We start from the raw sequence: 72,089 nt of genomic DNA on the forward strand, positions 1-72,089 counted from the left end.
ACGAGGTGGAAGTCGATCTTGATCTTTCCCTATTTTTGGAACCTCAACATTTTTGTTCTCCATATTTTAATAGGCACAACTAAAAGGCACCTCAGGTAAACAATGGAGATGGATGGATACTAGTATACTTATGGATGGACGAGCGACTGCCGACACAGAGGTAGCTACAGCCGTGGACTACCGTACTGCGTCTGCTGCTAATATAGACTGGATGATAATGATATAAAAAATATATATATATCACTACTGCAGCCGGACAGGTATATATTATATAATGACGGACCTGCTGGACACTGTCAGCACTGCAGACTCCTAAAGTAAGCTACTAGTATCAAGAAGATAGAAAAAAAAAAACACCACAGGTAGGTGGTATACAATTATGGATAGGCGAGCGACTGCCGACACAGAGGTAGCTACAGCCGTGGACTACCGTACTGCGTCTGCTGCTAATATAGACTGGATGATAATGATATAAAAAATATATATATATCACTACTGCAGCCGGACAGGTATATATTATATAATGACGGACCTGCTGGACACTGTCAGCACTGCAGACTCCTAAAGTAAGCTACTAGTATCAAGAAGATAGAAAAAAAAAAAACACCACAGGTAGGTGGTATACAATTATGGATGGACGAGCGACTGCCGACACAGAGGCAGCTACAGCCGTGGACTACCGTACTGCGTCTGCTGCTAATATAGACTGGATGATAATGATATAAAATATATATATATATCACTACTGCAGCCGGACAGGTATATATTATATAATGACGGACCTGCTGGACACTGTCAGCACTGCAGACTCCTAAAGTAAGCTACTAGTATCAAGAAGATAGAAAAAAAAAAACACCACAGGTAGGTGGTATACAATTATGGATGAACGAGCGACTGCCGACACAGAGGTAGCTACAGCCGTGGACTACCGTACTGCGTCTGCTGCTAATATAGACTGGATGATAATGATATAAAAAATATATATATATCACTACTGCAGCCGGACAGGTATATATTATATAATGACGGACCTGCTGGACACTGTCAGCACTGCAGACTCCTAAAGTAAGCTACTAGTATCAAGAAGATAGAAGAAAAAAAAAACACCACAGGTAGGTGGTATACAATTATGGATGGACGAGCGACTGCCGACACAGAGGTAGCTACAGCCGTGGACTACCGTACTGCGTCTGCTGCTAATATAGACTGGATGATAATGATATAAAAAATATATATATATCACTACTGCAGCCGGACAGGTATATATTATATAATGACGGACCTGCTGGACACTGTCAGCACTGCAGACTCCTAAAGTAAGCTACTAGTATCAAGAAGATAGAAGAAAAAAAAACACCACAGGTAGGTGGTATACAATTATGGATGGACGAGCGACTGCCGACACAGAGGTAGCTACAGCCGTGGACTACCGTACTGCGTCTGCTGCTAATATAGACTGGATGATAATGATATAAAAAATATATATATATCACTACTGCAGCCGGACAGGTATATATTATATAATGACGGACCTGCTGGACACTGTCAGCACTGCAGACTCCTAAAGTAAGCTACTAGTATCAAGAAGATAGAAAAAAAAAAACACCACAGGTAGGTGGTATACAATTATGGATGGACGAGCGACTGCCGACACAGAGGTAGCTACAGCCGTGGACTACCGTACTGCGTCTGCTGCTAATATAGACTGGATGATAATGATATAAAAAATATATATATATCACTACTGCAGCCGGACAGGTATATATTATATAATGACGGACCTGCTGGACACTGTCAGCACTGCAGACTCCTAAAGTAAGCTACTAGTATCAAGAAGATAGAAAAAAAAAACACCACAGGTAGGTGGTATACAATTATGGATGGACGAGCGACTGCCGACACAGAGGTAGCTACAGCCGTGGACTACCGTACTGCGTCTGCTGCTAATATAGACTGGATGATAATGATATAAAAAATATATATATATCACTACTGCAGCCGGACAGGTATATATTATATAATGACGGACCTGCTGGACACTGTCAGCACTGCAGACTCCTAAAGTTAACTACTAGTATGAAGAAGATAGAAAAAAAAAACACCACAGGTAGGTGGTATACAATTATGGATGGACGAGCGACTGCCGACACAGAGGTAGCTACAGCCGTGGACTACCGTACTGCGTCTGTTGCTAATATAGACTGGATGATAATGATATAAAAAATATATATATATATCACTACTGCAGCCGGACAGGTATATATTATATAATGACGGACCTGCTGGACACTGTCAGCACTGCAGACTCCTAAAGTAAGCTACTAGTATCAAGAAGATAGAAAAAAAAAACACCACAGGTAGGTGGTATACAATTATGGATGGACGAGCGACTGCCGACACAGAGGTAGCTACAGCCGTGGACTACCATACTGCGTCTGCTGCTAGTATAGACTGGATGATAATGATATAAAAAATATATATATATCACTACTGCAGGACAGGTATATATTATATAATGACGGACCTGCTGGACACTGTCAGCAGAATGCGTTTATAGAATAAAAACACCACACGACGAGTGTTTAACTTTTTCAGGCAGACAATCACAATATACTGGTGGTCACTGGTCACTGGTCAGTCACACTGGCAGTGGCACTCTGGCAGCAAAAGTGTGCACTGTTAAATATATGTACTCCTGCTATAACTGCTCCCCAGTCTCCCCCACAATTAAGCTGTGTGAGCAGTGAGCACTCAGCACAGTCAGATATGCATAGATGATGCAGCACACTGAGGCTGAGCACAGATATGGTATACTGTGTCACTGTGTATCGTTTTTTTTCAGGCAGAGAACGGATTATATTAAATAATAATAAAACTGCACTGGTGGTCACTGGTCAGTCACTAGTAAACTCTGCACTCTCTGAGTACTCCTAAGCTCCAGTAAATCAAGTGTCTCACTCTCACTATCTATTTCTATTCTAAACGGAGAGGACGCCAGCCACGTCCTCTCCCTATCAATCTCAATGCACGTGTGAAAATGGCGGCGACGCGCGGCTCCTTATATAGAATCCGAGTCTCACGATAGAATACGAGCCTCGCGAGAATCCGACAGCGGGATGATGACGTTCGGGCGCGCTCGGGTTAGCCGAGCAAGGCGGGAAGATCCGAGTCTGCCTCGGACCCGTGTAAAAAGCGTGAAGTTCGGGGGGGTTCGGTTTCCGAGAAACCGAACCCGCTCATCACTAGCTAAGATCATGGACTTTCAAATTCTTTTTCAGGGCCGTTTCTTGGGGCAGGCGAGCAGTGCAACCGCACTGGGCGCCCGCCGCGGCACTAACTGTCGCTCCCTGCTTCCCCCTCCTATTTCTCCCCGAGTAACCCGCTTGGGGGGCGGAGTTTCACGGAATGACGCGGTTGCGTCGTTACGTCACGACGCAACCCCGTCACTTCGCGAAACGTTAGGAAGAGGGAAAGGCCGGCGCGAGGAGCGACTGGTGAGGCGGGCCGAAGAGCGGTAATCGCCTCTGTAAGTATTCTCTCTCTCTCAATGTGTAAAATGGGGACACCTGCCGTAATGTGTGAAATGGGGACTCTTGCCTGCCGTAGTGTGGGGATTTAATGTATCAAGGGCATTGCGGTGTGTGGCATAATATGGTGCAGGGGGCATTACTGTGTGGGGCTTAATATGGTAGAATTTTTTTTTCCTGTGGTGGTCGTGATCTGTTGGAGCAGGGTCAAAAACTGGATTGTGAGGTAGTCTTTTCAGACGAGGCCATGCCCATTTAAATGAGGCCACACCCATTTACATGAGGCCACGCCCCCTTGCCTGGTGCGCACTCAAGTGTTTTTTTTTATCTAGGTGTGTGTGTGTGGGGGTGGGCACATTTTTTATGTCATGGGGGGGCGCATTTTTTAATCTCGCACTGGAAGCCAAATTGGCTAGAAACAGCCCTGTTCTTTTTTAGTCTACAACTTGGTATTTTGTTTTTTTATATATTTTTTTATATTCCATAATAAGATTTTGTGTGTACACACTATTTGGGATCCACCTCCATAGGGAAATTAAATATTAAGTGCTGTTTTTATTGTATTGTGACTGGTCAAATATAAGTGTTTTATTAAAATATATTATATAAATTATTCGAATTGGTATCATTTGAATTCTGGCCATACCGTGTATCTTATTTTATAGCGCAGGGTGAAAGTTGTTTTTAGTGTCTCTATTGTGTACGCCAGGTGTTTCCAGGTGTCCCTTCTTTTGACTTGTAACCCCAAGTCAAATTCTCACTGCTGCTCACTAATTTAGGTGTGGTAATATACCAGGAATAAAGGTTGGCTTAAGTCCCATATTAGCGCCAAGTTACTTTTCTTGTTCATTTTGGCTATTGTAAAGTTGGTCCAGTCCCACGTTATTGCTCCAGTACCAATACCACAATGAGGCAGGGGTTATTACTCCAACATGTTTGTGGTACCGAAGCCAGATGGTTCGGTAAGGCCCATTTTAAATCTAAAGTTCTTGAACCCTTACCTGAAGGTTTTCAAGTTCAAAATAGAATTCTTGAGAGCAGTGATTGCGGGCCTGGAAGAACAGGAATTCATGGTTTCCTTGGATATCACGGACGCCTACCTTGATATTCCTATTTGGCCACCTTATCAGGCTTATCTGAGGTTTGCCCTGCTGGACGACCACTACCAGTTCCAGGCACTGCCCTTCGGCCTTTCCACATCTCTGAGGGTATTCACAAAGGTAATGGCGGAGATGATGTTCCAGCTCCGGATCCAGGGGATCAGTGTTGTACCTTACCTTCTGATAAAAGCAAGATTCAGGGAGCTTTTATTGCTCCATATTGACCGCACTATCCATCTTCTGTCACACCATGGGTGGATTCTCAATTTACAGAAGTCCCACCTGGAACCAACTCAGCAGCTCCTGTTCCTGGGGATGTTACTGGATACTGTGGCCCAGAAGATGTTCCTCCCAGAGGACAAAGCGAGAACACTTCAGGAGATGGTCTGCATGGTGCACTGACCTGCACGAGTATCCATCCATCTCTGCATAAGATTGTTGGGGAAGATGGTCTCCTCATACGAGGTGATCCAATATGGGAGGTTCCATGCCAGAACATTTCAATTGGATCTCCTGAGCAAGTGGTCTGGATCACATCTACAGATGCACCGGATGATACGGCTGTCACCTCAGGCCAGGATTTCCCTCCTATGGTGGCTGCAGTCCTCTAATCTCCTGGAAGGCCGGAGTTTCGGGATTCAGGATTGGATCCTCCTCACAAAGGATGCGAGTCTGAGAGGATAGGGAGCTGTCACACAAGGGGCGCAGTTTCAGGGCAGGTGGTCAGCCCACGAAACCCTCCTTCCGATCAACATTCTGGAACTTCATGCGATCTACAATACTCTGAGTCAGGCCTCTCCTCTGCTCAAGGGTCACGCAATCCAAGTACAGTCGGATAACGCCACAGAAGTGGCGTACATCAATCAGCAATGAGGGACAAAAAGCAGAGCCTGCATGCGAGAGGTGTAAAAGATACTCCTCTGGGTGGAAAGAAATGCAAGAGCAATGTCGGCAATCTTCATTCCGGGTGTGGACAACTGGGAAGCGGACTTCCTGAGTCGTCATGATCTCCACCCTAGGGAGTGGGGGCTCCACCATCAGGTGTTTCAGCAGATCTTCGACCGGTGGGGCTGCCCACAAATAGATGATGGCTTCTCGACTCAACAAGAAGCTACACTGGTATTACTCATAAACCAGGGACCCCCAGGCGAGGGCAGTAGATGCACTGATGTCATCATATCTGTAGAAGATATTTCTCCTGGTGCAAGGAACGCACGTATCCACCTGCAGAGTTCCACTTGGGATGTTTCTTACATTTACTGCAGGCTGGTGTGGATAAGGGCTTTCGTCTGGGTTCCATTAAGGTCCAGATTTCAGCTCTCTCCATTTTTTTTCAGAAGAAATTGGCACTGTTGCCAGAAGTTCAGACCTTCTTGCAAGGGGTACTCCACATATAACCTCCTTTTGTGCCTGGATTTGAATGTGGTGTTGGAATTTCTACAGTCATCCTGGTTGGAACCTCTGATGACGGTAGAAGACAAGTACCTCACGTGGAAGACAGTGAAGTTACTGGACCTGGCTTCTGCTAGACATGTCTCAGAATTGGTGGCTTTATCATGTAAAAGTCCATACTTGGGGGTATATTTACAAAGATTCGTGTTTTGGCCGTTTTGAAGGGTGTTTGAACTCGAATAGTATCGGGTGCATTTTACTGTAACTTTTTGAATCCTGATACGGTCATTCACTAAGCTGCCGACTTTTCACAATTCGTATTTTCCGATGTCGATGTGATTTGTAATATCAGGCAGTGTTTTACGGGAGTGATGAGTAAAACACTGACTGACAAAACACAAGGAATCCCGGCCGGATCTGTGAGATCCGTGCAGGGCTTCATTGTGTACCTTAAAAAGGTTTTTAAAGTGTTTAAGAATCTGGAAAAAATTGCGTGGGGTCCCCCCTCCTAAGCACAACCAGCCTCGGGCTCTTTGAGCCGGTCCTGGTTGAAAAAATATGGGGGGAAAATTGACAGGGGTTCCCCCATATTTGATCAACCAGCACCGGGCTCTGCTCCTGGTCCTGGTGCAAAAAATAGAGGGGACAAAAAGCGTAGGGGTCCCCCGTATTTTTTGAACCAGCACCGGGCTCCAGCAGTTGACCGAAAGTAACCTCACCGCTGACCGCAAAGTTCCCACCATTGGCTACAATGGAGCGCATAGGCGCTACATTGTATCTCTGCCGTGTGCTGCCTCACAGACACTACAGGAACACACAGCCAATCAGGAGAGTGCCACGACGTGGCGCTCGCTGATTGGCTGAAGGGACCCTCTTTGACAGGAGTCAGGGGGGGTTCTGGCAGTCGGGGAAAGGGGTCCCATGTGTAAACATGGGACCCCTTTCAGTGCGTGGTCGGGTTTCCATTTTTTTGTTTTGCCAAGTACGTGGATTATTACAAAAGGACACGACACACAGGATTTAGGTGAGTATAATTTTATTTTCAGGTACCCTGGAATCGCCGTCGAGACGTGGGCCGAGTCGGCATGTGAACATAGGTAAGTATGTGTGTGTCGGAATGTATGTAATAAAGTTGTACTTTCAAGGTGTGTGTGTCCTGTTTTTATTTGGGTATTTTTTTTGCAGAAGAACTATAGGTACCAGCGGGCCCGTTTAACCCTGCATGCTGGTACTTGTGGTTCTATAAGTACCAAGAAAAAAGAACCAAAACGTGCGCAAAAGGAAGAGCCAATCAAAAATTATTTAGATTAATTATTATTTTTATTTTTATTAAATATTATTTATTTGCATTTATTACCAAATAAATTAATTATAAATGTATTCCTTAGAGTGACCACAATAGGATATTGAAAATAATATTAAAATGAATAAAATAACACAATCATGAAATATATAACCATCTAGTTAATTTCTCGTATATGGTTTAGTATTCCAGGAAACCAATAATGGATACAAATATATAGAACCCTGAAAAACACTGGCTGGCCAGCCTTAATTAATATTTAATAAATTGTGCACAAAAATGTATCAAAAATCAATGAAATATACAAATGGAAGATGTATTGCCTGTAGGATATCATAAAATTGCATATAAAATAAAAATAAAAAATAAAAACTCAGGGTTCTTCCAATAACGATCTAAACTGGTAGTGGTTAGCCGTTATATATGTATCCAAAAGTCTCGTATGGCTCATTAGCTCTTAACCTCGTACGGCTGCTGATGTGAATAATAAATGTTTGAGCAAATGAATAGAAAACAGTCCCGTCCTTTTAACCAATATTATTGAAAAGTCTCGATAAAGGCACCTATCCTTAAGCAGCCGTTAGTGTGGGCAGCCAATGCCGTAGAATTATAGTCCCGTATTTAAGATGATTAATATATATAAAAAAATATATAAAATGAGATACTAAAACAAAGTCCCAAATCGCTCAAATAGCCCCTAGCCTAGTTACTATACTAGGCTAGGGGCTATTTGAGCGATTTGGGACTTTGTTTTAGTATCTCATTTTATATATTTTTTTATATATATTAATCATCTTAAATACGGGACTATAATTCTACGGCATTGGCTGCCCACACTAACGGCTGCTTAAGGATAGGTGCCTTTATCGAGACTTTTCAATAATATTGGTTAAAAGGACGGGACTGTTTTCTATTCATTTGCTCAAACATTTATTATTCACATCAGCAGCCGTACGAGGTTAAGAGCTAATGAGCCATACGAGACTTTTGGATACATATATAACGGCTAACCACTACCAGTTTAGATCGTTATTGGAAGAACCCTGAGTTTTTATTTTTTATTTTTATTTTATATGCAATTTTATGATATCCTACAGGCAATACATCTTCCATTTGTATATTTCATTGATTTTTGATACATTTTTGTGCACAATTTATTAAATATTAATTAAGGCTGGCCAGCCAGTGTTTTTCAGGGTTCTATATATTTGTATCCATTATTGGTTTCCTGGAATACTAAACCATATACGAGAAATTAACTAGATGGTTATATATTTCATGATTGTGTTATTTTATTCATTTTAATATTATTTTCAATATCCTATTGTGGTCACTCTAAGGAATACATTTATAATTAATTTATTTGGTAATAAATGCAAATAAATAATATTTAATAAAAATAAAAATAATAATTAATCTAAATAATTTTTGATTGGCTCTTCCTTTTGCGCACGTTTTGGTTCTTTTTTCTTGTTATTGCTATTTTTTGGGGGTTGACAGCTTCCCCATCTTTCCATATTGTGCGGCATCAGGAAGTTCATCTAGGTTGTAAGTCACGGGCGCCTCTTTTTCTTTTCTATAAGTACCAGCTTGCGGGGGAGGCTTGCAGGGACTTGTAGTTCTTGTGCAAAAAACAATATTCTTTTATTTTACACTTGGCTATCAGCCCCCCATCCGCAGCCCATGGATGGGGGGGACAGCCTCGGGCTTCACCCCTGGCCCTTGGGTGGCTGGAGGGGGGGGACACCTTGATTTAAGGGGTCCTCACTCCTTTAGGGTACCCCGGCCAGGGGTGACTAGTTAGTGATTTAATGCCAGGGCCGCAGGGACCTATATAAAAGTGTCCCCCGGCTGTGGCATTATCTCTCTGACTAGTGGAGCCCGGTGCTGGTTCAAAAAATACGGGGGACCCCTATGCTTTTTGTCCCCTGTATTTTTTGCACCAGGACCAGGCGCAGTGCCCGGTGCTGGTTGATCAAATATGGGGGAACCCCTGTCAATTTTTCCCCCATATTTTTTCAACTAGGACCGGCTCAAAGAGCCCGAGGCTGGTTGTGCTTAGGAGGGGGGACCCCACGCAATTTTTTTTCCTATTTTTACACTAAACAGACCCTTTCCCATAGATAACCATGCACAGATCTCACTGATCCGTGCATTGTTATCCAAACTCGACTGGAAAAAGCAGGTTTATTTTTTTGCTGCTTTTTTTAACGAATCGAAAAAAAATAGACCCGCACTTGAGCACTCAGAGACTAACACCCAAATACGAATGAATAGTGAATGCCCGTATTGTATGAAATAACAGCCGCGTTTGACCGATGGTCTATTCATTCGTATTTCAGAACTTTGCCAATCAAACCATTACGAATAGACCAGACACTGCCGAGTTTTCTGCTTAGTGAATTCCCGGATTGGGACTTAGAAAAAAAAACACAAATCGGCCAAACTCGGATTTTTAGTAAATACCGGCCAAGGTCTTTTACGAGGACAGAGCAGAGCTCAGGACTAGGCAGCAGTTCCTGCCGAAGGTTGTCTCTACGTTTCACCTGAATCAACCTATTATGGTTCCATCAAGTTCTGACCCTTCTGCTCCTCCGGAGACATTGGATGCTGTGCGAGCCTTGAAGATCTATGTCAAGCGGATGGCTCGGATCAGAAAGACTGATTCCTTGTTCGTGCTCTATGATGCACAGAAAAAGGGTTGTCCTGCTTCAAAGCAGTCCATTGCTCGTTGGCTTAGGCTTACTATCCAACAGGCATATCTGTCGGCAACCTTACCTGTTCCTATATCTCTGAAGGCCCATTCTACAAGATCGGTGGGCTCTTCCTGGGCGGCTGCCCATGGAGTCTCGGCCTTGCAACTATGCCGAGCTGCTACCTGGTCGGGGAAGAACACTTTTCTGAAGTTCTGCAAGTTTGATACCCTGGCCAAAGAGGATACCCAGTTTGGGCAGGCGGTGCTGCAGAAGTCTCTGCACGATCCCGCCCGTTCTGGAAGCTTTGGGACGTCCCCATCGTACTAAGTCTCCCCAATATCCCTTATGGATACTAGAGAAAATAGTATTTTAATGACCTACCGCTAAATCCTTTTCTCATAGTCCATAAGGGATATTGGGTGCCCGCTTCAGTGCGTTGACTTTCCTGCAGGTTCTCTTTTATGTGGTTACCTGTTCAGCTGTTGCTGTTGTTGTTACCAGCTGTTGCTGGTTGTTGTATGTTAGTGGTGTGCTGGTGTATAAATCTCACCACTCATTGTTATTATGTTCCTTCTCTCATATATGTCCTTCTCCTTCGGGCACTGTTTTACCTATAACTGCCTGTGAGAGGGGGCATAGAGGAGAGGAGCCAGCACACCCAGTGAAGAAATTTAAAGTGCATCGGCTCCTTTGGACCCCGTCTATCTATACCCCATCATACTAAGTCTCCCCAATATCCCTTATGGACTACGAGAAAAGGATCTACTGGCAGGTAATTAAAATCCTATTTTCTACACTGCAATTTAGATTTCAGTTTGAACACAACCCACGCAAATCTAACTCTCTCTGCACATGTTACATCTGCCCCACTTGCAGTGCAGCATGGTTTTACCAAGTTGTGTGATTTTATGCTTTACTAATAAACCTGAATCAGGCCTATTATATGCAGTGTATTCTGTACCTTAGTTTTAAATTATTGGTAAAACAGTAAAAAAACAAACAAACATATCATGTGAGGGTGAAAATAGAGGTTTTTGTTTCTTTAATAGATTTTTGTTAGTGCACATAAAATGTTTTCCGCTTCTAGGACCTAGTGTATAACTAACCCAGTAATCTAAATTTAGCCTATATTTATATCTGAATATTGCAGTTAATGTAACACCCAATTCCTGGGGCAGTAACAGTATATGCTGGGAGCACAAACATCCAGAATAACACCCCTGCAATGTGCTTCCTATCTGCAGACTTTGCTCTCTTTTGGATTTTTAGAAGAATGGGGGCATCCAATTACCCGCGATCGTTGACTGCAGGTAACTATTGCGCAGGTGGCAATCCAATTAGCCACGATAAGCCGGCTCGAGCTGCTGTTTATCAGGGATATTGTTTCACTTGCCTCAGGCACAGGGGCGTAAGTTCATGCCTGCGCCTGGAGGCAAAATAGAAGGTGGTGCCTTCCCCCAGTGGCTCCGGCTTGCACATGTGCTGACTTCCCAGCGACTTGCCAATGGTACATCTGGGAGAATAAAGATTCCTTATTGCAGTTTTTTGGGGCGATAAAGAATCTTTCATTTTGGGTGCTGGCAGCAAATTATAATAAAAAGAGCCCTGAGGAGGGGTTTTATTAAAGCTTAGAGAGAGATAAAATTGTGAGAGATAAAGTACCAGGCAATCAAGCTTCTGCCTTACATGTTACAGACTGTGTTTGAAAAATGACAGTTAGGAGCAGATTGGTTGGTGCGTTATCTCTCATAACTTTGTCTCTCTCCAAGCTTTGATAAATACACCACCTAAAAGCTTTATTTTAATAAGTAGTGCATTTTTTGTTAAAACCAACTTCTGCTCTCTTTTCTTTCAGCTGAGCAGTAGATCATTGTACACACTTTGATTTGTTATCAGACACATTCCTGACTCTTCACCTGAAGGGGTCTTCAAACGGGTTTTCTGAGCTTGGAAAGCAGTGAGCAGTGACTGCAGCAAATCACTATGAAATGAGTGGAGAGATATCTTTTTTAGTTCAGAAGCCCCCTCTGTCTTTCTTTCTTGGCGCCCCTCTGAAAGCTGGAGCCCGACGGCAAATGTCTCTATTGTCTCTGGGAGTTACGCCACTGCTCAGGCAGGCAAAGCCAAATCCCCGAAAACAGCCCCATTTTCATCCTAAAACTGAATCTGAACCTCTGTGCTATCGTGACACCAAATTGGATAGCTTGTTTTATATATATATATATATATATATATATATATATATAAAATTTCCTGATGAAAATGCCATGCATTAAGTGAAAGCATTGAAACGTTGACATATTCCACTGAAAAAGCCTCTTTTATATATTGTTTGGAGTGCCGCTGCTTTTATTTATATATATATATATATATATATATATATAAATAATCCTCCACAGAAGTGGCACTTCAAGCACAAAATAAGGGTCTCACAATCGCCAGAATAGAGCCAACGTTTCAATGCCTCTTTATTACGGCATTTTCATTAGGACATAACACACACCAATATCAAAATGAATTTGTAACAAACACTCACCCCACGTATGGCGTCTTCCGGGGCGGGGATCACCGTCCCAATCCCCAACACCTATCAATGATGTCAACGTGCCAGTCATGTGGCCACCACCCAGGAAATGCCTGTGTATTCCCTCCCAGCTAGTGACGTCCATCCTGACGTCACCACTCTGGTCACCTGATCGCAGCACCCGAAAGTCACCATGATCTAGGTATCCATAGTAACCATATACAAATGATTCGCTCAGCAATACTGTCTGGCATGACTGATCAATATACGTACCATTGTTGATGGCAACAATTTAAACAAGATGATACTAATCATATATCAAAACCTGCAAATTACTCAATTGTAATGGAACATAGCATGTTCACAGATATATATCTGGTCAGTCAAGTATATGGCACATACATAAGATCACAAAGCATGCACACAGGAGTGTATCTAGGGATCCAAGCGCCCCTGGCAAAGGACTGGTGCTCCCCATATTTGATATAGGGAAGGTGTGTGTGCCAAAAAAGGGACGTGGCTACTCAGTAGTTCCCCAATACAATTTACACCACACAGTAATGTTCCTTACTCACATTTACACAGCAGAGTAATGTCCATTATTCACGTTATGCCACACAGTAGTGCCCATATATATGGGAAGGCACACATGCTCCTGGGAAAGTGGGTGTGGCCTCACAATTGTATATTATGATATCAAACTATAAATATATAATCACACACCTCTACATATGTGCAGACACAATGAGCAGCCTTACACAAAATGCCCAGAGTAGTGCTCCTTACACATAATGTCTCCAGTATAATGTGAGATACACATAACATTCCAGTATAGTGCCAGATGCACATAATGTCCCCAGTAAAGTGCCAGATACACATAATGTCCCCAGTATTGTTGCAGTTACACATAATGGCCCAAATAGTGCAGTGCCAGATACCCATAATGGCCCAAATCGTGCAGTGCCAGATACACATAATGCCTCACAGTATAGTGCCAGACACACATATGTCCCCTCAGTGCCATAAAAACATATGCCCCCATAGTGCCAGGCACATATATTGTCCCCACAGTACCAGATACACACAATGTCCCTAGTGCCAGATACACATATGCCCCACCAGTGCCAGGTACACATATTCCACAACAGTGCCAGATACACATATGCTCCCATAGTGCCAGACACACACATACCTCCACAGTGCCAGACACACATATACCTCCACAGTGCCAGACACACATATACCTCCACAGTGCCAGACACACATATGCTCCCACAGTGCCAGACACATGTATGCTCCCACAGTGCCAGACACACGTATGCCCCCACAGTGCCAGATACACATATGCTCCCACAGTGCCAGACACACACATGCTCCCACAGTGCCAGATACACATATGCCCCCACAGTACCAGGTACACGTATGCCACCACAGTGCCAGACACACGTATGACCCCATAGTGTCAGACACATGTATGCCCCCACAGTGCCAGACACACATATGCTCCCACAGTGCCAGACACATGTATGCTCCCACAGTGCCAGACACATGTATGCCTCCACAGTGCCAGATACACGTATGCCTCCATAGTGCCAGATACACATATGCCCCCACAGTGCCAGATACACATATGCCCTCACAGTGATAAATACACTTATACCCCCACAGTGCGAGATACACATACAGCCCCCACAGTGCCAGACACACATATGCCCCACAGTGCCAGGCACACATATGCCCCCATATTGATTTTACTATTAGAGGCAGCAAGCTTAGGTAGATTCACTTTTAGAGGCTGCTGCCCATTAATGATCACAGCATGCAGCAGCTGCAGCCACTGTAATTGGCGCCGGGGTCTGGCACTGCACCACACCACACTACAAACAAGAAACTCTACATTAACTACACCTTCCAGCAGCCCTTACTGCCGGGAGCTCCTTGCAGCAAGGGACACTAGGAGGTGTAGTTTATGTAGAGTTTCTTGATTGTAGTGTGGAGCGGTGTTGGACCCCACCGCCAATTACAATGGCTGCCGCTGCTGCATGCTGTGATCGTTACTGGGTATCCCTGCTGGTCAGGAACTACATTGGGGTGGGGGGATAGCTGCTGGCTCTAAAAGTGAATCTACCTACTGGCCGCTGTGGCACCGCTGGATGGCGCCCCTCCTCAGCTGGCGCCCCTGGCGAGTGCCATCCTGGCCAATAGGTAGATACGCCCCTGCATGCACAGTCTGAAAATTACAAGGGATTTCAAAACAACACAATCACAAGCATATAATATATCTAAAACTCCATAGTATATATTAATAACTATGGCTGGGATATTATGGTAGTGTATATAATAAATGTAAACCCTACATATTCATCTAAAGACACTGAGATTGAGTTGCTCATTAAGTCCCATAGGCATAACAGTATTCAGGTGGTATATCCATCTCGCCTCACATTGAAGGAATTTCAAGGGCCTATTACCACCTCGTATGGACTCAGGTATGTGGTTGATCATCCTGTAGCAGATGGTAGCCAAAGGATGTTTCATAATGGCAAATTGTCATGCTACCGGTTGCTCTGTATTGCATGTTTTTAATGCAGCTCTAATAGCTGGCCTATGTGCTGTCATACGAGTCTTAAAGGCAGTCTCGGTCTTGCCAATATATGACAATCCGCATGGGCAGATGATTTGGTATACTACATACCGTGAATTGCAGGTAAGTTTGTGTCTAATGGAATATTGTGGGATGTGGTACGACTAAATGTATCCCCTGCAATTAAAAATTGGCGCGTGGTGCATATACATCTAACACATCCCAATCTACCTATCTCCTGTTTGGCTGTGCTGACAAGGATGTCTCTTAAGTTACGCCCCCTTGTGTAGCAGGGCATAATTATAGTTGCATTAAGTTTTAGCTCAGGATCTGAACTGACCATCGGCCATACTTTTTTAGTTGTAGACCCAATATATTTGCTCATTGGTGTTTACTTATTCACCCACGGAAAAAATGTAGCCTCCTTATTCTTATTCTTCTGTATAAATAGCTGTTTTCTATCCATCGCAAGAACCTTATTCATGGTGTCACACAGATAACTACGATCATAACCACATTCAATGAACTTGTTCAACATATTACCCATCTGGGCTTCTGACAAAGTTGGGATAGATGTAATCCTTTTAATCCTCAAAAACTGGGAGTAAGGCAATCCCGTAATCAAAGGGCGGGGATGACAACTATCATATTTTAGGAGGTTATTACGGTCAGTAGGTTTAAAGAAAAGGCTAGTTGATATCCTACCATCTTTAAGGCAAATAGATACATCCAAAAAGTTTACCTGAGTATCACTGACAACCATTGTCAACTTGACTGGACTATCACTAGCATTGTGATTAGCAATTACCTGTATAATATCATCACTTGGACCACTCCAAAACAATAATAAATCATCAATATATCTCAGATACATGACAATATGGCTAGAAATAGATGGGTCTCTAAAGAATATGTCCTCCTCCACATGAAACATATAGATGTTTGAATAGGATGGAGCCATATTCAATCCCATCGCACAACCGATGGTTTGAAGAAAAAAAATAGATTGTCAGAAAGAAAAAAAAAGTTTTTGGTCAGTAACATATGCATCAATTTGAGAACAAAATCCAAGTTCGGACCATCATACAGGGGATGGTTCTCCAAAAATGTCCTTAATGCTAGTAAGCCCTGTTCATGACGGATAATAGTGTACAGACTACTAATGTCCATACTAATTATCCATATTTGTTCAGTGAACCTAGGTAATTCGTTCAATCTTTTCAACAGTGATAGTATCCAATAGGTACCGCTGGCGCGCTCTAATGCAAGGTTGCATCAGGGCATCCAAACATACTGCTGCAGGTTGATATAATGCTCCTCTGGCTGCAATGATGAGCCGCCCAGGCGGTTTATCCAAAGTTTAATGTATTTTCGGGGTGGTATACAGAATGGGCACAACCAGATATTCTGGTATTAGAGCTTCCCCAAGCTTCTTGGAAATATATTCCAGGGATACTGCCTCTTTGATAATATGTAACAGCTGTTTTTTGAAAATAGTAGATGGATCTGTCGCCAGGGCACGGTAAGTGTTGGTGTCACTGCACTGTCTTAAAATGTCAGTTCTGTAGGCTACTGTGTCTTGTATGACAAGGGCACCCCCTTTGTTGTCTGGTCTAAATGTCAGCTCCCGATTATTATATAGTTGTTGTAGGGCCAAATATTCATCCTTAGGTTATAACGATTGCGTGGCAACTTTGCTGTATATTAACCAACCCCTGAGCTCAATATCGCATAAAGGTTTCAATGGACGAATTGAAAGACTGCGGGTCGAAAGTAGATCTAGGTTGAAGTTTCTGAAGTTGTGGAGGTAATTTGTTGCCCTCATTGATTTGTGCAGGCGACTTAACAAAAAACTTTTAATTTTAATTGTCGATGGAGATTATATTGCTCCACTTTCCATTGGAGGGAGTCAAATTTGTAGGTAGGGACATATGACAGACCTTTGGATAGAACTTTATGTTCAGTCCTAGATAGCTCATATGATGAGAGGTTGATCACTACACTCCCTGCGGGAGGGGTGGTCTCCCATGCCCTCCTCTTCTGCCCTTGTTGGCCCCTTCTCGTGAACTGCGTCGTCCTCTTCCTTCATCCTCCTGTCTTGATCCTTGATCTGGTGGGTTACCCCTAAAGGGTGTTCATTAGTGGAGGCTTCAGGGTGGTCAGATTCACTACCTGAAGACCTGAAATCAGTTGATGATTCCTCCAGCATCTTTCCAAATCTTCCCCTCTGAAAAATAGGTTTCTTTTGTGTATATCTCTTTTACCTAGAGTTGGTCTATTGATACACTGTATGCATCTCATAATCTGTATCAACTTTTGCTCACTTTTCTTTTTTATATTTAACCAGGTTAAGTTTGTATACCTGTAGATCATTTTCCAATTGTCCAACCACATAGGGGTATATTCAATAAGAGTCGGATCCATTCCGACATGCATTTGTCAGAATGGATCTGACAACCCCTATTCAAAGAGTGGGCAAATCCAACTGTCGGATTTGAGCCTAATCCGACTGTCGGATTTGGCCACTGCTGCTCACCCATGCACTTCTCCTCTCTCATCCCAGCGCTGCTGCTTCCCGGTGCTGCTCCTCCCTCGGGCGCTGCTGCTCACCTGGGCGCTGCTCATTCCCTGGGTGCTGCTGCTCACCTGGCGCTGCTCCATCCCCGGGCACTGCTGCTCACCTGGCGCTGATCCCCGGCGCTGCTCCTCCCCCGGGCGCTGCTCACCGGTGCTGCTCCTCCCCTGGGCACTGATGCTCACCCGGCGCTGCTCTATCCCCAGGCACTGCTGCTCTCCCTGGCGCTGCTCTTCTCTCACCCCGGACCATCAGCTGGGCAGGGAGGATGGAGGAGGCGGCAGCAATGTCAATCTGACTTTTTACAAAGTCGGATTCACATTGTTGGAAAAGGGACCAAAACCTGTCAGATTTGGTCCCCTTTCCAACAGAAGCACGTGGATCGGCCCCACGTGCATTCCGGCAGCTTTCCGACAAGTCGGATTTCCCGACTTGTCAGAAAAAACTGGGGGCGGATTGAATAGGTTGGAACCCCTTCCGACCTAAACCTGTCGGAACCTGCCGTCTTTCCGACAATACAGCAGTTTCTGACAGGTATTGAATACACCCCTTAGTGTTAGGATCTTACGCTAAGGTGCTTTTATGTAGAGAGTCAAATAGTGAAATTTTTTCTTTCATTTTATTGACCTCTTTGGTAGATTGTTCAATGATCAAAAGAGTAAGGTCAAATGAGCATTTATTCAAAATACTCACCCATCATTTACAAAACGTGGGATCATGTCTCCCGATGGTAGGGCTATTTTTGATCCTTAAACCTCTGGGAATTTTTTTGGCCCTAAAATATTCACTAAGTGTGAGGCCATGATAGAAATAATTGTTTTCTATTTTCTTGTGTCTTAGTAATTCATGATATAAATTCTCCACTGATATAGGTTCAAGTTGATCTGCAAGCACGTCATCACACAGTATTGCCTCAGCTTCTATATCGGAATAACAATATGTGTCACCCAAAGGAAATTCCATATCAACATAATCACTGCCAGTATTAGATGGTTCCATTTTGTGATGTTGTACAGTATATATAGCGTATCAATGTGATGCACGCAGTATCCAATAGTAACCCAAGTTAGTCACACTTGTAGCTTGTGATCTTCAAAGTGCAAATGCATATATAGCAGGAGTATATTATACTTCCAGAGACATTACACTGGAAGGTCATCAGATGTATATACCCATGAGATGCAGTTCATCAGATGACAAACAGCAGCCACCACTAGTATCCAATGTAATTATTGGATATATAATGATTTTGTATATCATTAACGTTCATGTCAGCAAATGGTAATCAACAATAGCAGCAGTGGTGCAAGTAGAAAAAATGTCATAGGTACTGTGTGCGCGCGCCGAAGGCGTGCGTGCCCAAAAAATGGGTGTGGCCACATGCCACATGGGCATGGCCAATGAAAATGGGGGCGTGATACACATATGAGGGGAGGGGCTGATACACATATGACCCCAATAGTGCCAGATACACGTTGCATCACAGTGCCAGATATACATTGCCCCACAGTGCCAGATATACATTACCTCACAGTGTCAGATATACATTGCCCCACAGTGCCAGATACACATTACCTCACTGTGCCAGATACACAAATGCCCCCAGAGTGCCAGATATACATTGCCTCACAGTGCCAGATACCCAAATGCCCCCAGAGTGCCTGATATACATTGCCTCACAGTGCCAGATACACAAATGCCCCCACTGTGTCAGCTATACATTGCCCCCAGTGCCAGATACAGAAATGCCCTCACAGTGCCAGATATGCCTCCAGTTCCAGATACAGAAATGCCCCCAGTGCCAGATACATATGTCCCCCAGTGCCAGATATGCCCTCAGTGTCAGATATGCCCCCAGTGCCAAAAAAAGGCATAGGTACTGTGTGCACGCGCCAAAGGCATGCGTGCCAAAAAATGGGTGTGACCAAATATCACATGGGGCGTGGTCAATGAAAATGGGGGCGTGATACACATATGAGGGGAGGGGCAGATACACATATGACCCCAATAGTGCCAGATACACGTTGCCCCACAGTGCCAGATATACATTGCCCCACAGTGGTAGATATACATTGCCTCACAGTGCCAGATATACATTGCCCCACAGTGCCAGATACACATTGCCTCACTGTGCCAGATACACAAATGCCCCCAGAGTGCCAGATATACATTGCCTCACAGTGCCAGATACACAAATGCCACTAGAGTGCCAGATATACATTGCCTCACAGTGCCAGATACACATTGCCCCACAGTGCCAGATACACAAATGCCCCCAGAGTGCCAGAGATACATTGCCTCACAGTGCCAGATACACAAATGCCCCACTGTGTCAGATATACATTGCCCCCCCAGTGCCAGATACAGAAATGCCCCCAGTGCCAGATACATATGTCCCCCAGCGCCAGATATGCCCCCAGTGCCAAAAAATGTCATAGGTACTGTGTGCGCGCGCCGAAGGCTTGCGCGCCAAAAAAAATTGGTGCGGCCAAATGCCACATGGGGCGTGGCCAATGAAAATGGGGGCATGATACACATATGAGGGGAGGGGCAGATACACATATGACCACAATAGTGCCAGATACACGTTGCCCCACAGTGCCATATATACATTGCCCCACAGTGCCAGATATACATTGCCTCACAGTGCCAGATATACATTGCCCCACATTGCCAGATACACATTGCCTCACTGTGCCAGATACACAAGTGCCCCCAGAGTGCCAGATATACATTGCCTCACAGTGCCAGATACACAAATGCCACCAGAGTGCCAGAGATACATTGCCTCACAGTGCCAGATACACAAATGCCCCCACTGTGTCAGATATACATTGACCCCCAGTGCCAGATACAGAAATGCCCCCACAGTGCCAGATATGCCCCCAGTGCCAGATACATATGTCCCCCAGTGCCAGATATGCCCTCAGTGTCAGATATGCCCCCAGTGCCAAAAAATGCCATAGGTACTGTGTGTGTGCGCGCCGAAGGCTTGCGTGCCAAAAAAATGGGTGTGGCCAAATGCCACATGGGGCGTTGCCAATGAAAATGGGGGCATGATGCACATATGAGGGGAGGGGCAGATACACATATGACCACTATAGTGCCAGATACACATTGCCCCACAGTGCCAGATATACATTGCCCCACAGTGCCAGATATACATTGCCTCACAGTGCCAGATATACATTGCCCCACAGTGCCAGATACACATTGCCTCACTGTGCCAGATACACAAATGCCCCCAGAGTGCCAGATATACATTGCCTCACAGTGCCAGATACACATTTCCCCACAGTACCAGATACACAAATGCCCCAGAGTGCCAGATATACATTGCCTCACAGTGCCAGATACACATTGCCCCACAGTGCCAGATACACAAATGCCCCCAGAGTGCCAGATATATATTGCCTCACAGTGCCAGATACACAAATACCCCCACTGTGTCAGATATACATTGCCCCCCAGTGCCAGATACAGAAATGCCCCCACAGTGCCAGATATGCCCACAGTGCCAGATATGCCCCCAGTGCCAAATACAGAAATGCCCCCAGTGCCAGACACATATGTCCCCCTGTTCCAGATTTGCCCTCAGTGTCAGATATGCCCCCAGTGCCAGATACACATGTCCCCACAGTGCCAGATACACATGTCCCCCCACAGTGCCAGATAAACATGTCCCCCCAGTGCCAGATATGCCCCCAGTGCCAGATATACATGTCCCCCGCAGTGCCAGATATGTCCTCAGTGCCAGATACACATGTCCCCCCAGTGCCAGATATGCCCCAGTGCCAGATACACATGTCCCCAAGTGCCAGATATGCCCCCAGTGCCAGATACACATGGTCCCCCAGTGCCACATATACCCCCAGTACCAGATACACATGTCCCCCCAGTGCTAGCTATAGCTCCAGTGCCAGATATGCCTCCAGTGCCAGATACACATGTCCCCCCAGTGCCAGATATGCCCCCAGTGCCAGGTATACATGCCCCCCCTCCCCCTTCCCCTGCTGCTCACCGCTGCTGCTGCTGTCCTCTGTGTGTGTGAGGGGAGGAGAGCACAGCCTGCGCCTCTCCTGCCCCTCAGTCTCCGGCGGTGGTGCGGGTGTCCTTCTTCAATTCAGTGCCGATCCGTGAGCTAATCAAAGCTCGCGGTCCGGCAGCCTTTGCTGCTGCGATCAACTCTGAATTACCTTCCTTGTGTGTTGGTGCACACTTGCTTCCTTTATATGGATTTTTCCTGAGTCTAAATGAGACCTTTGTAGTCTGACATGATTTGCTCCTTTAGGGGCACATTTAGAGTGGGATGCAAGTAAAAGAGTATTTACCTGTTAAAAGAGTATTTACCTGTATACGCTCACTAGGAAGCATCTCAACATACATTCTTCTGTAAAAAAAGAGTAATTGTGGCAGGAATAAGAAAGGGTTACAAGTAAACTTAACCCCCATAATAGCATAGAGAGGTGTCTTGACAGTATAAATTGTTAATGTTAAGTCATACATATATAATATATAATCAAGAGTCATATAAACGACAGAGCATAGTTTCTTGACAGTTAATAAGTCACGTTTTCAATAGAATACATAATTAAATGTGAATAAAGTAATGCAAATAGGCAGCTGCTACTTCATACAAATACAGTAAATGTAGGTAGAAAGTGTATTTTTGCATGTTTGCAGAAACCATGTTATAAATTAATGAGGGGAGATGTAAAGTGTATAGACTGATATAGATTTGGGAAGGGAGAGTTCAAATAAAGCTATTTGGTATACATAGAATGTTCTTTTGTATCAAATGGAGATCACAAAGCTAATTTGAAATTTCATCAAACAAAGTTTGAGGGCCTTAAATTTAATTGAGGTCACTTGAGATTTCGGTGTGGTTTGTTTGCAGTTTAGCCTAAATTGCAAACAGTAACTGGAAGCCAAATGCATTAGTTGCGCATGCAATACTAAAGTATGAAAAACGCATTGGGCAGCATTGTACATTCTTGTTGAAAGCAATACATACTGTCAACAAACGCTTACAGATACATTCATATGGAACCTCAAACTGGTTTGTAAACTAGTTTGAAAACCAGTCTTCAACTGGACTAGGCATCTCTTACTTTAAGTGCTACATGGGCATCAGGGCCAGCTATAAGGCCGTTCAGCCAGCGTGTCCAAATAGGAACGCCCCCTATAGAGCACACAGTGTGTCAGCTGCCACCGGGAATCATATACAGCCTACCTCCGGGACCCGTCATAGCGGTAGTTGGTATTAACAAAGTAGTCAGTCTCAAGATACTCTGGCCACTGCTTCTGCCCAATCAGCGAGAGTCGGAACTCGCAGGAGATAAGACGAGAGAGAATGGTATGACAGTTGCAATGCATCAACATGTAGGAGCTGCTGTACATGCCTGTGGTGACATGAAAAGCTTCACTGCAGACCTCCACTGGACAGTGGACCACCTGTTGGACGCTCTGAGACCTTGCTTGTCAGATAGCTTCCCAAGCAAACCTGCTGCTAGCCTGATGGGAAAAAAAGGCATTTTGTTTCCCACAGCACCCTGAATGATAACAGTAACTAGAATTAAATCCCACACAATATTAGAATTCAGAGATCTCGAGAACATATATTTGCGCAAATGTATGAATAAGCCTGGTGCTTTGGGGTGCCACACCCTGCACCTAGTTATAGTGCTAGGGACCCCAAATATACAGAAATGCCTTGATGCGGCTTTGGGGCTTATTCATACATTTGCGCAAATATATGTAACCGAGATCTCTGAATTCTAATATTGTGTGGGATTTAAATCTGGTTACTGTTATCATTCAGGGTGCTGGGGGAAACAAAATGCCTTTTTTTCTTGCTTAGAAATACCCCTCCCTTTCAAGCACCTGAATGATATCACTAAGCTAATTGAGCATCTACCACTATATATGTCTGTTGTGAGAGGCAGAGAGGTTCCTGTATTAGGAGGAGGTGCAGGCCCTGACATGCCATATGGAGCATTATGGGGTTGCTCCAAGGTAGGTAGCTCTTAGCTTAGATATATTTAAGTAAGGAGCCATTATCATGTGACTCCTTGCTGGTTAGTCATAGACCCAGATTGGGGTAGTGGAGGTGTGAGGTGTGGTGCCTCTGGACTGGCTGAGCTGGATGGCTTTAGTGTGGCATACCTTTACATTCTATTAACATTTTTCACATACTAATTTCTTTAACACTATTTCTCCATTTTAATTACATCTCATTTTTTGTATCACCTTTATAGCTTTGGCTTCCTAACACTAATTTATTAACCCTATAGTTTTTTCACTGGTATGCTGCCCTGGGCTTTCTGGCTTATGCTGGTGCTTTGGGGTGCCACACCCTGCACCCAGATATAGCGCTAGGGACCCCAAATATACAGAGACGCCTTGATGCGGCTTTGGGGCTTATTCATACATTTGCGCAAATATAGGTACCTGAGATCTCTGAATTCTAATATTGTGTGGGATTTACATCTGGTTACTTTTATCATTCAGGGTGCTGGGGAAAACAAAATGCCTTTTTTTATTACTTAGAAATACCCCTCTCTTTCAAGCACCTGAATGATATCACTAAGCTAATTGAGCATCTACCACTATATATGTCTGCTAGCCTGATGGATAAGGTAAGCACCACTATGTGACAGAGATATATAAAAAAAATAAAGATATGTACTGACCCCTGTGTTTTATTTTTGGATCTGTATTAATGTTGAGTTTTGGTTTTGCAAAATCCGCCCTCGCGTGTTTTGGTTTTGGATATGTATTTTTATTTATTTTTTCAAAAAGTGATAAAAAAAACTGCTAAAATCACATAATTTGGGCTTGTTTTTGTTCCTACGGTATTATTAACCTCAATAGCATTAATTTCCAGTAATTTCTAGTCAATTTTGACCACCTCACAGCTCATAATATTGTTTTCATCCAGTTTAGACCAAAAGCTGTTTACTAAGCAACAGAACAGTGGCACAAACACGCGGCAGTTATAGCACATCTATGAAACATTGCCACACAGCAATGCTAGAAAATACATTTATGTTTTTCTTTTCTTTAGCACTGTAAAATGTTTTTTGGTTTTTAAATTTCAGATGCCCTGACTTAAACCCTTTATAACCTTGAGCATTGTCTTTAGTAGATGACGTTGAAGGGCTAGTATTGTCATGACTGGTGGCACAACTACAGTGCTAGTATTTGGTTGCTGCCCCTGCTCTTCTCTCAACAGATCGTTGTGATCCATGTTAATGGACACACAAAAGTTGTACAAATACAACTACAAAATAATAGCATTATTTTGCTTTAACTTTTTTTTTTTTAAATCACCACTCACTGAGAAGTCACATTACTTATATGTTATGTGAATGTAGTGGGGTACAGCCTGTGTAGTCACAGTACTTATATGTTATGTGACTGCGGTGGGGTATGGCACCTACACCACACATCAGTTGTACAAAAAAAACACATTAATAGTATTTATTTTAACTTTTCTTTGCAAATGACAACTCACACTGCAGACTGACAGTGCTTTTGATATGTGAATGCAATGGGGTATGGCATGTGAAGTCATAGTTCTTATTTGTTATGTGAACACAGTGGGGTATGGTACCTACACCACCCACCAGTTGCACAAAAAAATTATAGTATTTATATATTTTAACTTTTTTTTGCAAGTGAAAGCTCACACTGCACACTGATTGTGCTTCTATTTATGTGAATTCAGTGGGGTACAGCAAGTTGTAAAAATCTACTTTGTTTTAACTTTTTGACTTTGCTATATTTTTTTACTTTTTTATACTTTTTATTTATTTATTTTGCAAATTATAACTCACACAGCATTTATATTTATGTGAACACAGTGGGGTTTGGCCTGAGGGGTCACAGAGCTTATATAAAAAAATGGCACTATAAAAAAATAATCATGACTTGATAACTGCCTTTAATCTAGCTTGGCCAATATTAACGACACTAAGAAGTTGAGGGGACTGGAGTGGATAAGTCAGCTCAGCACTGGAGCAGATGGCCACTGTACAGATAAATCAGCAGCACGGCAGTGGATGGAAATGAACACAGCACAGCAGCCACTGGAGTCGATGGACACAGCACAGCAGCCACTGGAATGGATGGACACAGCACTGCAGCCACTAGAGTGGATGGACACAGCACAGCATCATGGACTGTCAGCACAGTGTGAAATGGCGCCTGAATCACCACCACAGGGACTTATATAGAATCCAAATCCAAAGTCTTGAATTGGCGGGGAGATCCAAGAGGCAGGTCCAGATTCCCTCGAATTAGGTCAAGTTTGGGTGGGCTCGGTTCTCAGAGAGCTGAGCCCACTCATCTCTAATAAAAAGAGGATGTTAATCAGCGCTGTTTATTAGTAGCTATATATATATTATGATAATGCAATGAGGGGAGGATGAGTGTATCATGTGTGCAGTATTTTTGTAGTTTTTTGTATATTGGGCCAGATGTACTAAGCTTGAAAAGTGATAAATATCACTGTGATAAAGCACCAGCCAATCGGCTCCTAACTGTCATTTTTCAAACACAGCCTGTGACATGGCAGTTAGGATCCGATTGGCTGGTACTTTATCACAGTGATATTTATCACTTTTCAGGCTTAGTACATCTCCCCCAATATGTGAGTTAGATAGTGTAGTGTACATTATGAAGGTGAGTCAACAAAAGACTAAATTAAAATGGCAAAAATGGTTGTTTAATATATCATTATCTCCCCATCACCCCCTTTCTCTCCTGTCACCCTCTGCCTCTCCAAGGCAATACCCTCTCCCTGTCATATGGATGTGGCATTCCCTTTGAGGCCATGCTCATCGTTGCGACACTATGGCTTTGTTGCAAGGCCATGCTCACATTTCCAGAAACGCCACAAATAACAGCCCCCCATCTTCACTTGTCATGGTGCCCTCACCCCCAAACCCCTGTGATATTATTCTGGAGCCACGCCTGCATCCACAGACACATATTGGGGGGGTGTGGGGAGGGAGGGTGCTCCAAAAATTCTCAAATAGGGTGCTAGTAGGCCTGGAGCTGGCCCTGATGGACATCCTTGATACTTGACCACTTACATGTGACAAAATCATATGCAAGCAATTGGAATATAAGTGACTGAACCTATATAGAAGCACATAGGTGCATGCTGCTCTACCTTAATTGGTAGCAGGAAATACATGTAGGTGGTCGTACACTGTAGGTCCTGATCTTATAGGGCCTGAGTTGGGCATACACATGCCGTGCACCATGCATATGCCTCCATGTGCAGCCATTTCTCTCTGATCATGAAATGGGCATTTCTGGGTGTCAACTTTGCAAGTGCACATAAAAGTGCTGTGGGAGTTTAATGGACCTATAGAGAGCAGTTTGTTCTATTCTGAGGCATGCATATGAAGCAGTGGCGTAAGTTCGTCACAGTCGTCCGGAGGCAAGATAAATATTGGTGCCCCCCTATTTCCTATATTAAGATAAATATATGTAGGTATGTGTGCGTGTGTATGTGTGTGTGTGTGTGTGTGCGTGCGTGCGTGCGTGCGTGCGTGCGTGCGTGCGTGTGTGTGTGTGTGTGTGTATGGAGTGTTCGGAAAAAAAATAAGATTTTAAACCTACCGGTAAATCTTTTTCTCCTAGTCTGTAGAGGATGCAGAGGACTCCGTAAGGACCATGGGGGTATAGACGGGCTCCGCAGGAGACATGGGCACTCTAAAGATTTTAGATGGATGTGCACTGGCTCCTCCCTCTATGCCCCTCCTCCAGACCTCAGTTAAAGAACTGTGCCCAGAGGAGACGGACAGTACGAGGAAAGGATTTTTGTTAATCTAAGGGCAAGATACATACCAGCCCACACCATCCACACCGTACAACATGGAATATACTAACCAGTTAACAGTATGAAACGAACAGCATCAGCCAGAGACTGATCAAACTGTAACATTACCCTTATGTAAGCAATAACTATATACAACCTTGCAGAATTTAGTCCGCACTGGGACAGGCGTCCAGCATCCTCTACGGACTAGGAGAAAAAGATTTACCTGTAGCTTTAAAATCTTATTTTCTCTTACGTACTAGAGGATGCTGGGGACTCCGTAAGGACCATGGGGATTATACCAAAGCTCCAGACCGGGCGGGAGAGTGCGGATGACTCTGCAGCACCGATTGAGCAAACATGAGGTCCTCATCATCCAAGGTATCAAACTTATAGAATTTAGCAAAAGTGTTTGAACCCGACCAAGTAGCTGCTCGGCAAAGTTGTAATGCCGAGACACCTCGGGCAGCCGCCCAAGAAGAGCCCACCTTCCTAGTGGAATGGGCCTTTACCGAATTTGGTAACGGCAATCCAGCCGTAGAATGAGCCTGCTGAATCGTGTTACAGATCAAGCGGGCAATAGTCTGCTTAAAAGCAGGAGCGCCAACTTTGTTGGCTGCATACAGGACAAACAGTGCCTCTGTTTTCCTAACCCGAGCCGTCCTGGCTACATAAACTTTTAAGGCCCTGACTACATCAAGAGACTTGGAATCCTCCAAGTCACCCGTAGCCACAGGCACCACAATAGGTTGGTTCATATGAAACGATGAAACCACCTTAGGCAGAAATTTAGGACGAGTCCTCAACTCTGCTCTATCCACATGGAAAATCAGATAGGGGCTTTTTTGAGACAAAGCCGCCAATTCAGATACCCGCCTCACAGATGCCAAGGCTAACAACATGACCACTTTCCAAGTGAGAACTTTTAACTCAACTGTTTGAAGAGGTTCAAACCAGTGTGACTTAAGGAACTGTAACACCACGTTAAGGTCCCATGGCGCCACTGGGGGCACAAAAGGAGGCTGGATGTGCAGCACTCCCTTTACAAAAGTCTGGACTTCTGGGAGAGTAGCCAATTCCTTCTGAAAGAATATTGACAGGGCCGAAATCTGCACCTTAATGGAGCCTAACTTTAGGCCCATATCCACTCCTGTCTGCAGAAAGTGGAGAAAACGGCCCAGGTGGAAATCTTCCATAGGAGCATTCTTGGCTTCACACCAAGATACATATTTCCTCCAGATACGGTGATAATGTTTCGCCGTCACCTCCTTCCTAGCTTTTATCAGAGAAGGGATGACTTCCCCAGGAATACCTTTCCTAGCTAGGATTTGGCGTTCAACCGCCATGCCGTCAAACGTAACCGCGGTAAGTCTTGGAACACGCAGGGCCCCTGCTGCAACAGGTCCTCCCTGGGAGGAAGAAGCCACGGATCTTCTGTGAGCATCTCCTGAAGATCTGAATACCAGGCCCTTCGAGGCCAATCCGGAACAATGAGTATTGTCTGGACTCTTTTTCGTCTTATGATTCTCAGTATTTTTGAGATGAGTGGAAGAGGAGGGAAGACATAGACCGACGGAAACACCCACGGTGTCACCAGGGCGTTTACCGCTACAGCCTGAGGGTCCCTTGACCTGAAACAATACCTCCAAAGTTTCTTGTTGAGGCGTGACGCCATCATGTCTATTTGAGGAAGCCCCCAACGACTTGTTATCTCTGCAAAAACTTCTTGATGCAGACCCCACTCTCCTGGATGGAGATCGTGTCTGCTGAGGAAGTCTGCTTCCCAGTTGTCCAATCCCGGAATGAAGACTGCTGACAGCGCTCTTACGTGATTTTCGGCCCAGCGAAGAATCCTGGTGGCTTCCGTCATTGCCACTCTGCTCCTTGTCCCGCCTTGGCGGTTTACATGAGCCACGGCTGTGACGTTGTCCGATTGAATCAGAACAGGTAGGTCGCGAAGAAGAGTCTCCGCTTGTCGTAGGCCGTTGTATATGGCCCTTAATTCCAGCACGTTGATGTGTAGACAAGCCTCCTGGCTTGACCACAGTCCCTGAAAATGTCTTCCTTGTGTGACTGCTCCCCATCCTCGGAGGCTCGCGTCCGTGGTTACCAGAACCCAGTCTTGAATGCTGAACCTGCGACCCTCTAGAAGGTGAGCACTCTGCAGCCACCACAGGAGAGACACCCTGGCCCTGGGGGACAGGCTTATTTTCTGATGTATTTGTAGATGGGACCTGACCACTTGTTCAGAAGGTCCCACTGAAATGTCCTCGCATGGAGCCTGCCGAAGGGGATGGCCTCGTAGGCCGCCACCATCTTTCCCAGTACTCGAGTGCATTGATGAACTGACACTCTTTTTGGCTTTAACAGGTCTCTGACCATGTTCTGGAGTTCCTGGGCTTTTTTCATTGGGAGAAAAAACCTCTTCTTTTCCGTGTCCAGAATCATGCCTAAAAATGATAGCCGAGTCGTTGGAATCAACTGCGACTTTGGCAGATTTAGGTTCCAGCCGTGTTGCTGCAGCACTCTCAGGGAGAGTGACACGATTTTCAGCAACTGATCTCTCGATCTCGCTTTTATCAGGAGATCGTCCAAGTATGGGATAATTGTGACTCCTTGCCTGCGTAGGAGCACCATCATTTCCGCCATTACCTTGGTGAAAATCCTCTGGGACGTGGACAGCCCAAACAGCAACGTCTGAGACTGGTAATGACAGTCCTGTACAGCGAATCTCAGGTACGCCTGATGAGGAGGATAAATGGGGACACGAAGGTATGCATCCTTTATGTCTAGTGATACCATAAAATCCCCCCCTTACAGGCTGGAGATCACTGCCCGGAGAGATTCCATCTTGAATTTGAACCTCTTTAGATACAGGTTTAGGGATTTTAGATTCAGAATGGGTCTGACCGAGCCATCCGGATTCAGGACCACAAATAGGGTTGAATAGTACCCTTTCCCCTATTGTATTAGGGGAACCTTGATAATCACCTGCTGTCGACACAGCTTTGATTGCAGCTAAAACTATTTCCCTCTCTGGGGGAGAAGCTGGCAAAGCCGACTTGAAAAATCGGCGAGGAGGCACTTCTTCGAATTCCAGTTTGTAGCCCTGGGATACAATTTCTATCGCCCAAGGATCCAAATCTGACAGAACCCAGACCTGGCTGAAGAGTCGAAGGTGTGCCCCACCGGCGCAGACTCCCTCAGTGAAGCCCCAGCGTCATGCGGTGGATTTTGTAGAAGCCGGGGAGGACTTCTGTTCCTGGGAACTAGCCGTAGCAGGCATTCTTTTCCCTCTACCCTTACCTCTGGCGAGGAAGGACGAGCCCCGACCTCTTCTGGACTTATGCGACCGAAAGGACTGCATCTGATATTGAGGTGTTTTTTTTGCTGTGGGGTAACATAAGGCAAAAAAGAAGATTTACCAGCGGTAGCTGTGGAAACCAGGTCCGCGAGGCTCTCCCCAAATAAAACCTCGCCCTTGTAAGGCAAAGTTTCCATAGGTCTCTATAAAACAGCATCACCCGTCCATTGGCGGGTCTACAGGGCTCGCCTAGCAGAAATTGCCATGGCATTGGCTCTTGAACCCAATAGCCCAACGTCTCTCGCAGCGTCTTTAATATGACCCAAGGTCAATAAAATGCTATCCTTATCTAGGGTGTCAATGTCAGATGACAAGTTATCTGCCCATGCTGCTATTGCGCTACATACCCATGCCGATGCTACTGCCGGTCTGAGCAAGGCACCCGTATGTGTATAAATTGATTTTAAGGTAGTCTCCTGTCTGCGATCAGCAGGATCCTTGAGGGCTGCCGTGTCTGGAGACGGTAGCGCCACCTTTTTGGACAAGCGCGTCAAAGCCTTGTCCACCCTGGGCGAGGATTCCCATCGTAACCTGTCCTGTGCGGGGAAAGGATACGCCATAAGAATTCTCTTGGGAATCTGCAGTTTCTTGTCCGGAGTTTCCCAAGCTTTTTCAAATAAAGCGTTCAGCTCATGAGATGGGGGAAAGGTTACCTCAGGTTTCTTCTCCTTAAACATGCATACCCTCGTGTCAGGCACCGAGGGGTCTTCTGTGATATGCAAAACATCTTTTATTGCAATAATCATATAATGAATACTTTTGGCCACCCTTGGGTGTAACTTCGCATCATCGTAGTCGACACTGGAGTCAGAATCCGTGTCGGTATCAGTGTCTGCTACCTGGAACAGGGGACGTTTATGAGAGCCCGAAGGGCCTTGTGACACAGTCAAAGCCATGGATTGACTCCCTGCTTTTTCTCTGGACTCTGCTTTGTCCAATATTTTCTGTAATAAAGACACATTTGCATTTAAAACATTCCACATATCCAACCAATCAGGTGTCGGCGTTGCCGACGGAGTCACCACAATCATTTGCTCCACCTCCTCCTTAGACGAGCCTTCCGCTTCAGACATGTCGACACACGTACTGACACTCCCACACACACTGGGATATACAATTATTGGGACAGCCCCCCAATAAGGCCCTTTGGAGAGACAAAGAGAGAGTATGCCAGCACACACCCAGCGCCACTGGACACTGGAATAAAATCCCAGACTGTACAGCGCTCTTTTATAGAATAAGTAATACACTCACTGCACCAATTAAATGTGCCCCCCCACCCTCTTTTTTGCCCTCTGTACTTGCTCAGCAGGGGAGAGTCTGGGGAGCAGCTTCTCTGCAGCTTGCTGTGGAGAAAAATGGCGCTGGTTAGTGCTGGAGGATCAAGCTCCGCCCCCTCAACGGCGGGCTTCGGTCCCGCTCAAAGTCTTTATACTGGCGGGGGGGTTTCAATATACTGCCTCCGCAGTATCTAATATATTAGCCAGTGTCCCTTGAGATTAATATTGCTGCCCAGGGCGCCCCCCCTGCGCCCTGCACCCGTACAGTGCCTTCTGTGTGTGTATGTGTGGGAGCAATGGCGCGCAGCGTTACCGGTTCGCGGTACCTCAGTGAAGATCTGAAATCTTCTGCCGCCTGTGAAGTCTTCTTTCTTCTTATACTCACCCGGCTTCTATCTTCCGGCTCTGTGAGGAGAACGGCAGCGCGGCTATGGGACGAACAGCGAGGACGACACCTGTGTTCCGACCCTCTGGAGCTAATGGTGTCCAGTAGCCTAAGAAGCAGAGCCTATCAGTTAAGTAGGTCTGCTTATCTCCCCTCAGTCCCACGATGCAGGGAGCCTGTTGCCAGCAGTGCTCCCTGAAAATAAAAAACCTAACAAAAAGTATTTTCAGAGAAACTCAGTAGAGCTCCCCTGCAGTGCATCCAGTCTCCTCTGGGCACAGGATCTAACTGAGGTCTGGAGGAGGAGCATAGAGGGAGGAGCCAGTGCACCCCCATCTAAAGTCTTTAGAGTGCCCATGTCTCCTGCGGAGCCCGTATATACCCCCATGGTCCTTACGGAGTCCCCAGCATCCTCTAGGACGTAAGAGAAAATTATATACTGTATTTATACATTTAATTGTCTTTTATTTTAAATCACACATTTCTTAGCAGTCATACCCAGGATTAGAACCCATGACCAGTTATACTAACAGCAGACACTTTACTGATGGAGTTATTTGCTCCTGTAGAGGAAGCATAACAATTCTAACTATATGAAGTTACGTGTAATTGTCAGAGAAGTAACTTCATATAGTTAAAATTCTCATATTTCCTATACAGGAGCAAACAGCTTCATCAGTAAGGTGCTGCATCCAGTGTAATAGGTTGTGGTTTCTAATCCTGGGTATGACACTTGTAAAATGTGTATATTCAGTAGTGATGAGCGGGTTCGGTTTCCGAGAAACAGAACCCCCCCGAACTTCACCCTTTTTACACGGGTCCGAGCCATACTCGAATTCTCCCGTATGGCTCGGTTAACCCGAGCGCGCCCGAACGTCATCATCCCGCTGTCGGATTCTCGCGAGATTCGGATTCTATATAAGCAGCCGCGCGTTGCCGCCATTTTCACACGTGCATTGAGATTGATAGGGAGAGGACGTGGCTGGCGTCCTCTCCGTTTATAATTGTAGAAGAGACAGTTGATTGCTTGTTTTATTACTAATTGTGGGGAGGATTGGGGAGCAGCTGTTAGGACTCGGAGTAGAGTGCAGAGTTTTGCTGATAGTGACCACCAGTTTTTTTTAATCCGTTCTCTGCCTGAAAAAAACGCTCCATACCATATCTGTGCTCAGTGTGCTGCATGATATATCTGTGCTGAGTGCTCACACTGCTTAATTGTGGGGACTGGGGAGCAGCTATAGCAGGAGTACAGTGCACAGTTTTGCTGACAGTGACCACCAGTATACGTTTGTCTGCCTGAAAAACACTCCTGAGGTGGCTTTTTTTTATACTAGTTTAGCAGTCTGCTGACAGTGTCCACCAGGTCCATTATACTGTATATAGCAGTACGGTAGGCCACTGCTGTACCTACCTCTGTGTAGTCAGTCACTCGTCATCCATTAATAATAATAAGTATACTATCCATCCATCTACATTGTATACCTGTGGTGGCTTTTTTTCTTTATACTAGTTTAGCAGTTTGCTGACAGTGTCCACCAGGTCCATTTATTATACTGTATATAGCAGTACGGTAGGCCACTGCTGTACCTACCTCTGTGTCGTCACTCGTCGTCCATAAGTATACTATCCATCCATCTACATTGTATACCTGTGGTGGCTTTTTTTCTTTATACTAGTAGTACTAGTTTAGCAGTCTGCTGACAGTGTCCACCAGGTCCATTATACTGTATATAGCAGTACGGTAGGCCACTGCTGTACCTACCTCTGTGTCGTCACTCGTCATTCATAAGTATACTATCCATCAATCTACATTGTATACCTGTGGTGGCTTTTTTATTTATACTAGTAGTATTAGTTTAGCAGTCTGCTGACAGTGTCCACCAGGTCCATTATACTGTATATAGCAGTACGGTAGGCCACTGCTGTACCTACCTCTGTGTCGTCACTCGTCGTCCATAAGTATACTATCCATCCATCTACATTGTATACCTGTGGTGCCTTTTAGTTGTGCGCATTAAAATATGGAGAACAAAAATGTGGAGGTTAAAAAAATAGGGAAAGATCAAGATCCACTTCCACCTCGTGCTGAAGCTGCTGCCACTAGTCATGGCCGAGACGATGAAATGCCATCAACGTCGTCTGCCAAGGCCGATGCCCAATGTCATAGTACAGAGCATGTAAAATCCAAGATACAAAAGATCAGTAAAATGACCCAAAAATCAAAATTAAAAGCGTCTGAGGAGAAGCGCAAACTTGCCAATATGCCATTTACGACACGGAGTGGCAAGGAACGGCTGAGGCCCTGGCCTATGTTCATGGCTAGTGGTTCAGCTTCACATGAGGATGGAAGCACTCATCCTCTCGCTAGAAAAAAGAAAAGACTTAAGCTGGCAAAAGCACAGCAAAGAACTGTGCGTTCTTCGAAATCACAAATCCCCAAGGAGAGTCCAATTGTGTCGGTTGCGATGCCTGACCTTCCCAACACTGGACGGGAAGAGCTTGCACCTTCCACCATTTGCACGCCCCCTGCAAGTGCTGGAAGGAGCACCCGCAGTCCAGTTCCTGATAGTCAAATTGAAGATGTCAGTGTTGAAGTACACCAGGATGAGGATATGGGTGTTGCTGGCGCTGGGGAGGAAATTGACAAGGAGGATTCTGATGGTGAGGTGGTTTGTTTAAGTCAGGCACCCGGGGAGACGCCTGTTGTCCGTGGGAGGAATATGGCTATTGACATGCCTGGTCAAAATACAAAAAAAATCAGCTCTTCGGTGTGGAATTATTTCAACACAAATGCGGACAACAGGTGTCAAGCCGTGTGTTGCCTTTGTCAAGCTGTAATAAGTAGGGGTAAGGACGTTAACCACCTCGGAACATCCTCCCTTATACGTCACCTGCAGCGCATTCATCATAAGTCAGTGACAAGTTCAAAAACTTTGGGCGACAGCGGAAGCAGTCCACTGACCAGTAAATCCCTTCCTCTTGTAACCAAGCTCCTGCAAACCACACCACCAACTCCCTCAGTGTCAATTTCCTCCTTACCCAGGAAAGCCAATAGTCCTGCAGGCCATGTCACTGGCAAGTCTGACGAGTCCTCTCCTGCCTGGGATTCCTCCGATGCATCCTTGAGTGTAACACCTACTGCTGCTGGCGCTGCTGTTGTTGCTGCTGGGAGTCGATCGTCATCCCAGAGGGGAAGTCGGAAGACCACTTGTACTACTTCCAGTAAGCAATTGACTGTACAACAGTCCTTTGCGAGGAAGATGAAATATCACAGCAGTCATCCTGCTGCAAAGCGGATAACTGAGGCCTTGGCAGCCTGGGTGGTGAGAAACGTGGTTCCGGTATCCATCGGTAATTCAGAGCCAACTATAGACTTGATTGAGGTACTGTGTCCCCGGTATTAAATACCATCTAGGTTCCATTTCTCTAGGCAGGCGATACCGAAAATGTACACAGACCTCAGAAAAAGACTCACCAGTGTCCTAAAAAATGCAGTTGTACCCAATGTCCACTTAACCACGGACATGTGGACAAGTGGAGCAGGGCAGACTCAGGACTATATGACTGTGACAGCCCACTGGGTAGATGTATTGACTCCCGCCGCAAGAACAGCAGCGGCGGCACCAGTAGCAGCATCTCGCAAACGCCAACTCGTTCCTAGGCAGGCTACGGTTTGTATCACCGCTTTCCAGAATACGCACACAGCTGAAAACCTCTTACAGCAACTGAGGAACATCATCGCAGAATGGCTTACCCCAATTGGACTCTCCTGGGGATTTGTGACATCGGACAACGCCAGCAATATTGTGCGTGCATTACATCTGGGCAAATTCCAGCACGTCCCATGTTTTGCACATACCTTGAATTTGGTTGTGCAGAATTATTTAAAAAACGACAGGGGCGTGCAAGAGATACTGTCGGTGGCCCGAAGAATTGCGGGCCACTTTCGGCATTCAGGCACCGCGTACAGAAGACTGGAGCACCACCAAAAATACCTGAACCTGCCCTGCCATCATCTGAAGCAAGAGGTGGTAACGAGGTGGAATTCAACCCTCTATATGCTTCAGAGGATGGAGGAGCAGCAAAAGGCCATTCAAGCCTATACATCTGCCTATGATATAGGCAAAGGAAGGGGAATGCACCTTACTCAAGCGCAGTGGAGAATGATTTCAACGTTGTGCAAGGTTCTGCAACCCTTTGAACTTGCCACATGTGAAGTCAGTTCAGACACTGCCAGCCTGAGTCAGGTCATTCCCCTCATCAGGCTTTTGCAGAAGAAGCTGGAGACATTGAAGGAGGAGCTAAAACAGAGCGATTCCGCTAGACATGTGGGACTTGTGGATGGAGCCCTTCATTCGCTTAACCAGGATTCACGGGTGGTCAATCTGTTGAAATCAGAGCACTACATTTTGGCCACCGTGCTCGATCCTAGATTTAAAACCTACGTTGTATCTCTCTTTCCGGCACACACAAGTCTGCAGGGGTTCAAAGACCTGCTGGTGAGAAAATTGTCAAGTCAAGCGGAACGTGACCCGTCAACAGCTCCTCCTTCACATTCTCCCGCAACTGGGGGTGCGAGGAAAAGGCTAAGAATTCCGAGCCCACCCGCTGGCGGTGATGCAGGGCAGTCTGGAGCGAGTGCTGACATCTGGTCCGGACTGAAGGACCTGGCAACGATTACTGACATGTCGTCTACTGTCACTGCATATGATTCTCTCACCATTGAAAGAATGGTGGAGGATTATATGAGTGACCGCATCCAAGTAGGCACGTCAGACAGTCCGTACGTATACTGGCAGGAAAAAGAGGCAATTTGGAGGCCCTTGCAGAAACTGGCTTTATTCTACCTAAGTTGCCCTCCCTCCAGTGTGTACTCCGAAAGAGTGTTTAGTGCAGCCGCTCACCTTGTCAGCAATCGGCGTACGAGGTTACTTCCAGAAAATGTGGAGAAGATGATGTTCATTAAAATGAATTATAATCAATTCCTCCGTGGAGACATTCACCAGCAGCAATTGCCTCCAGAAAGTACACGGGGACCTGAGATGGTGGATTCCAGTGGGGACGAATTAATAATCTGTGAGGAGGGGGATGTACACAGTGAAAGGGGTGATGAATCAGAGGATGAGGAGGAGGTGGACATCTTGCCTCTGTAGAGCCAGTTTGTGCAAGGAGAGATTGATTGCTTCTTTTTTGGTGGGGGCCCAAACCAACCAGTCATTTCAGTCAGTCGTGTGGCAGACCCTGTCACTGAAATGATGGGTTCGTTAAAGTGTGCATGTCCTGTTTATACAACATAAGGGTGGGTGGGTGGGAGGGCCCAAGGACAATTCCATCTTGCACCTCTTTTTTCTTTCATTTTTCTTTGCATCATGTGCTGTTTGGGGAGTATTTTTTTGAAGGGCCATCCTGCGTGACACTGCAGTGCCACTCCTAGATGGGCCAGATGTTTGTGTCGGCCACTTGGGTCGCTTATCTTAGTCACACAGCTACCTCATTGCGCCTCTTTTTTTCTTTGCATCATGTGCTGTTTGGGGAGTATTTTTTTGAAGGGCCATCCTGCGTGACACTGCAGTGCCACTCCTAGATGGGCCAGGTGTTTGTGTCGGCCACTTGTGTCGCTTAGCTTAGTCACACAGCGACCTTGGTGCGCCTCTTTTTTTCTTTGCATCATGTGCTGTTTGGGGAGTATTTTTTTGAAGTGCCATCCTGTCTGACACTGCAGTGCCACTCCTAGATGGGCCAGGTGTTTGTGTCGGCCACTTGGGTCGCTTAGCTTAGTCACACAGCGACCTTGGTGCGCCTCTTTTTTTCTTTGCATCATGTGCTGTTTGGGGAGTATTTTTTTGAAGTGCCATCCTGTCTGACACTGCAGTGCCACTCCTAGATGGGCCAGGTGTTTGTGTCGGCCACTTGGGTCGCTTAGCTTAGTCACACAGCTGCCTCATTGCGCCTCTTTTTTTCTTTGCATCATGTGCTGTTTGGGGACAATTTTTTTGAAGGGCCATCCTGTCTGACACTGCAGTGCCACTCCTAGATGGGCCAGGTGTTTGTGTCGGCCACTTGGGTCGCTTAGCTTAGCCATCCAGCGACCTCGGTGCAAATTTTAGGACTAAAAATAATATTGTGAGATGTGAGGTGTTCAGAATAGACTGAAAATGAGTGGAAATTATGGTTATTGAGGTTAATAATACTTTGGGATCAAAATGACACCCAAATTCTATGATTTAAGCTGTTTTTGAGGGTTTTTTGAAAAAACACCCAAATCCAAAACACACCCGAATCCGACAAAAAAATTTCGGTGAGGTTTTGCCAAAACACGTCCGAATCCAAAACACGGCCGCGGAACCGAACCCAAAACCAAAATACAAAACCCGAAAAATTTCCGGTGCACATCACTAATATTCAGTATAATAAAGTGGGTGTGATTTGTAAGGTGCAGGCAGGGGCGGATTGGGAACAAAAAGCGGCCCTGGAAAAATTTGTACTAGTGGCCCCACATGGGCAGCACCAGAGGTGTAAGGTCTAGCCATGGGCCATGGCAGCAGCTCCCTCCCCCCAAGACTTTCCAGATAGTGGGAATGTCCAGCATCAAGGGGGAAGTTAAAAATAAATAAAATTAAATATTATGAGCACATTATATGATACACCTTCAGAATTTAGGAAACTATATAATTCTTTAGAAAGATATATTGTCTTGCTTATTACACCAACCGCGTATCCCAATCACTATTCACTCAATCTTATATGTCAGCCAAGCAGGCAGACAGAGCATATACTAGATCATCTGCAATCACAGGCTAAGTGGCAAAGTAATTTCCATATATGCAAATTATTTTGCATCTTCATTATGTCCTCAAACAAAACAGGCCCCATGGGTGCGTCGGCCCACCGGGAATCTTCCCTGTAAACCCTATGCCCAATCCGCCTCTGGGTGCAGGGACCAGTGAGGAAGTCGGCCACTGAAAAAACAGTGGCAGCTATCAATTAACTTAATACAATGGTGTCACAGAATGGGAGGAGAGGTGCCCCCCTTCAGAGCAGGAGCCCGGCGGCAGATGACTCCGTTGCCTCCCAGAGTTCTGCCTCTGGTATGAAGGAGGGACATCTGTTTCTGATATTTTGCACCCAGCATGGATTAAGTGTAAGTGCTGATTATGTTGGTTGCGGCTGCCAGTTGCGGCACAATTATATGCATGAAGCAGTGCAGACATTTGCATAAGGTAGTAAATCTGGCTGCAGTGGCTGTCCATGCTGGCGACCACTTTGCATCCAAATCGGAATCATAGTGTCTGGTGCCATATTTTTCCCAGACTGATAACACGCAATTTGAGACATGGTTGGATGCCAGCTATTGTGTCTGTCATATAGCCCTAGCCTTATAATTAAGGCTGTGTGGGATTAGATTATTTAGATCTATTTAAAGCTTGTTTCACTTAAACTCCTGCTCTAGCTGTGCAGAACACGAGGGGAGCATGCTGGGACTTATAGTTCATCAACAGTTGAAAAAGCATTAATGAGCTAAGCAAAGTCTATGGAATAAAAATAAACAAACTCACTAGAATATATAATAATGTTTTTTGTGAACCTTTCGTACTGTTCCTCTATGTGTATAAATATATTGTTTTAATATTATGGCACATTTTCATTAGACAGGGGAAAAATAACTTTAGCAATGATTGATTTCCTGATCGCATTATGAAAACATTACACATTTATCAGCTCAGGCTAAACATGTACAACTATGTTGGTTTAATCTAGGACTGAAAGGATTTTCACTGAACAAGGTCAATAGATGTGAAAAAAAACTGGCTGCGCTAAACACTCGTGGCAACTGTTCCAGATCGATTCTAATGAGGCACTAATTAATTAATTATCTAAATTAACAGACCAATGAGTGCAGATGCATAACCTTCAAGCTCGTAAATCCAGGTGCCAGCCACAGCAAAGAATCTCTTGAAATTCTTTGTATCAGTGATTCCAGTTCCTTTGACTTTTTACTATGACACGAGCTGATTGTCCACTTGTATTTCTCACACTCAGGAAATAAGGGGACACTGTATTCAGCTAAATCTGGAAACAATGCTATATTCAAGAGACTTCCTACACATGGAACCAGCAGCTGCAAACAGACGAGATTTCACATTGAATATTTTTTCAGTACAGGTGTTTTTCACACAAAGTCAAAGCTGGCAAATTTAAGCAAGACCTGGCTCCAAACTGAGAGTAAATTGCCAAATAGAAAAATCAATTCAATTGTGTAGTTAACAAATTTGTTAAGTGACATGTTAAGCTTTCTGTTGTCATGGAAAGATTAAGCAAATGAATGTGTAATTTGACAAAATTTGCTCACAGACAAAAAATAAATAAATACACTGTCAACAGAGTTTATATTATTTAAATAAGGATAAAGAATAGGCAAAAAAGTAAATCTGTAAGTATGATCTATATGCCAGTGTGGAAAGTAAATGCATCAACAAATGCATGCACTACATGTATCAATGTGAGTTATGCATGTTTATGTCATGCATAGGTTAGAAATTACAAAACTTATTTTTAAAGTATACTTCTTACTTAACACTAAAATCTACTGCATATTTGCACATCTTATTCTAATATATATTGGGGGTCATTCCGACCTGATCGCACGCTGCCGTTTTTCGGAGTGCAGCGATCAGGTCAGTACTGCGCATGCATATGCACCGCATGGCGCAGGTGCATTTTACGGTTACAAAGCGGATCATTGCTAAGCTATGGATTTAACGAAGAATCCATTCGCACAGCCAATCGCAAGGAGATTGACAGGAAGAAGTTGTGTATGGGTGTCAACTGACCGTTTTCTGGGAGTGTTTGGAAAAACGCAGGCGTGTCCAAGCGTTTGCAGGGCGGGTGTCTGACGTCAATTCCCCGACCAGACAGGCTGAAGTGATCGCAAGGGCTGAGTAAGTTCAGACCTACTCAGAAACTGCACAAAATGTTTTTGCAGAGCTCGGCTGCACAGGCGTTTGCACACTTGCAAAGTGAAAATACACTCCCCCATAGGCGGCGACTATGTGATCGCAGCACTGCAAAAAGTAGCTAGCAAGCAATCAACTCAGAATGACCCCCATTGACTTTACCACAGACTTTCTCATTCTACATTATAAGCTCTCACGAGCAGGGCCCTCTCTACCATTTCTCGCATGTCTCAACCTCCTTCTGTAACCTCGTGTGTGCTGTTTTTATGTGTGACTAGTAAATGGACCTATGGGTTTATTTACTTAAGTTAGATTTGGGATTCATTTTTATGAAATCGATTCTAATTGAACTGCAAAATCCCTTAAAAAATCCCTAATTTTGCATTTGATTTTCAAATCTAATTAGTTTTTGATCAATTTTAAGACGGGATTTTGTTTTCAGTGTATGAAATCCCTTCCAAAATCGAACCTCAATTAACCATTAGAATCAAATTGAATACAAAAGTCAACAGAACTTCCTCATTGCTTCCTATTGGCCCAAATGTCACTAAGTAAAGGGGAAACTCTTTCTTTACACAGTTTTATACATCAACACTTAACTGAAGAATACAATTTTGTGGAAATAGAGGACAAATGGAGAAGTTCTCTATAGCAACCGATGAGCTATTACCTCTAATTTTACAGAATGTACTTTATAAATGAATGTTTTGAAGTTTATTTGTGCTATGGGAAAGTTCTCTTCTTGTCCTCTTCAGGTTTGAAACACATAACCCCCCCCCACCCCACACACACACACACACACACACACACACACACACACACACACACACACACCACCTCCCTAAGTGAGAGCCTGCGTACATTGAAGATAAGCTCCAGTGAGACTTGAGTGACAATAGGAAAAGGCCACTGGATATAGGCAAATTACACATTTACACACATATATTGTCTATATATTGTTAGTCCTAAAGTGAGAAGACAGCAAAGACAAACAGGTCCGTGGATGAGATATTGATGCCATTGTGCAGTATATGAGAGCAATGATAGGCAAACTGTGTATAAGCATTTGTTTTTCAAACCTCCTAACATATGTAAAGGCATATCATTGAGGGTGGGCCTTGATTAAACTCCCCCTCATTTTCATCACTCTGGGGGAAGAGGGGGTGCACAGCATTCCCCAAGCTGCTGGGCTGCCCCTATGCTCACCCCGCTGCACTGGATAGATGCCATGCACCTGCTGTGCAGAGCAGTGGTGAGAGGGTGATCGAGAAACCACCCTTCCTTGGTACACTGCTGCCCGCAGGTGGTACGGTAGGATAGAGCATGAAAAGTGGCAATGTACTGTTAAAAGTAAGATACTGTCCACCTGGAGGCGGGAAGCAAAAGCAGATTGTGTGGGATGTAGTCGGCATTCCAATAATCAGAATCCTGATGTCCACAGTACCTGCGGCAGGATCCCAACGGATCACAATGTTGACAACCTAAAATGTTAAGTGTAAGGTTTAGGGTTAGGCTTAGACAGCAGGAGGATTAGGGTTAGGCTGCGAGGGAGAGGTTAGGGTTAGGCTGCAGGAGTGGAGGGTTAGGCTGTGAAGGGAGGGGCAATTAGGGTTAGGCTACAGGAGTGGATGGTTAGGTTGCGGGTGAGTTGTTAAGGCTATGATGCAGGAGGGTAGGGTTAAGCTGCAGGGGTGAGGTTAGGCTGCAGGAGGATATGGTTAAGGTTAGGCTGCAAGGTAAAGGTTAGGTCTAGGGTGCAGGAGGGATTTATAAGGGGGCGGCGGTTAGGGTCAGGCTGTGGCCGTGGTGGGTTAAGGTTTGCCTTAGAATACTTACCATCGGAATCACTCTACTGGCATGTTGACCATCGGGATGCCATACTCAACCCAATTATGTGGATGTTTATGAGGAGCACAGCAGGTATAACAGGCTGACGGAGGTGTATCCAGGCCTTTTGTGGCCCACAAGATGGATGCCCACCGACTGGGCAGGGGGCAACCCTAATCATGCGAGCACATCGCTGTATAGTGATGCGCTCACATGTTAGTGGGGGGGGGGGGGGGGCAGGACCCGGCATGCAGGGCGGACTTGCCCTGTGCTTGGCTTCCCCCCTGCACAACTACAACCCATGCTTAATTAGGCCCAATATTTCAAATATGTAAGTAAAATACATTGTAAAAATAAATAAATAATAAAGAAAGAAAAATAGTGTAAGTCACTTTTTGATAATAGCATAATAACCAATCTAAATGTTAATTTGATGGCTAAATCACAATAGCCTCGACTCCAAATGAGCGTCACCCCAAAGTTTCAATGAGCACATGTGTACTGCTTACATGAAAATAATATAATATTACAGAGTGAAGATATATACTGTCCAGTCACATTATTATGACGGAAAAAAAGGACAAAATTGCTGCGCCTGTGTCTACCAGTTATAGATTATGCAGGACTAATATCCTCAACCTGGAATTGACAGTGTCAAATGTACGTACGCCTCTATAAGGAGTTGTGTGCTACTCCTGAGCTAAGGGATTTGGAAGGGAAAGGTTAAATAGAGGCACTCATTTCATTCTGACACTGTGAAGTCCTAGTTAATTCACAACCAAAGAGTCAGATAAAAATATAAAATAAATATTTATTATAAACCTATAAAAAACACTTCGTTTAGCACAAGCTCATATGTAAAATATAATACATGAAACCCTATCCTCACTGAATAGCCACATATGTTGAATTAGGAGCTCACATAAATTGCTTATATTGTTTCAATGAATATGGAAAACAAACTGCCGACTATGTATCAATTAAATGGCTAGCATCAGTCCAGATGAAACAACTATTGCAACACTGTTATCAAGGCTGCTGTGTAAAGCTGTTAAGTTGTTGATTAAAACATAGTTGCTGAGTGTAAATAGCAATGTTGAGAGCAATTATAGGCTCTATGGAGGTCATTCCGAGGCGTTCGCTCGGAAAATTTCTTCGCATCGCAGCGTTTTTCCGCTTAGTGCGCATGCGCAATGTCCGCACTGCGACTGCGCCAAGTAAATTTGCTATGAAGTTTGGATTTTTACTCACGGCTTTTTCTTCGCTCAGGCGATCGTAGTGTGATTGACAGGAAATGGGTGTTACTGGGCGGAAACAGGCCGTTTTATGGGCGTGTGGGAAAAAACGCTACAGTTTCCGGAAAAAATGCGGGAGTGGCCGGAGAAACGGAGGAGTGTCTGGGCGAACGCTGGGTGTGTTTGTGACGTCAAACCAGGAACGATAAGCACTGAACTGATCGCAGATGCCGAGTAAGTATGAAGCTACTCTGAAACTGCTACGAGATGTGTAATCGCAATATTGCGAATACATCGTTCGCAATTTTAAGATGCTAAGATTCACTCCCAGTAGGCGGCGGCTTAGCGTGTGCAATACTGCTAAAATCGCCTTGCGAGCGAACAACTCGGAATGAGGGCCTATATTCTTAGGCTGTATTGTAAATAGCCTCAAAGTTCCAGAAGCCGGTATATAAATGAATTTAAATAATTAAATTACCTCTCCAATAGGGCTAAAAAAGACCAGAGCGTCCTCGGGTAGGTCCAGAGACCCCAAATAGGTTGCAGAGTTGGAGGGTTTAGCCGTACTGGCCGGGATCCCACTGTTGTGAACCAGATTTCCCTGGGCGTGCACCGCCCGCTGCAGTGTATGGGGAAAGGCAGGTGTGCGGCTGATTCAATGGGAGCCGCTGTGGGGATCCAGTGTGTGGTAAAGCTCCAATACTCCCTGGACACGCACCGTCCGTTAGAGATGGGAGGGAGAGAGACTGATGATCGGCCACTGAAGCTGCACGGATCTGATACTCCGGCTTCGTCCTGTGCTGGAACACGTACCACTTGTTCCTGTAGCCAGTGGAGTAAGGCTATAAGAAATGTCCCAGAACGTGCGGTCGGTCAGTGAGAAAGGGGGAGGAGTCATGACGCGTTTCATCATGTGATCCGTGACTTTTTCAAAGTTTGTTTCAAGTTTGTTTTCCATATTCATTGAAACAATATAAGCAATTTATGTGAGCTCCTAATTCAACATATGTGGCTATTCAGTGAGGATAGGGTTTCATGTATTATATTTTACATATGAGCTTGTGCTAAACGAAGTGTTTTTTATAGGTTTATAATAAATATTTATTTTATATTTTTATCTGACTCTTTGGTTGTGAATTAACTAGGACTTCACAGTGTCAGAATGAAATGAGCGCCTCTATTTAACATTATTATGACGACCACCTACGTTTGACATCGGCAGCGTTTAGCCCATGAAGTAAATCACATGTTGTACGCTGGCTTGGTGGGTATATAAGGTTGCGACATCGGCACACATATCACTCGTTGCTGTCATAGTCAAAAGGGGCGATTTATCCGAGTTGCAAAAAGAAATGATTATCTGCTTTTGGGACAAGGGTGGCAGTATTTCTGAAACAGTGCAGTTTGTGAACTGTTCGCATACTGCTGTGGTGAAGGTGTATCGTGACTGGACAAATGGCACCATTGCTAATAACTGACGTGGAAACTGCGGAGCTCCACGTGCCACTTATGTGAGAGGTGAACGTCGCTACGAAGGTGCATAAGGGCCAACAGAGCACCTCACTGTCAAAATTAACTTGACGTGTGTCTAAAGCAACAGTTCAGCGAACCCTGCTGCTTATGGGGAACTGAAGCGGTAACGGTTTAATTTGTCCCTTAGCAATCAAATTTACTCAGCTGTATATTTTCATATTCTGCTTCAAAAGTGAGTTTAATATTATGTTGGTTAGAATTAAGAAATATAAAAAGCACCCTTCCATATAAAAAAAATCTATGTACCACATATAGGACACTTGCAGAGCCCTAATTAGAGTTTTTGGTGCCCTGTGCCAGAAAGAGAATTGGCGCCCCCCTCCCCCCATTTTCTAATGTGGACATAAGGTGCATGCCTTGCAGGGAAGGAGCATGACAGCATTGATCCCAGATAAAGCCGATGCTATGATGCCCCGTCTCACATTTTCTATCTATCTATCTATCTATCTATCTATCTATCTATCTATCTATCTATCTATCTATCTATCTATCTATCTATCTATGTCTGTCTGTCTGTCTGTCTGTCTGTCTGTCTGTCTGTCTGTCTGTCTGTCTATCTATCTATCTATCTATAGAACACTGCAAGAAAATGGATGTGGACACAAATCCACATTATATCACATTCATGCACTCAACCTAAGAGCTTGCACCATTCAGCCACAATATCCCTCAAACACACAACCTGCTGCATCCCAGCATAACACCCCACCCACCGAACCACTTGATCCCACATAAAAACTATGAGATTTCTAACTATATGAGGCTACCTGTACCCCATAAAAAAAACAATAACCAGCACCATAATTGAGCCAATCCTTGTGTGCAACCACACATCCAATCCCTTGCAACTACACACTACATGGATCTGCCCAGCTGCAATGCTGATCACCCCTTCACAAAGTACAAGAAAAGCTTCAAATAGAACTCTACAGCTTGGAATTTTCTAGCTTTCTATGCAAGGGCAGATAGCTCAATGAATAGAGTGTCTGACTGCAATGCCATAGGTAACGGGTTTGAATCCTGGGCACATCAGCATTCCGAAGCGTAATAAAAGACAATGCGACTGAACAACAAAGAGCTATTAAGTCAAGTCCATGAAAGCTGTATACGTATTAGTGACAGAAGGGGTAGGGGTAGGAGACAGGGGTGGTCAGGAGATGCTGGGCTTCAAAAAGGTGGAAAGCTGTAAGTGAAAGTAATTAAAACAGATAAATGACAAGTGCTGCCAACAGAGCCACCTACCCTGCAGCACTATGTGCGGTGCCCCCACCGTACACACCTAGTTACAGCCCTGGACACTAGGTTGACTCCAAATGTGTTGTTGGCCCATAGATATATTAGCATAGCTTGGAGCGAACCTATACCGGTACCTGTTTTCTAGATATAAAAGTAATCTTTGAATAAAAACACATTATTCGTTAGTAGAAAAAACATATTCTCTTAAAATTTTGTTGGATAAATTTGCAAGTTCCAAAAAATACTTTGAGGCTTCAATACTAAGATCTGATCTAATACAGTATATAGGGAGAAGACATCTGCTGTTACTAGCATGTAGCCCCTACAACCTGCTAGTAAGTAACTTATTGTTACTATATGTGACTTACTGACAATACTACACATTGTGCTTTTATCTCTTTTTATTTCACATGGTGCGATCAATGATTGAGTGGAATCACAAATTGATAAAGACAAGACTACAATATCCAGCATCAACATCTTTATAAAGGAATGTATCGTATATTCTTTTGATCAATATCATTATTTATATTAGAGCACCTTTAGCTGTGTTCTCCGTCTCCCCCAAAACTACTGCATTGCTATAGCTAAGGGTGCGGTGACACCCTTCCGGCTGAATAAGACTAATTAAGGCTGCTAGGCGCACATTTCGAGGTTTGTCTATGATTTTGCTATATATCAGTGGTATGTTTAAATATTTTTCAGATATTTCTCCAATTATTTCTGTAGCCCAAGTACTGTGTGAGAGTGAAGGAGCTTCGTACATATTTCCTTTATCAATTGTAGCCAAATAATGAGCTGGAGGAGTCTAATAAATAAAGAGGATATGTGTTTGGAATTGAGATAGCCTGGAATCCAACTGATTTGTACTGTACTGCACCACCACTATGTGATATCACCTGTGTCTACACTTAACTACTTAAGTGGCTAGTATTTTTTTCAAATACCTCTCAGAAATGTAGGGTATTCTTATGCTTGAGTTAGGTTAAGAAGTTGAACACCTATTTAAAATATATCCAATGTTTTTATTAAAAAAAATGTATAAGATGTCTTTTTTTAAAACATTGGTACAAACATTGATGGTCAGCACATCCAACCATTTATGGTTGGACCATTGCAACTTCACATTTTCCTGGTGCCTGCTCCTCTCTGTAGCCGACCCCTGGAACGGTACGGGCTGCTTTTTAAAATTTCCCCAGTGGTTACTAAAGTCTGCAGCTGCATTGTGGGGGTTGTTGCATTGATTGGCAGTATGGCAGTCACTGGGGGAGGGAACCAGGAAGCAGAGGAGCCAGGAGGTCCCTCTGAGTGTAGCAGCTGCAGAAAGATTCTCTTCCTGCAGCCACACAGTGGGCTTTCTGACTGGTTGCATCATAGGCGTCCATGTCAGGGAAAGACTAGTCTGGTGTGGTCACATCTGATGCGACCATGCCAAGCAAGTAGTTAAAAAAGAAAAAAATGAAAACCTGCATACCGTATGACCCCTTGGACATTTATTACCCACACCCAAAGTAGTATGTACAGTACTTGCAAGTGTTTATTTCAAGTATTGTTTTTAATATGTTCTATTTGGTCTCTGTCATTTTTTTTCAGAGAGCACATTCCCAGCCTACAAGTTTCAATGCCACTCAGAAGTAACTCAACTTTGACTCCCCTAATATTTGTTAAAATTCACTTCAAATTGGACTGGCCATTCAGGCCATTGACACTTGGCATTTGGGAGATGGCAATTCTGGTTGTACTACATTGTGCTAACTATTCCCTAAATGCCCCCTCATCCATACATTAGATATCATGGGGCTGATTCTGTTTGGTTGCATTTTGCCATCTGATGTACTGCACGTTAGATGGTATAATGCGACAGTTATAATTTATTTATTTATTTATTTACAGTTTCTTATATAGTGCAGCATATTTCGTTGCACTTTACAATTAGAACAACAGTAATAGAACAAAACTGGGTAAAAACAGACAGACATAGAGGTAGGAAGGCCCTGCTCACAAGCTTACAATCTATAGGGAAATAGGCATTGATACACAAGGATAGATGCTACCTATTACATAATGGTCCACCAGATTGCTAGGTTCTTAATGGGTTATATGATATGATCACCCTGCAATGTTGTCCAAGTGTCAGGAGGGTGTAAGAGTAAAGAAAGACAAGATATGTGATGTTATGTGCACTGTACAGAGAGGATGTAATTGGATAGGGAAGCATTGAAGGTTATGTGGGTAGGTCTGGAATTTGATAGGCTTGTCTGAAGTTTTCAGGGAACGTTTAAAGGTTTAGAGACTAGAGTCTTATTGTGCTGATTGGATTACTAGGAGTCATTAGGACATGCCCAGTCCACCCAAACCCTGCTCCAGTTCATTCAAACCACACCCATTTTGTGTGTGCCCAAGTCTCCTTTAGGCTATGGTCATGCCCTTTTCTCTAACGTCCTAAGTGGATGCTGGGGACTCCGTCAGGACCATGGGGGTTTAGCGGCTCCGCAGGAGACAGGGCACAATAATAAAAGCTTTAGGATCAGGTGGTGTGCACTGGCTCCTCCCCCTATGACCCTCCTCCAAGCCTCAGTTAGATCTTTGTGCCCGGCCGAGAAGGGTGCAATCTAGGTGGCTCTCCTGAGCTGCTTAGAATAAAAGTTTAAGTTAGGTTTTTTATTTTCAGTGAGTCCTGCTGGCAACAGGCTCACTGCTACGAGGGACTTAGGGGAGAGAAGTAAACTCACCTGCGTGCAGGATGGATTTGCTTCTTAGGCTACTGGACACCATTAGCTCCAGAGGGAGTCGGAACACAGGTCTCACCCTGGGGTTCGTCCCGGAGCCGTGCCGCCGACCCCCCTTGCAGATGCCGAAGTTGAAGAGGTCCAGAGGTCCAGAAACAGGCGGCAGAAGACTTCCAGTCTTCATAAGGTAGCGCACAGCACTGCAGCTGTGCGCCATTGTTGTCAGCACACTTCATACCAGCGGTCACTGAGGGTGCAGGGCGCTGGGGGGGGCGCCCTGGGCAGCAATGTATTATACCTTTTTTATGGCTAAAATACATCACATATAGCCCTTGAGGCTATATGGATGTATTTAACCCCTGCCAGATCTCACAAACTCCGGGAGAAGAGCCCGCCGTTTTAGGGGGCGGGGCCTATTCTCCTCAGCACACGGCGCCATTTTCCTGCTCAGCTCTGCTGTGAGGAAGGCTCCCAGGCTCTCCCCTGCACTGCACTACAGAAACAGGGTTAAAACAGAGAGGGGGGGCACTTATTTGGCGATATGATTACATATGTGAAAATTCTATAAGGGAAAACACTTGTATAAGGGGTTGTCCCTGTATAATTATAGCGTTTTTGGTGTGTGCTGGCAAACTCTCCCTCTGTCTCCCCAAAGGGCTAGTGGGGTCCTGTCCTCTATCAGAGCATTCCCTGTGTGTGTGCTGTGTGTCGGTACGTGTGTGTCGACATGTAGGAGGACGATGTTGGTGAGGAGGCGGAGCAAATTGCCTGTATTGGTGATGTCACTCTCTAGGGAGTCGATACCGGAATGGATGGCTTATTTAGGAATTACGTGATAATGTCAACACGATGCAAGGTCGGTTGACGACATGAGACGGCCGGCAAACAAATTAGTACCTGTCCAGGCGTCTCAGACACCGTCAGGGGCTTGTAAAAACGCCCATTTACCTCAGTTGGTCGACACAGACACAGACACGGACACTGACTTCAGTGTCGACGGTGAAGAAACAAACGTATTTTCCTTTAGGGCCACACGTTACATGTTAAGGGCAATGAAGGAGGTGTTACATATTTCTGATACTACAAGTACCACAAATAAGGGTATTATGTAGGGTGGGAATAATCTACTTGTAGTTTTTCCTGAATCAGATAAATTAAAGTGTGTGATGATACGTGGGTTTCCTCCGATAGAAAATTATTGGAGGTATACCCTTTCCCGCCAGAAGTGAGGGCGAGTTGGGAAACACACCTTAGGGTGGATAAGGCGCTCACACGCTTATAAAAACAAGTGGCGTTACCGTCTCCAGATACGGCCGCCCTCAAAGAGCCAGCTGATAGGAAGCTGAAAAATATCCTAAAAAGTATATACACACATACTGGTGTTATACTACGACCAGCAATCGCCTCAGCCTGGATGTGCAGCGCTGGGGGGGCTTGGTCGGATTTCCTGACTGAAAATATTGATACCCTTGACAGGAACAATATTTTATTGACTATAGAGCATTTTAAGGATGCATTTCTATATATGCGAGATGCGCAGAGGGATATTTGCATTCTGGCATCAAGAGTAGATGTGATGTCCATATCTGCCAGACGATGTTTATAGACACGACAGTGGTCAGGTGATGCAGATTCCAGACGGCACATGGAAGTATTGCCGTATAAAGGGGCGGTCCATCGGACCTGGTGGCCATGGCAACAGCTGGAAAATCCACTTTTGTTACCCCAAGTCACATCTCAGCAGAAAAGGACACAGTCTTTTCAGTCTCAGTCCTTTCGTACCCATAAAGGCAGGCGGGCAAAAGGCCAGTCATATCTGCCCAGGGTTAGAGGAAAGGGAAGAAGACTGCAGCAGGCAGCCCATTCCCAGGAACAGAAGTCCTCCACAGCTTCTGCCAAGTCCGCAGCATGACGCTGGGGCCATACAAGCGGACTCAGGTGCGGTGGGGGGTCGTCTCAAGAGTTCAGCACGCAGTGGGCTCACTCGCAAGTGGACTCCTGGATCCTACACGTAGTATCCCAGGTGTACATTGGAAATTCGAGACGTCTTCCCCTCACAAGTTCCTGAAGTCTGCTTTACCAACGTCTCCCTCCGACAGGGAGGCAGTATTGGAAAAAAATTCACAGGCTGTATTCCCAGCAGGTGATAATCAAAGTACCCCTCCTACAACAAGGGAAGGGGTATTATTCCACACTATATTGTGGTACTGAAGCCAAACGGCTCGGTGAGATCTAAAAGATTTGAACAATTACATACAAGGGTTCAAATCAAGATGGAGTCACTCAGAGCAGTGATAGCGAACCAGGACGATATGGTGTCACTGGATATCAGGGACGCTTACCTACATGTCCAAATTTTGCCCTTCTCACCAAGGGTATCTCAGGTTCGTGGTACAGAACTGTCACTATCAGTTCAGACGCTGCCGTTTGGATTGTCCACGGCACCCCGGGTCTTTACCATGGTAATGGCCGAAATGATGATTCTTCCTAAAAGAAATATGGACGCTTTCCTGATAAGGGCAAGGTCCAGAGAACAGTTGGCGGTCGGAGTAGCACTATCTCAAGTAGTTCTACGACAGCACGAGTGGATTCTAAATATTCCAAAATCGCAGCTTTTTCCGACGACACGTCTAATGTTCCTAGGAATGATTCTGGACACAGTCCAGAAAAGGATGTTTTCTCCCGGAGAAGAAGACCAGGGAGTTATCCGAGCTAGTCAGGAACCTCCTAAAACCAGGAAAAGTATCAGTGCATCATTGCACAAGGGTCCTGTGAAAAATGGTGGTTTCTTACAAAGCGATCCCATTCGGTAGATTTCACGCAAGAACCTTTCAGTGGAATCTACTGGGAAAATGGTCCGGATCGCATCTTCAGATGCATCAGCTGACAACCCTGTCTCCAAGGACAAGGGTGTTTTCTTCTGCGGTGGCTGCAGAGTGCTCATCTATGAAAGGGCCGCAGATTCGACATTCAGGACTGGGTCCTGGTGACCACGGATGCCAGCCTGAGTGGCTGGGGAGCAGTCACACAAGGAAAAAATTTCCAGGGAGTGTGATCAAGTCTGGAGACTTCTCTCCACATAAATATACTGGAGCTAAGGGCAATTTACAAGGCTCTAAGCTTAGCAAGACCTCTGCTTCAAGGTCAGCCGGTATTGATCCAGTGGGACAAAATCACGGCAGTCGCCCACGTAAACAGACAGGGCGGCACATGAAGCAGGAGGGAAATGGCAGAAACTGCAAGGATTCTTCGCTGGGCGAAAAATCATGTGATAACACTCTCAGCAGTGTTAATTCCGGGAATGGAAAACTGGGAAGCAAACTTCCTCAGCAGGCATAACCTCCACCCGGGAGAGTGGGGACTTCAGCGGGAAGTCTTCCACATGATTGTAAACCGTTGGGAAAAACCAAAGGTGGACATGATGGCGTCCCGCCTGAACAAAAAACTAGACAAATATTGCGCCAGGTCAAGGGACCCTCAGGCAATAGCGGTGGACGCTCTGGTAACACTGTGGGTGTACCAGTCAGGGTATGTGTTCCCTCCTATGCATCTCATACCAAAAGTACTGAGAATCATAAGAAGGAGATGAGTAAGAACGATACTCGTGGTTCCGGATGGGTCAAGAAGGACTTGGTACCCGGAACTTCAAGAGATGCTCACGGAAGAACCGTGTCCTCTACCTTTAAGAAAGGACCTGCTCCAGCAGAGGCCTTGTCTGTTCCAAGACTTACCGCGGCTGCGTTTGACGGCATGGCAGTTGAACGCCGGATCCTGAAAGGGCATTCCAGATGAAGTCATCCCTACCCTGGTTGAAGCCAGGAAGGATGTAACCGCAAAACATTTTCACCGCATTTGGCGAAAATATGTTGCGTGGTGTGAGGCCAAGAAGGTCCCTACAGAGGAATTCCAACTGGGTCGTTTCCTACATTTCCTGAAAACAGGACTGTCTATGGGCCTAAAATTAGGGTCCATTAAGGTTCAAATTTCGACCCTGTCAAATTTCTTCCAGAAAGAACTGGCTTCAGTGCCTGAAGTTCAGACGTTTGTAAAAGGGGTACTGCATATACAGCCTCCTTTTGTGCCCCCAGTGGCACCTTGGGATCTCAATGTTGTTTTGAGTTTCCTAAAGTCACATTGGTGATCCACTCACCACTGTGGAATTAAAATATTTCACATGAAAGGTGAAGATTCTATTAGCCCTGGCTTCAGCCAGGCGTGTGTCAGAATGGGCGGCTTTATCATATAAAAGCCCTTACTTAATTTTTCATTCTGACAGGGCAGAATTGAGGACTCGTCCTCAATTTCTCCTTAAGGTGTTTTCTGTTTTTCACATGAACCAACCTATTGTGGTACCTGCGGCTACTAAGGACTTGGAGGACTCCAAGTTACTTGACGTTGTCAGGGCCCTGAAAATATATGTTTCCAGGACGACTGGAGTCAGAAAATCTGACTCGCTGTTTAGCCTGTATGCACCCAACAAGATGGGTGTTCCTGCTTCTAAGCAGACGATTGCTCGCTGGATTTGTAGTACAATTCAGCTTGCACATTCTGTGGCAGGCTTGCCACAGCCAAAATCAGTAAAAGCCCATTCCACAAGGAAGTGGGCTCATCTTGGGCGGCTGCCCGAGGGGTCTCGGCTTTACAACTTTGCCGAGCTGCTACTTGGTCAGGGGCACACCCTGACTGAGGAGGACCTGGAGTTCTCTCATTCGGTGCTGCAGAGTCATCCGCACTCTCCCGCCCGTTTGGGAGCTTTGGTATAATCCCCATGGTCCTGACGGAGTCCCCAGCATCCACTTAGGACGTTAGAGAAAATAAGAATTTACTTACCGATAATTCTATTTCTCGTAGTCCGTAGTGGATGCTGGGCGCCCATCCCAAGTGCGGATTGTCTGCAATACTTGTACATAGTTATTGTTACAAAAATCGGGTTATTCTTGTTGTGAGCCATCTTTTCAGAGGCTCCTTCGTTGTTATCATACTGTTAACTGGGTTCAGATCACAGGTTGTACGGTGTGATTGGTGTGGCTGGTATGAGTCTTACCCGGGATTCAATATCCTTCCTTATTATGCACGCTCGTCCGGGCACAGTATCCTAACTGAGGCTTGGAGGAGGGTCATAGGGGGAGGAGCCAGTGCACACCACCTGATCCTAAAGCTTTTATTATTGTGCCCTGTCTCCTGCGGAGCCGCTAAACCCCCATGGTCCTGACGGAGTCCCCAGCATCCACTACGGACTACGAGAAATAGAATTATCGGTAAGTAAATTCTTATTTTAAGATGGGAGGTTTCAGGAACGTTTACATGTAAGTAAAAAAAATGTGGAGGCACAAAATATAATATAGTATACTAGGGATTATATTTATACACAGGTTTTAGCTATTTATAACTTGTTACATATGACAAGTGGTGCTCCAGCCAATCAGCTCCTGTCATGTATTTGAAAAATGACAGTTGGGATCTGATTGGCTAGAGCACCATTTATCATACACAAACAGAAACCAAAGTGTCTGGCGCTAGATTATTTTGTACTTTTTCTCTTAATAAAGAGAAAAGAAAGAACAACCTATAATCGGCTGCCTTCCCAACGTGGACCTGGATATCCACCCGATATGCAATATGCAACCAAGAAAAAATATAGGTGAAGGCGCACAGATATATGGAAAAACCGACTGCTGTTTTGATGCAAATTATAAATTTATTAATAATTAAAAATATATTCTTAAAATACACACAATTGTAAAAGATTTTGGTACATTTACCACAAGACCAACAAACAATGAAACTGTTAATTCCGCACAATGTTAATTATTCCACACAGACTGATGGTTCAATTAATACATTAGTCCTTCAGGAGTTCACTTAACCACATGTACCTAATCTAGAAAATGGTGATCATACTCCTCCAGCAAATATAATCAGATTCCATGCACATATAGATTTAAATTATTTTTTAGTCCCAAGCAAAAAGCTGTTAGTTGTGCAGAGAAAGATGGGAAACTTGATTACATGCACCTTAGATGATATAAAGAATTAGTAAACAAGTTCTCCTTCAGCTGATATTTTAGTCCAAAAGAAAAAAGCTGTTAGTTATGCAGAATTTAAATTATGAACCAGAAGGCTTAATTGCATGCACCTTAATGGATGAAATAGTTCTCCTTCAAATAAATTGCTTTACTTTCATACGCACATGAGGTCATAACATGAATTCAAATGCCAGCTGAATAATGGTTTATGTTGAATTAATGACTGAGTTCAGAGCATGCATGCACCATTTGAAGAAAGGTATAGCTGGTGTGTGAAATGGTAACCGATACTTCACCCGTATGTGAGTCTCAGGAGCGCTCCTGTGTTGAAAGACCCGTGTGTCCTCCTGGTTGTTCCTCCTGCTTGGTTCCCAGTGGCCAGGGTCCCGATGTCTGATGCAGGGGATGGAGGGCTTGTAGCTAACCACGCGGTCGTGTAAGTCACAGCAGCTGTGGGATGGTGGAAACGCTGATGTGTGTCGCGTGCTGCGACTTCCGGTTTCGGGCTTCCGGCTTCCGGATTCTTGCGTTCCACCTGCGGTTCACTTGAGAATAAGTCACCTGACGCGTTTCTCCACCCACAAAGATGGCGGTTTCATCAGAGGATGATACGTTCATTCTCCTGGTCTCTTTTTATCCCCTCCAAGGGCTCCCAATTGGACAATTAGTGTTAACTCTTCATTTCCCTTAAACTAAGGTGCATTCCTATTTAACCTTGTTAGCATTATTTTTATAACACAGCAATAGTTAATATATACATTATTAGCTCGTTAATACGTCTTTACTAGTATTTAAAAAATACAAACAGTACATATTATTATTAATATTGAGGTGCCTGTCAATTAATTATAAAATTGAATAAAAAATAAAAATAAAAATAAAAATAAATATAAAGGAACATAATTTTCATTTATTTATATAGCCATCCAAAAACCATTTAATACTTGATAACTATAAACAAATATGTACATGTGTGTACACACATAAAGAGCATGTACACAACATGTGCATAGAACGATAAATAGATTAGAGAAAATTTCTCTTGTATACATTTTTCAATTATTATTGATAATTCATATTTGTTTGGCAGATACTTTTTATAAATATAAAAATATATATATAATTATATTTAGCAAAAAAAACCATAAAGTCAATGAACAAACAAATAGATATGGATATTATATAGCTCAAACAGATATATGTGTATATATATAGATAGAGAGACATGAATGTATGTCTGGGGAAGAGACAGGCATACATTCAATTAACTCAGGAAGAGACAGAGAACTTATATAAAAACAGAGGACTTATATAAAGAGAAAAAGAGATTCAAAATCGAAATTTGGTATTTCTTGTTTGATCTTTGGTATTCACCATTAGACACTCGATAGTCTTTATTTATATTTTTATTATTTATATTTATTAATTTTTATTTCCATTACCTATTTCCAGTATTATTGTCATTTTTATTATTTTTATTTTTGTTTCTATTTTCATTTATATTTTTAATTTTTAATTTTTAATATTGTCATTATCATTATAATGATTATTAGTATTATTAATATATGAATAGGGGAGAACATCATGATTCTTATATACTGTTAAGTTCAATACTCTCATTCATCCCTAATGGTTCTAATGTCTTCAGTCGGAATATCCAATAGGCTTCCCTTCTGCATAGCAGATTGAATCTATCCCCCCCTCTTTCGGTCAATCTAACTTGTTCAATTATACATATATTCATGTTTTTTAGCTCCCCTTGTTGACAATGGTTCATGTGTCTTGAAACACTATGTAAAACACTTTTCTTCAGAATATTGCGTCTATGTTCTAAGAACCGTGTTTTAAATTTCCTAATGGTGCGACCAACATATTGCTGGCCACACCCACAGGTGAGTAAATACACAACATAGGAGGACTCACAATTAGTGAAGTCCTCCATGTGATGTACTTCTCCTGTGATGGTGGACTTGAAGCTGGTGACTTTCCTAGTGCTAACATAGTCACAAGTGAGACACCTGCTTTTGGCACATTTGAAGAAACCCTTCGGTCTTTCTAATATCCAATTCTTAATACCTAAACTTTTTTCTATCTTATCAGTCTCTTGTTTGGGTTTTCTTTTCCCGAACAGACTAGGGGCTAGTTTCGATTGTAATGTATCCGACTTCCTATAAACTACTCTCAAATTGGTGTCAGATCCTACATTTAATATGGTGTCTGCTTTCAGTATAGCTGAATTCTGATTAATAATTCTCCTGATATCCGCAGCATGAGTGTTGTACTGTGTCACAAAAACTAAGGTATCCCCACTTTCCTTTCTTCCTTCTCCTTTACTTTGACCACTCGTTTTATTGGTACCTTTATCTTTAGTTTTATAATTGTGGTTATTCTCACAATCACTAATATTATATTTATTTTGTTTTTTTGTGTTTTTTGTAAGTAATACACATCTATCTTTCTTATTAGTGTCCTCCAACGCATTCTTTAGGATATGAGGAGGATAACCTTGATCTTCAAAAGCTTCATATACTAATTTAACCTGTTCTTGGTATGTGTTTTGACTGGAACAATTTCTTTTGATCCTATAAAATTGGCTTTTGGGGACATTGTCCCGCCAAGCACGTAGATGACTGCTATCATACCTAAGGAAATTATTTGTGTCTACTGGCTTAAAGAAGGTCTTAGTTTCTATATTTTCTGCCCCAGACAGGAGTGCAACGTCCAAAAAAGTTATAAAGTGAGGGTGTGCAGAGTGCGTAAATTTTAAACCAAATTCATTACAATTAAGGTGATTTACAAATGAAGTGATCGAAGTTAAATCCCCATCCCAAATAAAAAACAAATCATCAATGTACCGCTTATAGAGGACCAGATTCGCCCCCAAGTCAGCACCCCAAATGAGCGCATCCTCAAGTGCACCCATATAGAGGTTGGCATAACTCGGGGCGAACCTGGTCCCCATAGCGGTGCCCCGTGTCTGTAAATAAAATTGTTTATTAAATGTGAAATAATTGTGTTCCAATATGTATTTTATTGATGCCACTATAAACATCCTCAGTTTCTCTTCCAAGGATGAATCTTTATCCAACACCTGAGTGATTACTTCCAATCCCTTCTCATGGGGTATATTGGAATAAAGCGATTCTACATCGCATGTGAGGAAATGATATGATTTTTTCCATTTTATTTCTTTGATGATATTTAAAAATTGTGTCGTATCCCTCGTATACGATTCCAGCTTAGTGACATATTTTTGTAAATGTGCATCAACAAAATGTGACAAATTAGAGGTGATAGACCCAATACCAGAAATAATGGGACGACCTGGGGGTGAAATAAGTGTCTTGTGAATTTTTGGTAAATGATAATAAATTGGAGTGATGGGATAAGGGGTAAAAATAAACTGCCAAGTATCTTTGGAAATTGCACCCCTGTCTAGGGCATCGTCCAAGAGGACCTTAAGTTCCCTCTGAAAGACCAATGTCGGGTTCGAAGGTAGAACTTGATAAAACAGTTTATTACCCAACTGGGAGGACGCCTCTTTTAAATAGTCACTCGTATTTTGGATTACGAGACCCCCGCCTTTATCGGCTTTCTTAATGGTTATATTTTCATCCATCATCAAACTATTGAGGGCTCTATGTTCATCATTTGTCAGATTATCTTTATATGGGGTTTTGTCTGCTTTCTCACATAATTTTCTAAAGTCTTCCATGGTGGTGTTATAGAAACTTTCCACCAAGGGGCCCCTGTACTGAAGGGGGTAGAACTCTGATTTTTTCCTAAAAATTCTATCGTCTTTTTTCTCTACACTAAATATTTTGGTAATAGTGTTAGGGTCTAAAGAACTCTCCCGACCTAACTCCTCCAAATCTGTCAATGCACCTCTATCGGTTTCATCAAGTAAGATGGGTATACATGTTTCTCCATCATTCTTATTATTCAGTTTTTTCATAGCGAAATAACGCTTACGGCTCAGATTCCTAGTGAATCTGTTAAGATCAACAAAGAGGGTAAATAAGTTAGGTTTTTTAGCAGGAGCGTACTTTAGACCCTTACTTAATAGCTGTTTTTCTGGAGTACTGAGTTTTTTAGTGGACAAATTGTATATTCCCCTATATGTCATATTTTTCTTTGACTCTTTTCTCTTCTTTCTCCTTCCTCCTCTACATCCTCTGTATCTCTGTCTCTGCCTCTTTTTGTGTAATTCATGTAGGACCTGTTTGGATACCTTGGTTTTTGTGGACTCCTGTCTAAAAAATGGGTCTGTTCATCACCTATTTGTTCATCATAATGATGGTTACTTTTCTTAGGTCTAGCACCTCCCTGTGCAATGGTGTCTGGTGAGAAGTCTTCCCTGGAGAGAACTTCGTACCTGTTCTTATATACAGTCCCCCGTGGTTCTCTCAAGGGTGTAGTTTTGTGAACCGTCTCTTTAATTGGATTGTTTATTCTCTCTTCTCCTCGATTCCTATATTTATTCCTAGACCGACTATTTTTTCGCGGATGAAACCCTCGACTGTAACTTCTGTTACGGGATCTAGACATGTCCCTCCTATTTCTATTATACGTCCGAACTGTATTTGTCTCATAGTCCTCCCTATCACGATCCAATTTCTTATCTTTCATCTGGATAATGGATTGTTCAAAATCTTCTATACGTTTATTTGCCTTGAGGTCTCTCTCCTGAAAGTCTGCACTCTTTTCGAAAGGCCTCAATTGCTCTTGTATTTTTCCAATTTCATTTTGTATTTGAATGACTTTATTCTTCCGATATTCAATCAATAACTCCATCAGTTTAGTAGAGCAGTTATCTAATAACGAATTCCAACTATTCAAGAACTCTGGATCATCTCGAAAAGAGGCAGACTTAAAGATCCGTAAACCTCTTGGGATAAACCCCTCATCTAAGTATCTTTGTAAAGTCAATTGATCCCACCAATGTCTCGTTTCCGCCATACAAAGAGTTTCTAATTTATTAAATAATTTGTTAATCATATCTGTTTCGTTTTGCTCAATATTTACATGTTTAATGGTTGGATTTTTTGTATACCTATTCCTTCTTTCTAATCTTTCTGACAGGCACCTCAAAGTAGACATTTGTTTCAAAAGAGCAGCCGCACAACCAGTACAGAAAAAGACCAACAGAAACCAAAGTGTCTGGCGCTAGATTATTTTGTACTTTTTCTCTTAATAAAGAGAAAAGAAAGAACAACCTATAATCGGCTGCCTTCCCAATGTGGACCTGGATATCCACCCGATATGCAATATGCAACCAAGAAAAAATATAGGTGAAGGCGCACAGATATGTGGAAAAACCGACTGCTGTTTTGATGCAAATTATAAATTTATTAATAATTAAAAATATATTCTTAAAATACACACAATTGTAAAAGATTTTGGTACATTTACCACAAGACCAACAAACAATGAAACTGTTAATTCCGCACAATGTTAATTATTCCACACAGACTGATGGTTCAATTAATACATTAGTCCTTCAGGAGTTCACTTAACCACATGTACCTAATCTAGAAAATGGTGATCATACTCCTCCAGCAAATATAATCAGATTCCATGCACATATAGATTTAAATGATTTTTTAGTCCCAAGCAAAAAGCTGTTAGTTGTGCAGAGAAAGATGGGAAACTTGATTACATGCACCTTAGATGATATAAAGAATTAGTAAACAAGTTCTCCTTCAGCTGATATTTTAGTCCAAAAGAAAAAAGCTGTTAGTTATGCAGAATTTAAATTATGAACCAGAAGGCTTAATTGCATGCACCTTAATGGATGAAATAGTTCTCCTTCAAATAAATTGCTTTACTTTCATACGCACATGAGGTCATAACATGAATTCAAATGCCAGCTGAATAATGGTTTATGTTGAATTAATGACTGAGTTCAGAGCATGCATGCACCATTTGAAGAAAGGTATAGCTGGTGTGTGAAATGGTAACCGATACTTCACCCGTATGTGAGTCTCAGGAGCGCTCCTGTGTTGAAAGACCCGTGTGTCCTCCTGGTTGTTCCTCCTGCTTGGTTCCCAGTGGCCAGGGTCCCGATGTCTGATGCAGGGGATGGAGGGCTTGTAGCTAACCACGTGGTCGTGTAAGTCACAGCAGCTGTGGGATGGTGGAAACGCCGATGTGTGTCGCGTGCTGCGACTTCCGGTTTCGGGCTTCCGGCTTCCGGATTCTTGCGTTCCACCTGCGGTTCACTTGAGAATAAGTCACCTGACGCGTTTCTCCGCCCACAAAGATGGCGGTTTCATCAGAGGATGATACGTTCATTCTCCTGGTCTCTTTTTATCCCCTCCAAGGGCTCCCAATTGGACAATTAGTGTTAACTCTTCATTTCCCTTAAACTAAGGTGCATTCCTATTTAACCTTGTTAGCATTATTTTTATAACACAGCAATAGTTAATATATACATTATTAGCTCGTTAATACGTCTTTACTAGTATTTAAAAAATACAAACAGTACATATTATTATTAATATTGAGGTGCCTGTCAATTAATTATAAAATTGAATAAAAAATAAAAATAAAAATAAAAATAAAGGAACATAATTTTCATTTATTTATATAGCCATCCAAAAACCATTTAATACTTGATAACTATAAACAAATATGTACACTATTCATATATTATTAATACTAATAATCATTATAATGATAATGACAATATTAAAAATTAAAAATATAAATGAAAATAGAAACAAAAATAAAAATAATAAAAATGACAATAATACTGGAAATAGGTAATGGAAATAAAAATTAATAAATATAAATAATAAAAATATAAATAAAGACTATCGAGTGTCTAATGGTGAATACCAAAGATCAAACAAGAAATACCAAATTTCGATTTTGAATCTCTTTTTCTCTTTATATAAGTCCTCTGTTTTTATATAAGTTCTCTGTCTCTTCCTGAGTTAATTGAATGTATGCCTGTCTCTTCCCCAGACATACATTCATGTCTCTCTATCTATATATATACACATATATCTGTTTGAGCTATATAATATCCATATCTATTTGTTTGTTCATTGACTTTATGGGTTTTTTTGCTAAATATAATTATATATATATTTTTATATTTATAAAAAGTATCTGCCAAACAAATATGAATTATCAATAATAATTGAAAAATGTATACAAGAGAAATTTTCTCTAATCTATTTATCGTTCTATGCACATGTTGTGTACATGCTCTTTATGTGTGTACACACATGTACATATTTGTTTATAGTTATCAAGTATTAAATGGTTTTTGGATGGCTATATAAATAAATGAAAATTATGTTCCTTTATATTTATATTTATTTTTATTTTTATTTTTTATTCAATTTTATAATTAATTGACAGGCACCTCAATATTAATAATAATATGTACTGTTTGTATTTTTTAAATACTAGTAAAGACGTATTAACGAGCTAATAATGTATATATTAACTATTGCTGTGTTATAAAAATAATGCTAACAAGGTTAAATAGGAATGCACCTTAGTTTAAGGGAAATGAAGAGTTAACACTAATTGTCCAATTGGGAGCCCTTGGAGGGGATAAAAAGAGACCAGGAGAATGAACGTATCATCCTCTGATGAAACCGCCATCTTTGTGGGCGGAGAAACGCGTCAGGTGACTTATTCTCAAGTGAACCGCAGGTGGAAGGCAAGAATCCGGAAGCCGGAAGCCCGAAACCGGAAGTCGCAGCACGCGACACACATCGGCGTTTCCACCATCCCACAGCTGCTGTGACTTACACGACCGCGTGGTTAGCTACAAGCCCTCCATCCCCTGCATCAGACATCGGGACCCTGGCCACTGGGAACCAAGCAGGAGGAACAACCAGGAGGACACACGGGTCTTTCAACACAGGAGCGCTCCTGAGACTCACATACGGGTGAAGTATCGGTTACCATTTCACACACCAGCTATACCTTTCTTCAAATGGTGCATGCATGCTCTGAACTCAGTCATTAATTCAACATAAACCATTATTCAGCTGGCATTTGAATTCATGTTATGACCTCATGTGCGTATGAAAGTAAAGCAATTTATTTGAAGGAGAACTATTTCATCCATTAAGGTGCATGCAATTAAGCCTTCTGGTTCATAATTTAAATTCTGCATAACTAACAGCTTTTTTCTTTTGGACTAAAATATCAGCTGAAGGAGAACTTGTTTACTAATTCTTTATATCATCTAAGGTGCATGTAATCAAGTTTCCCATCTTTCTCTGCACAACTAACAGCTTTTTGCTTGGGACTAAAAAATCATTTAAATCTATATGTGCATGGAATCTGATTATATTTGCTGGAGGAGTATGATCACCATTTTCTAGATTAGGTACATGTGGTTAAGTGAACTCCTGAAGGACTAATGTATTAATTGAACCATCAGTCTGTGTGGAATAATTAACATTGTGCGGAATTAACAGTTTCATTGTTTGTTGGTCTTGTGGTAAATGTACCAAAATCTTTTACAATTGTGTGTATTTTAAGAATATATTTTTAATTATTAATAAATTTATCATTTGCATCAAAACAGCAGTCGGTTTTTCCATTTATCATACACAATGAGTTTTAAATGGCAGGCATAGAGACCTAATTCTCTGGCATTGTGCAGTGCTCGGAGTTCAGTGTATGTTGGTATAGCTGATTTTCAACTTAGTGGAACTGGCACTACCAATCATGTGACTGCCCTTTATGAAACAAGGCTGACACAGGAGAGAACCTGGAGCAGGACACACCATGGAGGTAGATCCCACACCACTGGATCCAAAAAGCTTGAGCACAGCTCCATTTTGTGACAGGGGCAAGTAGCCAGACATTTGCAGCCTTCACAATAACATATTTTTTTTTTTAACAGATTTTTATCATTTATATGGAATATTGCAATGCATAGTACCTTGCTTCTGCAGGGCTTCTGAAACTACAATGTATTAATCGTAGTCATGAAAGTGAAAGCTCCATGATTATGTAGAGCTTTGACTGGCTCCCCAAAAGAATATCCAGAAGTCACATGAAGAATCAGTAACATCTGCCACATATAGGTGTGAAAGTCCCTAGCATGAACTGTTAGGACAAGAAAGTTGAGAAGGAAAGGCACATGAGGAGAGAAGGCCCTGCTCTTGTGAGCTTACAACGTACAATGTGAAGGGCTAACAGACCGGGGTGACACAGAGGGGGTAAACCATGAGCGTGGACAAGAAAGTTAGAAGGACAGTTGGCTGAGTTTGGTGAAGAAGTGGGTCTTGAGATCCCGTTTGAAGTTTTGTAGAAAGGTGGAGAATCAGATGGGGAGAGGTAGAGAATTCCAGAGATAGGGAGCAGCACATGCAAAATCTTTTAGTTTGGAGTGGCAGGAGGTAATCAGGAGCGGCGGCATGCATAAGTAGAGCAAAGAGGATGGGTGGGAGTGTAGAGAGAGATGAGGTCAGAGATGTAAGAGGGAGAAGAGTATGTAAGGGGTTTGAAGGTGAATGTGAGAAGCTTAAATTGGTTTCTCTATTGAAAGAGGAGCCAGTGAAGGGCTTGTAAGAGAGGGAAGGTGGATGTAGTATGTTTGGTGAGGAAGATGAGACGGACAGCAGCATTGAGGATAGATTGGGGATGAGAGAGGTGTATGTCAGGGAGGCCAGAAAGGAAATTACAGTTGTAATTACAATCTGGAGATAACTAGTGAGTTGATGACTGTCTTGGTAGCATCCTGGGTGAGAAAGGGTCTGATCCTGGAAATGTTTTTGAGATGGAAACAGCAGGTTTGTGAGAGGTACTGAATGTGTGATTTGAAGGAGAGGGAGGAGTCAAGGATTACTCCAAGACAGCGCACTTTGGGGCTAGAAAAGATAGTAGTGCCATCAATAGATAATGAAATTGTGGATGGTGAGGTTATGTGGGTGGGAGGGAAGATGATCACCTCAGTCTTAGACATGTTAAGTTTAAGAAAGCACTGGGACATCCAGGAAGAGATAGCAGACACAGTTGGAGATACGAGTGAGGAGAGTGGGGGGAGAGATCTGGGAAGGAAAGGTAGATTTCAGATGGGATCCAACATCTGGCTCAGATAATAATGCAAAGGTGTAGGGGCATGTAATCAGCCAGCTATAATTTTAGATTACTTTACATGCATTGCATTCCTTTTGCAGTGTGGATTGAGAAAAGAATTCTGGTAATATTTTTTGTGAATAATCCATAATACAATTTTTTTGATGTGGCTATTCCTATTTGATTGCTCACGTGTAAGTACACTAGACCTTGATATACTTATGTCTTATAATTATGTCTTTACAATTTATCAATGTAAAGTGTGTCTATAAGCAGCACAATGTGCAGATAGTACTGTGGTAGTTGAATCATTATTAATAAGGAAGAAACCTATCTATCTACTAGGAGCCAGTAAAATTATTGAGAGATGGTGGTTATACTTTAAAGTAAAACATTACCTAATTTATAGTTTCTAATGAAACAATGCCCTATGTGACTAAATTATCAGGAAAGACTATCATCTGTTTCCTAAGCTTGGACACACAATCAAGAAAACGTGTCTTGGACATGGCAGGAACTTTGTTTATTTGGCAAATGTTTGACTTATATTTTTTATTCTCCTTTAACAGCAATCAAAACACGGAGGTACCAGAGCTACAGTGACAGCAGGAGATGGATTAGCAAATTTATAAGATAATGAACTGTCAATACATAGTATCTGAGGTTGAAAAAAGACAATTGTCCATCGAGTTCAACCTATTTGTGGTCTCCTATGCATGATGATTTGACTAAAATTTCTGACTGATGCTGCTGTCAGCCGTTGCATTTTATCCCTATTTATAGTAACTATAATGCATGACTATGCACCATACCCCTGGATATCCTTATCCATTAGGAATTTATCTAACCCATTCTTAAAGGTGTTGACAGATTCCGCCATTACAACTCCCTCAGGCAGGGAATTCCAAACACGTATTATCCTTACCGTGAAAAAGCCTTTACGCCGTATTGTGCGGAGTCTCCTCTCCTCTAACCTGAGCGAGTGTCCACGAGTCCTCTGTGTTGATCTAACCAAAAACAGGTCCCGCGCAAGCTCTGTGTATTGTCCCCTTATATATTTGTAGATGTTGATCATATCCCCTCTTAGTCTCCGCTTTTCCAATGTAAACATGCCTAGTCTATCAAGCCTTTCCTTGTATTCCATCGTCTCCATGCCCTTAATTAGTTTGGTCGCCCTCCTCTGAACCTTTTCTAGCTCCAGGATATCCTTTTTGTAGTACGGTGCCCAGAATTGTACACAGTATTCAAGGTGTGGCCTCACTAGTGATTTATATAACGGGAGTATAATACTCTCGTCCCTAGCATCAATACCCCGTTTTATGCATGCTAATATCTTATTAGCCTTCTTTGCTGCAGTCCTACTTTGGGTACTACTGCTTAGTTTGCTATCTATGAGGACACCTAAGTCCTTTTCCAGTACAGAATCCCCTAATTTTACCCCATTTAGTAGGTAGGTGTAATTTTTGTTCTTGTTACCACAGTGCATTACCTTACACTTGTCTGTGTTGAAGCGCATTCTCCATTTGGCTGCCCATGCTTCTAATTTAACTAAGTCGTTCTGAAGAGACTCAGCATCCTCCTCTGTATTTATAGCCTTACACAATTTGGTATCATCTGCAAAAATTGACACCATGCTCTCTAGACCTTCTGTTAGGTCGTTAATGAAAATATTGAACAATAGCGGTCCTAATACTGAGCATTGCGGCACACCACTTAGCACTTCAGTCCAAGTTGAAAAAGATCCATTAACCACAACGCGCTGCTCCCTATTATCTAAGCAGTTTTTGACCCAAGTGCATATTGTGCTTCCTAGCCCTGATTCTTGTAGCTTGTAGATAAGTCTCATGTGTGGTACAGTATCGAACGCTTTGGCAAAGTCTAAAAAGATTACATCCACGTCTTTACCCTGATCTAGGTTTGCGCTTACTGTTTCATAAAAGCCAAGTAAGTTGGTTTGACAGGATCTGTCCTTCATAAACCCATGTTGATTCTTTTTAATGACCTTATTGACTTCAAGGAACTTCTGAATACTATCTCTTAGAATACCTTCCAATACTTTCCCCACTATAGATGTAAGACTAACTGGTCTATAATTACCTGGTTCAGCTTTACTTCCCTTTTTGAATATAGGTACTACTTCCGCTATACGCCAGTCTTTGGGAACCATACCTGATATAACTGAATCCTTAAAGATCAAAGATAGCGGTTTTGCCAGTTCAGAGTGAAGCTCCATTAGAACCCTTGGGTGAATACCATCGGGCCCTGGTGATTTATTAATCTTTAAATGTTTTAATCGGTCACAGACTACTTCCTCGCTTAAATAAGTACCTATCAGTGGGATATTCTCATTATTGAGATTGTGTGTCAGTCCCTGAATTGGGTCCTCTCTAGTGAATACTGTTGAAAAAAACTCATTTAGTGTGTCCGCTATGTCATTATCATCTTTGCTTAAGACTCCCAACTTGTCTTTTAAAGGGCTTATACTCTCCTTCTTTAATCTCTTGCTATTAATGTATTTAAAGAATTTTTTGGGATTCGCTTTGCTTTCCTTTGCTACTAGTTTTTCAGTTTCTACTTTAGCCACTCATTTCCTTTTTGCAAATTTTGTTACATTCCTTATAGTGCTGAAATGACTCTGCTTCCCCGTCAGATTTGTATTTTTTAAATGCTCGCCTTTTCTTGCCCATAAGTTCCTTAATTTTTTTGTTAAGCCACATCGGTTTATGATTTTTATTCCTTTTTTTGCTGCTCATAGGAATAAATTTGAGTGTATTTTTAGCTAGCAGGAATTTTAGTACCTCCCATTTCTCCGTAGTATTTTTTCCTAAAAACAAACCTTCCCATTCAATATCCCTGAAAAATACCCTCATCTTTTCAAAATTTGCTTTGCTAAAGTTTAGAGTCCTAGTTGAGCCAGTATAGGGCTGTTTATGGAAACTGATATTGAATGTGACCATATTGTGGTCGCTGTTTCCTATGGGTTCCCCTACTATAATACCTGATACCAAATCAGGTCTAAGATTGCATTGTACCTAGTTGGTTCCTCAATTAGTTGGACTAAGTAGTTATCATTAAGTGTGTTTAAAAACATATTGCCCCTAGCAGTATCACATGACTCGTTTTTCCAGTTTATCTCTGGACAGTTAAAATCTCCCATCACTACTATGTCTCCTACTCCTGCTGCTCTTTCAATTTGCTTTAGTAACAATTCCTCATCAGATGCGTTGATACCAGGCGGCCTATAGCATACACCCAATACTAACTTTTTTATTCCTTTTTCACCGCATGCAATTTCTACCCATAATGTCTCGACAGTGTCTACAGTCCCCTCCTGAATATCTTCCCGTATATCAGGTTTTAAAAATGGCTTTACGTAAAGACACACCCCTCCACCCTTTTTATTTAGTCTGTCTCTCCTAAACAGTGTATAGCCCTCTAGATTGACTGTCCAATCATGAGATTCATCCCACCAAGTTTCAGTAATGCCTATAATATCATACTGTTTGCTTGCTGCAAGTATTTTTAATTCACCCTTTTTACCAGTAATGCTTCTGGCGTTTACATACATACAACTAAGATAAGTATTTTCCCTTGCCTTAGGGACATCTTTCACCTTATGTAGCAATGATGACCTGTAATCGTCATTGGTTAGTGCTTTGGTAAAATCTCTTTTAGTACCCATGTTAGTAACCTTACCGCCTGCTCTTACCCTCCCCCCAACTTCTCCCCCATTTCGTTTACTACCGCCATCCCCACTATTCACACTGTATGACCCGTAGTTTCTAGCTAAACCCTCCCCCCAGGCTCCTAGTTTAAAATCTCCTCCAACCTTCTAACCATTCTTCCCCCCAGCACCACTGCCCCCTCCTCAGTCAGGTGCAATCCGTCATGACAAAAGAGATGGCGCCTGACTGAGAAGTCCGCCCAGTGTTCCAGGAACACAAACCCTCTTTCCTGCACCAATCCCTAAGCCACACATTTACCTCCCTAATCTCCCTCTGCCTCCCTGGACTAGCGCGTGGCACGGGTAATAATTCCGAGAATATTACCTTAGATGTCCTTGCCTTCAGTTTCTTTCCTAAGTCCCTATAGTCTTTCTTAAGGACATCCCACCTTCCGCTAACTTTGTCATTGGTGCCAACATGCACCAAGACCTCCGGGTCTTTCCCAGCCCCTCCCAACAATCTATCTACCCGGTCCGCGATGTGCCGTACCCAAGCACCCGGGAGACAACAGACTGTACGGCGATCACGGTCCCGGTAGCAGATTGCCCTATCTGCCTGCCTGATGATAGAATCCCCTACCACCACCATCTGACTAGGTACCTCACTATCTTTTATCCCAACCGCGCCAGAGGGACCGCTCCTCTGGATGCTAGAGGGAGCAGTCTCCTCCGGCACCGTCATTTCTTCACTATCATCCTCCGATTCCTCGTCCAATCGGGCAAATTTGTTCGGGTTTGATAGTTCAGAGATGTCGAGCTTCCCCCTCTTTTTCTTCCTTCTAACTGTGACCCAACTGGCTACCTGATCATCATCCTCTTCTACCAGTGACCCCTCCCGCAACTCCTCCACGGTTCTGTCTAAACTACGCTCGAGATTGTGAATCTCCCTCAGTCGCGTAACGGTTTGCTCTAGATCAGTTACCTGGGCTTCCAGGGCAACCGTTCGCACACACCTCGTGCAGATGTAATCACTCTGGGCCGGTAGCTCCAGGTGTGCATATATCTTGCACGACATGCACTGAGTGAGGTCCCCAATCACAGCCCCTCCCATATTGTTTGTAAGGTCTAACTCCCTGTTACTCTCACAGATATAACAGCAAAAATAAAAAGTAGAAGACAAGCAATCTCACTTATACAATAATTAAGCTGGCTTATACTTATCTATCTTTGTGTGGCTCTTGGTCCTTCACTTTTATGCAGCCGTAGTACTCTCTCCTGCGGCACCTATACTCCACTTAGCAGTTGCAGTTGTTCCAGCTCACTGCACCTCCTTTTCACTCGACTTACAGCTCCTGCTAAAAAAAAAATGCCCCTCACACACAATCACAGCCCCTCTGCTACTCCAAGTAAGAGACCCTCTCACTCACTCACAAGGTCAGCCCCTTGCAGCCTCACCAGAAGTTTAATGGTACTGCAAATGTGTGTTCCTGATTGTGTATTATAAAACTCACCTTTTTCTGTATTCTAACTCACCTTTTTGCTGTTTACAACTCACACTTACAAATCCAAGCAGCACTTAAAAAATCCAAGCCCTTACACAGAGCAAGCTCTGAAGAGTCTAATCACTGCTTATATAGGCTCAGCCAGCTGCTTTAGTCAGCCCCTCCTCCTCCTGATTACTCACACCTGATTTAACCCCTCTGGCTTTTCACCTCACACTTTTTTTTTTCCTCCAAAAAAAACCCAGTACAGATATATTAAAACAAAAAAGAAACAGTATAGATACAAACAATCAGATTCAGATTAACTTTCTCTCACAATATTACTATCCCTATATGGATAGACAGAGAATAATCAGAACTCACCTTTTTAATGTTTACAACTCACACTTACAAATCCAAGCAGCACTTAAAAAATCCAAGCCCTTACAGAGAGCAAGCTCCGAAGAGTCTAATCACTGTTTATATAGGCTCAGCCAGCTGCTTTAGTCAGCCCCTCCTCCTCCTGATTACTCACACCTGATTTAACCCCTCTGGCTATTCACCTCACACTTTTTTTTTCCCCTCCAAAAAAACCCCAGTACAGATATATTAAAACAAAAAAGAAACAGTAATCATAAGGTAGCCACAAAAGAGTGGACACACTATACAAGACCTGTGCAAAGAATTGAAAGTTATTTGTGAAATATATCTTAAAATCAGAGATGTAAGTAATAATAAAAATAAAAATTTGAATGCTGCAAACAAAACAACTTAGATACTCCTTAC

This window comes from Pseudophryne corroboree, chromosome 5 (assembly GCF_028390025.1).
Source record: "Pseudophryne corroboree isolate aPseCor3 chromosome 5, aPseCor3.hap2, whole genome shotgun sequence".
Taxonomy (NCBI): domain Eukaryota; kingdom Metazoa; phylum Chordata; class Amphibia; order Anura; family Myobatrachidae; genus Pseudophryne; species Pseudophryne corroboree.